Genomic DNA, 72,089 nt, shown 5'->3' with positions numbered 1-72,089 from the left:
CACTAGTCGGGATAATTAGACTATTCTGTAGGTTTATGTTACAGACGGCAGATATGATTATTTGTCTTTTCTGTTCGTTTTAAATTGTGTTTTCAGGGACAGAGACTGAAGCTTTTTCTCGATGAGTAGAAAAGATGTAACACTACTATAAGAACATCCAGTGGTCAGTTTATCTTCCAGATGGCTTCTGCAGAGTCTGTCATCCATGAAGGGCAAGTAAGCTCGGACCCTACATCATTTTAACAGCACACGTCAAAAAGTATTTATCTATTTCCTGCCATGTAAACACTGATTTCCATCCCTATAGTCTTTATATAGCACTAACCCTGGAGCACCACAGTACACAGCGTTACCCCGGAAACTAAACAGTTACCTCCAGCTTTGCCGAGATTAGTGGGTTGTTGTCCGGGCAGGACGAGACGTTTGGTATAAAAAGCTTTATGTATTTAGGGTTGTGTCTCTAAATGTGGAGCGTCTGCGCCATAAGCGCACAAGGCTCTTTGACAGAAAGGCAAGGAGTGTCTCTCTGTGTCAATGTCTGTGACCTTTCTAGGCGAGTTCAGGGGCTGAACTTTGCTCTGCACTCTGCACAAAAAAACGTCCGCCCAAAAAGCAACAGCAGGTTTGAAGAAAAACAGACAAGCCATGAGGCTACCCCATTCACTTGGAACAGAGCCATTAGGGCCGTGTTACAGGTGATTGACAACATAGAAAACCCCTCCTGAGGGAGATCTGGTATTCTCAGCAACCAATAGAAAGACTTCACTTTCTAGAAGTTCTTAAATCCCATTATGTTAGAGTAAAATGTTTTGGGTAAAAATGTGTATCAATATCAGCGAGATGTTGAAATGGCTAGTTTCAAGACAAACGTCAATTTTTGTCAGAAACTAATTTTGTTCATATTGGAGTTTTGATGAATTTTAAACAAACAAAGTGAAACTCTTGTCGCCATATTCAAATGATAAGTACATTTATAAGCTCAGCGATCATCGGCCTCATCCAAGTGAACCAACATTGTCGCCCTCTATGGTATTAGCATAACAATGAGTTAGCCACAGAGATACGATGGACTGATCTCCAAGAACAATAACAATATATAACAAACTTCAAATGTGTTCTGGGGTTAATGTTCATATAGCAAGTCTCTAGTGTAATGTTGCTGTCCAAATGATAGCCTAACATTCACACCGTGGTGCACAAGAACCAAAAATAGTGACAAGTCGGATCCTGAAAGCTCAGAGTCAATCAAATCTTTTAAATGTTGAAAGAGGAGTGGGAGTCACGGTCGAGCCTCAAAACGGCGCCACTTCCAGGTATGAATCAATCTGGGGAACGCAGCAAAGACTCAATCAATTTGTCTTAAAACAAGGCCAATTCTTAATTGTAATCTAATAGTAGAGAAACAGTTCAGGTGAAACTACCCCCGTCATTTGCACACCAAATGTCATTAGTCGTCGCTGCAGATTGACATTTTTACTGCTGTCTAAACATTGGCAGCCATCTCTCCTCGGGTTGGTTAGCCTTTGACAGAGCTATCTAACAAATGAGGGCTCTTGCTGGCGCAATCCTCGCCGACTGCCGCGCTAAACGCACCTGTTGTCAGACTTATTTGAGGTGAGATAAGGTTAATTACGCTCCGCAGTGTGCTTAATCATCGCTGAGTGACATACCTGGAGTTTGTACAGGGGCTGCACTTCCAGGGCTGCAGGAATGCCATTCAGTCGATGTAGTGCTCCTTAAGAGATAAGTGAATTGTCATAAAAACATGCTATACCTTCACATGGGAAATAATCATTTACTAGCCAGTAGCATCAGTTGAAATACACAGTGTAGTAGACGTAGAAGTAGGACAGTCCTTGTAGTGCTATGAATGTATAGAGGTCATACACCTTCTGCAGGAGATATTACTGCAAAAGAAGTTTGAATTGCATAGTTTTTTTGTCATATAAACACAATTTGATATAGTTGAAGGAGGAGAAGTTACTTTTAGTTGCAGCAGAGGGGGAAAGCGACAAAGTACGCTTGTAAATTGTCATTTAAATAAAAAGGTTTCATGAGTATTTTTCTTTTTACAAGACTTTCTACTTTTCCTCGGTTTACTTGTTAAAAGGAATTGTTCTTTCTCTTCCATTGTGTATCCGATGGTTGCTGGACCATAGTTTGCAGAGCCAGATTTGACCTGACCAATGCATTTTAAATTGTGTATAATGTTTGGTTGTAGAGGAGCGTGTTAACAGTGACACTTTTCAATGCAGGATATGTAACAATAATTCTCTCCTGTCTGTTTCGGGCGAGACCATAGCGCTCTCGGTTTACCGTAAACCTGTGTGTGTGTGTGTGTGTGCGTGCGTGCGTGCGTGCGTGCGTGCGTGTGTGTGTGTGTGTGCGTGCGTGTGTGTGTGTTTGGTCTGAAGGATTTGGGTTGACAATGGGTGTGAGTGGAGGTGCTGCCAGGCATCGTCTGGGTCAAGGTTGACTCACCACCTCGGTGTGGAATCTGTCGATCCTCCAGGTACAAACACATGTACGCACACTCAGAGAGCAGACTGCACCCTTCACTTGCTCCATATTCTGAAGCTGGAAGGGCGGAAATCCTCAAAATCTGATCTCATAAGCTACACTGACACGGACACATCCATAAAGAAATGTTGTCAAGGGTTTACACTTGATTGGATATCTATTTTGTAGTAAGAGACATTAAGAAATCAGTGTGCCACCTATGTTCTACAAAACTGAATTGTCCAATTTGTATCAAGTAACCGTATGTTCTCTTGGATTATGTTTATTTTTTGCTCTTTCAAAAATAGGATTGTGATCAAGTCTGCAAAAGTCCATTTGGGAGGAGGAAGGGTTGGTGGATAGGTGGATGGTGAACAATGGTGAATGGTTGTTTTTCTTGAACGTTAACCACATGTTTTAAACTGCATTGTCACACATGCTCCACAAGTGAGGATGCACATTTTCCACCATAAGCGTATGTTTTTTATGGTCAGTCCTTTGCTCGCTTAGAATTAAAGTCAACGGCGGCAGAGTTTTGATTTCATGCGTGTGTGACTTTGCACTTATTCCTGGGAAAAATAAGATTAAAATGAAAGGTAATGGAGACTACTACGGAAGAGGATTAGGGCCACATGTGAAATTGTTCTTGCGATCTGACCAAAAGGTGAATTTTCTTTGGGAGAAAAAAGTCTGAATTCTGAAAAAAAACGTTTGTCCGTTTTCTTGGATTAAAGTCGGAGTTAAAAACCAAATCACTTTTGGTCAGATTTGTTTGTGTTTTATACTTCTCTCATGATTGTACTCTTTGTACAGAATGATTGCACACACAGCTTTCCAGATTTACAAACAATGGTGCATAAAACCCTTTAAAATGCACTGGTACCGCTGCTCACACACCAACACACACACATACGGTCTGATTAAATGTGGGAAAAGCTGTTACTTAACATGGGTAAATATTAGCTTGGGAGAAAGAGAGAGAGTGTGTTTACTCTCCGCACAGATGTGTGTGTTAGTGTGTGGGAAGTCTTCCTGAGTGTGTGTGTGTGTGTGTGTGTGTGTGTGTGTGTGTGTGTGTGTGTGTGTGTGTGTGTGTGTGTGTGTGTGTGTGTGTGTGTGTGTGTGTGTGTGTGTGTGTGTGTGTGTGTGTGTGTGTGTGTGTGTGTGTGTGTGTGTGTGTGTGTGTGTGTGTGTGTGTGTGTGTGTGTGTGTGTGTTCGACTAAGTGTTTATTAACCTGTCTGTACAAATGTGTATGTTAGTCAGATTTTTTGCAAATCAGTAAAACGAGGCCACTTAAAGCCTCCAGGAAACAAGTCGAGCCTTCAGACTCACGCGCTGCGAACATGTTATTTTAAGCCCAAATGACACATCATCTGATATCCGTCCTAAATGGCTTTTCCAGCTTCACCGCTCCAAGTATTCTGAGGGAGAAGGACAGCAGTAAAAAGGGGCCAACAGGTTTACCAGCAGTATAAAGAAGAGGTGAAAAAAAAAGGAGACAAGGCCAGCACTAAGATGAGGGAAAGCTGCCAAATCCCCAATTCCCCGAGAAGGAGAGGACAGGCCCGGGCACTGAGGAGATGCTAGGCTACTTATCTCTCTTTCAAACATTTACACTCCTGGCTTCAGCACTTCAGGGAAGTTGATCTTCCCAAATGTTCAAGTCTCCATTTGATGAGGTGATGGAAAGGGGATGTTTGTAAGGCATCCGGTGTACAATTAGGAGAGCTGTGTTCAGATAAACATGAGTACACGTTTCTTTAAAGGTATAATATATAACATTTTCACATTTAAATGAACAATGATCGCAAAGGCAGTGTGGGTAGATCGCATGGCATTGAAAAAAAAAGAAGAAAAAATAAATATATATATATATATATTTTTTAAAGTTAGCCCATCATCCATCCTTACTATGGCATCTGCCACTTGATTGACGTACAGGTAAGCCAGTCTGAGTTGTATTGTGCCATACGGGTTCATGCAGTTATGAGGGGGCCTGACCTCCTCATCTGAAGCGCAAATGCGGCGCACTATTATACGCTTGTGCGGGGGAAATTAGTGTAAGCGCGCCACAGTTTATCCGCCGTTTAGTCCACTAGCACCCCCCCCACGCTTTTATAACGTAAAACTGCTTTTGTTTTTATCGTTTTTTTATCACGAGACCATTTGTTTTGGCACACAGTAACAACTTTCTGAGCACAATCACGGCCTTAATAGAAATATCATGTGTTTTCTGAGTGAGTGATTTAGTATACGAAGAGGGTTTATTATTTTAGTAGTTAATAAAGATTTGCAAAGGTATCGGCCTTAGCTCCAATATTAGGCTGATAAAAGTCAAGAATAGAAAACTTCCAAGTGGAAATTGTAAAAATGAATATTCACATACACAAGCTTATAGCCGCCTTTTTGTCTTTTAGCAGACAGACAAGGAAAGTTAGTAGCTGTTGAACATAGTGGAGCATTTAGCAGCTAAAGAGATCAACGTTTCCGGACATGGTGGAGACCGAAAACACAGCAAAAAGAGACGAATCACAGACTACATACGATCATTCAAAAGGATAAATATGTTGCTACAGTACGTAACTGCTGGATATGTAAATAAGCAACTGCTTGTTAATATATCTGTTAGGAGCACGGGGTGTTCGGTCTGCTGGCTCTTGATTGTTGTTGTTGATCCAGGTCGTGCGCTTACATTTGATATGTAAAACTCACCACCTTTGAGCAAAGCCTCTCACTCTTCCTTTGGACACAGACGCTGTTTGGCTTTGCACATTTTCAAACACATGCATACATGACTGATCACTCGGCAGAAAACATTTCCAATAGCAGTGAAAACACATGTTAGTGAAAGCACATTGGGCTTGTACGTAGAGTCATCGCTGAACTCAGAAATAACCGTTTCAAAGAATTATCTTAAGAACATTTTGCAAAGCTCAAAGAAAATAAAGTGTTATTTGCCAGACAAACCACACGTACAAAGAGCAGCTAATTCAAGTTAAGTAACCGATTAATGCAATGACAGCCGAAGTCTTTCTTCATGCACACTTTCTTTTTTCTGTAGGCAAGCGTAAACATGTTTAAAATACCTCAAATAAAGAGTTGAATGGATATTTTAGAAACCTTCTGTTTATCTAAACCATGCACCTAATTCTCAAGCTGTTACGGTGTCGAGCGTGGAAAAAGCAATATGTTCTTATTTCAAAAATACTTTTTAAAGTGTCTTAAAACAACTTTCACTTTGTTTGATTACATGACGTTCAATAAAGAACAGAGTTGATTTGTTTCTAAATGACCTGGGACACGTATGGCACTGCAGTCAGATGTAGAAAAGGCCCAGTGTGTCACCTCTATTCGCCTCACTCCACTCCTGAAGGCCTGAACACTAATGGGACACTAATGGCTTTCAACATGGCTACATTTCCAACTTCGTCACTGGTTCTCTACCCTCGATGACAAGCTCTCTCTGAGGTGAGAGTCGCTCATAAAACACAGCCGGCGACTCGGAGTTAACGGAGCTCCTGGGCTGTCGTCTCTCTCCTCTTAATGAATCCTCGGGTCTGTGTGTTTATACCACCAGGAAGACGTCATTGCCCCCGAAGAAAGAGCGTAATTATAAACATGCCACCGCCACTTCCAGGGGCCGCAGTTTGAGAGCGGGCGTCCTGTCTCAATGACGCCAGCAGAACAAGTGGCAATTTAGAAAAGCTGGCAGAAACACCCTCAGTGCTGCCGCGTCTTAATATAAACTACAGTACAGCAGAGGTGGGAAGTAGTGGAGTACAAATACTTAGTTACTGTACTTAAATACATGTTTCTGGTTTCAGTACTTTACTCCACTACTTATTTTTCTGACGACTTTTTACTTTTACTTCTTACATTTTGAACACAAATACCTGTACTTTCTACTTCTTACATTTTGAACACAAATACCTGTACTTTCTACTTCTTACATGTTGAACACTAATACCTGAACTTTCTACTTCTTACATGTTGAACACAAATACCTGTACTTTCTACTTCTTACATTTTGAACACAAATACCTGTACTTTCTACTTCTTACATGTTGAACACAAATACCTGTACTTTCTACTTCTTACATTTTGAACACTAATACCTGAACTTTCTACTTCTTACATGTTGAACACAAATACCTGTACTTTCTACTTCTTACATTTTGAACACTAATACCTGAACTTTCTACTTCTTACATGTTGAACACAAATACCTGAACTTTCTACTTCTTACATGTTGAACACAAATACCTGTACTTTCTACTTCTTACATGTTGAACACAAATACCTGTACTTTCTACTTCTTACATGTTGAACACAAATACCTGTACTTTCTACTTCTTACATGTTGAACACAAATACCTGTACTTTCTACTTCTTACATTTTGAACACAAATACCTGTACTTTCTACTTCTTACATGTTGAACACAAATACCTGTACTTTCTACTTCTTACATGTTGAACACAAATACCTGTACTTTCTACTTCTTACATTTTGAACACAAATACCTGTACTTTCTACTTCTTACATGTTGAACACAAATACCTGTACTTTCTACTTCTTACATGTTGAACCCAAATACCTGTACTTTCTACTTCTTACATGTTGAACCCAAATACCTGTACTTTCTACTTCTTACATGTTGAACCCAAATACCTGTACTTTCTACTTCTCACATTTCCCAAACAGGCTGGTTCCTTTAGTTTGAATGTGTGTTTGGTGGCGTGATCATTATTATTTAGAGTCATTGCGTGCCTATTGATTTGAACACGATCCGTGTATCCATCACTTCCTGGTCTTCTCTAAAGAAGAGGGACCAATGAAAACGTTGTCATGTTGCCGTTGTTCAGCATGGAAACATTCATTAGCTAACAATGACATTATTGTTCTATTAATATGAAGGGAGGTCAGGTACTCTTTAAAACAGCTGCTAGTTATGGGTACTTTTTACTGAAGTACATTTCAAAGCCCTCTTTACTTTGACTTGAGTAAAGAAGTTTAGTCAGTACTTCTACTTTTACCAGAGTATTTTTAAACACGAGTATCTGTACTTCTACTTGAGTAAAGGATGTGTGTACTTCTGCCATCTGTGCAGTACGGAGGGATTCTACACACAGAGACAAATGGTCAGACATTGGCAGCTGGTTTCACCCCCTGATGAAAGAAGACTTCAGTATTAAAACGTATTCAATTACCTTTTACCAATGAATGAGGCCCATTTACCTAACATTGTATTTTTGTTAATAGTTCTCCCTGGGTTTTGCATGTAAATCACTTTATTTATCAGGTAAGCTTTACTAATGGTTGTTTAAAGAACAAATAACTAACATGTGTGTGTTGTTTTGGTAGTTAGGGTTAGGGTTGTTTGTAGCTATCAAACTTCCTTGTTGTGCACATGATTGCAATTGTAAGGCAGGAATATACAATATGTTATCGTTATCTGGTATATCATTAAAAGTGTATATAGGGGCAATTAGTGGGTCAGGGTCTTATCTCCTGCCTTGTTCACTGGAGTTTTGCCGATAAAATATGTTTTTCTTTCTGCATTTAATTAACAAGAGAGATTAACTCTTACTTTAACCAATAGTTGTGTAACTAGAGAACTGTTAGCCTATTTCTGTGGGATCCTCAGAACATATAAGCCTATTTTATATTTCAGACCCATTAGCTCTTATCTATCGTGTGTGTGTGTGTGTGTGTGTGTGTGTGTGTGTGTGTGTGTGTGTGTGTGTGTGTGTGTGTGTGTGTGTGTGTGTGTGTGTGTGTGTGTGTGTGTGTGTGTGGTGTGTGTGTGTGTGTGTGTGTGTGTGTGTGGCTGTCATGATCCTGCTCAGCAGTAGACTGATTGGATGGGAGGGTTTTGTGTCACTGTTTGCTCTGGTTAATGAGCGGAGGGAAGGTGAGCCAATACAATACACACTCTGTCAACAGAGGGACACTGTCAGGGGTGTGTGTGTGTGTGTGTGTGTGTGTGTGTGTGTGTGTGTGTGTGTGTGTGTGTGTGTGTGTGTGTGTGTGTGTGTGTGTGTGTGTGTGTGTGTGTGTGTGTGTGTGTGTGTGTGTGTGTGTGTGTGTGTGTGTGTGTGTGTGTGTGTGTGTGTGTGTGTGTGTGTGTGTGTGTGTGTGTGTGTGTGTGTGCATTCTGTTAAGGTGACTGCTTTAAGCCTCACATCACACCTCAGGCTGATTAGTAGTCAGTCTTTAAGTAAACATACACTAACTGTGGAGGGATCTAACCTGAGTGTAGAGGAAGGAAGGAAGGAATCCTCCATCCATCACTGACCAGTGGCAGCAACATGGACTGAAATCAGTGGCGTTTTCTCCCGGAGGCCAAGGGAAGCCAGGCTTCCCCTGTTTTTTCAGATTGTAGTTATAATTTAAATAAATAAATAAAAACACTTTGTTTTGTTTCGATAATTCTCCTTTGCTGTGTGTTGCTGCCGGCCCGTCTCTCCCCCACTCTCATAGAGTATTTTACAAAGAGTGAAACAAACAGCGCCCCTCTAGATGTTATGGTGAAACAGTAGATTGCATTCACTGTTGCGAGAGGAGGCCAGCCGGATCGGGCTTCCCTTGGTGAAACAAATTGAGGGATTGACCAATCAGATGAGGCCCACGTGATGCCCCTGCCAACCTGTGATTGGTCAGGGCCATGCCACGGGAAGCCAGCCGCCTCTGGCTTCCCTTCAGAGGCAGCTGGTGGCTGGCGATTTGATTGGACACTGCCATCCAATCGATCACCTGAATAGATGAGATTGTTTATATTTTTTAGTTACTTTTGGACTACGGACTGAGCTAATTACAGAGACGAGGACTGTTGCTGCACTTGCCGTGTGTTAGAAAGGGAAGGGAAGAGAAGGTGGACTATCACATGCAAATGTTTCTGTACATAATTGTTTTTGAATTCATGTGTTTCATACACGCCTACTGATACTTTGATGTGAACGTAAAACTTTAAAGGTCTCCTGATTTACTTTGTGAATGAATGCTTCTTTTTTATTCATTACCGAATCTGCATTGAGTGGCTGGTATTGCATTTGGGGGGGGGGGGGGTGTCTGCATAAATTAATAAGAAAATGCTTAAATTAATAAGACGAGAGAGTTTCGGCTGGAGAGTGCTGCGGACCTGTCGGTTAGATAACAGGCGTGTGCAAGTCCTGCATCTGTGTGATACAAATGTGTGTAAAATGATACCGGGCGCTGTAATCACTCATCTGGTTACGTTATTGACCACCCCCCCCCCCCAACCCAAAAAAATGGGCTTCCCCTAAATGTTTCTCCACGCCACGCTACTGACTGAAATGACCAGGGTCTTTAATCTCCTCTGGAAAATTAACACGCCATCTCCATAACAACACACTCAAAACACTTTGTTTTATGACCAACTTCAAATGTTTTAAGCCATGTTCACTAGAAGTCACACAAACTTACAGCAAAATAAATAAGGGCCCAAAACACCTCACACAACCCTCTTGACATTCCACAATTATTATACATATATCATTGTTTGCAATTGTAATACTAAATCTATTCACATGCACTTTTAAAAATAAATAAAGAGGCCCTTTGATGATTTTTGGGGGGTTTTCCCTTTCCTGTACTGTGTTTTAAAGGTTTGTGTGCATGGTCTGGAAAGGCTTCAATCCCAAACTTCACTGTATAACACTCGTGCTTCTATTGGCTAGCACTCCAACACATTGTACGTGATATAGTCTAAAGGGCGGGACATCTCTAAGCTGTTGACCAATCACAACAGAGCCGTCCAGCTAACCAATCAGAGCAGACTGGGCTCTGGTTTCAGACAGAAGGTGAAAAGAGGTGCTGCAGCACAGTATGAGAAAAATAAAGAGCTTTTTGAACATTAACACATGGAGACATGTCAGAGTAGAGACACTACATACTGATATACACCTGAACATCAGCAGGAGAGGACTCTTTAAAGTAGAGACACTACATACTGATATACACCTGAACATCAGCAGGAGAGGACTCTTTAAAGTAGAGACACTACATACTGATATACACCTGAACATCAGCAGGAGAGGACTCTTTAAAGTAGAGACACTACATACTGATATACACCTGAACATCAGCAGGAGAGGACTCTTTAAAGTAGAGACACTACATACTGATATACACCTGAACATCAGCAGGAGAGGACTCTTTAAAGTAGAGACACTACATACTGATATACACCTGAACATCAGCAGGAGAGGACTCTTTAAAGTAGAGACACTACATACTGATATACACCTGAACATCAGCAGGAGAGGACTCTTTAAAGTAGAGACACTACATACTGATATACACCTGAACATCAGCAGGAGAGGACTCTTTAAAGTAGAGACACTACATACTGATATACACCTGAACATCAGCAGGAGAGGACTCTTTAAAGTAGAGACACTAAATGTTTGACATACACCTGAACATCAGCAGGAGAGGACTCTTTAAAGTAGAGACACTACATACTGATATACACCTGAACATCAGCAGGAGAGGACTCTTTAAAGTAGAGACACTTCATACTGATATGAACCTGAAAATGTGCATAATATGTCCTCTTTAAATTAGCTATGAGCCCTCTCCTAATTGTCTTTTCACATTTTGAGGTAGGCATGTCTACAATAATAATTATCAAAGCTATTACTGTGTCATCAAACCTAAAAAATGTAAGTCTCATGAAAATGTCAACCGTATCCGTCAGATTTCTGGCATGAAAAATGAGTTCTCATAGAGTTAGAGTTACAATCTGTTTTAAGTGAGACATCATCAGACTAAATGACATTTCCAAAGTCTGGATCATCTATGGAATCATTGCATATTTGCCCTGAAATGGATGCATAGATTTTTCTCTCCGTATAGTTATTTATACACTGATTATTTCTCCGGCCGGTGAGAACTCGGTGACAGCAGCATGCCCTCAGAGATCAAGGGAGGCGTCTGAAAGCCTGCGTCCAAACTTAAAGAAAGTAAACATCTTCAGAAGTCACGGGGGCCTCCACGTCTTATCTTGAAGTCGTACGTCAGATCTCATTACACTCAGGCCTCCTCTCCGATATTAACTTTTAAATCACGTATAATACGCTGGGGATCGAGGTGACACGTTATTTAAATATTTATTGAAATCCAGTCAGACATGGAGATGTGAGGTTCAATGAAACGAGGTTAGTTAGAAGCAAATTGAGACAATAGGACAATTAAGTCTTGTTGTTTTGGGTTAACCCTCCTATTGTCTTCGTGTTCCCCCCCTTGCTTTGGTGTTCGCGCTCAGATTTGACCCGAAGACAACAGGAGGGTTAATAGAAGTTGATTGTAGGTTTGGCTTAGAGAAAAGTTTAGTTTACAAATGCTGTTTTATTACAAGAACCAACAGCATACACAGTATTTTTGTTTAACAAATAAGGTGTCCACCTACAGAATTAAAATAAATTAGCTTAAAGGTTTTGAGAGGGTTTTTTTTTTTTCTTTTTTTCAAATGTATTCTTTCAATATATTTTTCTTTAATTAATTTGTGTTTATTTTATTATATATTTTTTTATTGTATAATAGTTTTAAAAATATTTATAGTAATGTTCTTTTTCATTGACTAAATAGCTCATACTGTGTTTATGCTTGCACCATTTTACACCAAATTCTTATATGTGTAAACCTACTTGGCGTTAAAACTGATTCTGATTCTGATGTCGAACAGTATCCTCGTCTTCCATTAAGCAGGTGAGCTGTTATTATGCAGAGGATGGAGCAAACATCACTTAAGCACACACACCTGCAGCATCACATCAATGAATGCCTAACTCCGGACGCATCAGAGGAAGTCATTAAGTTGCTGCTTTTTGGATAGTCGCGCCAAAAATGGTTCCCAAGTGCATTCACTCCTAAAAAGAACTGTACCCACCTTCTCTGATTGGCTGGCAGCTCTAAAGAATGGCTTTTTGTTGTGTGTACCCCATAATACCCCAAAATAATCAACACAATGCCAATCCACTCAAATCTGACACTTTATATGATCGGAAGGACGGCAGACTTTGAGAGTATCAGAGGGCCAACCTTCCCATGAGGAGGTTACAAAGACAAACATTTCAGTTTCACAGCACGCCTCAGTAACTCTGTGAGAAACCCCCCCCCCCCAACCTTTCTCCTCCTCCCTCGCCTTTTTCTTTGGCGTCATGAACTTTGAGAGCCCTGGGAGAATCAGGGGGAACGAGAGGAGAGGAGAGAAGGGAGATTTAGATAAAGGAGTGGCGGGGTGGGCAGCTCGGAGAATGCAGAAATCGACTTCTTAAACAGATGCAGTAATTCCATTTCCAACCCCTTTAAATGTGGTATGCAGGGGGCCGGTTTGTAACCCTAAACCCACTATCCACAGTTGGTGAAGGGCAGAGGTGGGAAGTAGTGGAGTACAAATACTTCGTTACTGTACTTAAGTACATTTTTCTGTTACAGTATCAGTACTCTACTCCACTACTTATTTTTCTGACGACTTTTTACTTTGACTTCTTACATTTTGAACACAAATACCTGTACTTTCTACTTCTTACATGTTGAACTCAAATACCTGTACTTTCTACTTCTTACATGTTGAACACAAATACCTGTACTTTCTACTTCTTACATGTTGAACTCAAATACCTGTACTTTCTACTTCTTACATGTTGAACACAAATACCTGTACTTTCTACTTCTTACATGTTGAACCCAAATACCTGTACTTTCTACTTCTTACATGTTGAACACAAATACCTGTACTTTCTACTTCTTACATGTTGAACACAAATACCTGTACTTTCTACTTCTTACATTTTGAACTCAAATACCTGTACTTTCTACTTCTTACATGTTGAACACAAATACCTGTACTTTCTACTTCTTACATGTTGAACCCAAATACCTGTACTTTCTACTTCTCACATTTTCCAAACAGGCTGGTTCCTTTAGTTTGAATGTGTGTTTGGTGGCGTGATCATTATTATTTAGAGTCATTGCGTGCCTATTGATTTGAACACGATCCGTGTATCCATCATTTCCTGGTCTTCTCTAAAGAAGAGGGACCAATGAAAACGTTGTCATGTTGCCGTTGTTCAGCATGGAAACATTCATTAGCTAACAATGACATTATTGTTCTATTAATATAAAGGGAGGTCAGGTACTCTTTAAAACAGCTGCTAGTTATGGGTACTTTTTACTGAAGTACATTTTGAAGCCCTCTTTACTTTTACTTGAGTAAAGAAGTTTAGTCAGTACTTCTACTTTTACCAGAGTATTTTTAAACACGAGTATCTGTACGTCTACTTGAGGAAAGGATGTGTGTACTATCTCCTTGTTAATCAATACGGGTTCCACTCTGACGGACAGCCATTGGTGTAACCGATGCTCTGCTATTCGGAGGAGGAGGAGGAGGAGGAGGAGGAGGAGGAAGAGGCACCTGTTTTCCTCCTCCTCTCACCTGCGCTTCACAGCTCGGCTGGCCCAGCGTGAGGCTTCTGGATCGGGCCCAAACTGTCTATACATGAGCATGGGAATGTTGGAGGGGGGTCATTCCTCCATGAGACAAAAATCCTTCCACCTGTTGTGACCAAATGTTGGCTGGTAATGAAAGTAAAACGACATGATGAGTTGGGAGAGTTGGAAGTGACACAAGGTTGTAAAGATCAACCAAAGTTACAAATGTGTCACTGAGGAATTGCTGGAAATACTGCAGTAAAGTCTCTGTGTGCAAAATGATATCAATTTTGATCAGGACTACAGCTAGCGGAACGAGCTTCCTACTGATATAATCAGGACAGCAAAAAGTCCGTGGCAAACTGAAAACCCACCTGATTCACTTGCACCTTGGACATTAGATAACAATGAAATAGCACCTGCACTTACAATGGTTTGTCAGCACTTTTCTAGTTGTTCTGAGCTTGAGTTGTTAAGGTTTATTGCACCTATCGTAAATATCTTTCGATAAAGGCGTCAGCTAAATGCAATGTAATGTAATGTACTACATCAATACCTCCTTTCTTTCCATTAAGAACCATTGGATCACAAAGTCACTTGTAGATGTATCTTAAAATAGTGACATCTTACAAACTGGTGAAGTGCAGGTGTCATGTTCAGTTAAAATTATTAAAACAACCCATTTATTTCCCCAAACTGCTTGCAGAGATTTAGAGAAAACAGGTTCCTTTGGTGCATTAAGACTGGCCTACATTAACAGGTCATCCGTGTAGCCTGAAATAATTCAAATTATCTTAAAAGTCAAGAGAAATATCTTAGAGACAAATCATGTAGATGGACTAAGCTAGACGTTGAGATAAGTACATTTGAGAGAAGAAAGTTTTGTACACACTGGAGTTGTGAGTGAAACGTTGAATCATATATGTATCACTCAGTTCTCTCGCTGGAGCCAAAAAGGAGTGCCAGAAACCCCAATTTATCCATTGGGTGATTCTGGTATTGGTGTGTATCGGCTTCAGCTTGAAGTTCCTGGTTTTGTGAGGTTTTTAACCCTTAGATGCATAAGTGGGTCTTTTTGGACCCGGTGAGGTGGTTTTCTTGAAGTATCTTTGTAATTACATTTTGTTATCATTTCATATTCCAGCTATTCCTCAAAAAACATGTTTTGGATATCATGCCATTCACATTTTTAATTTACATTTTAAGAAATTGTAGTTTTTGTATTACTACCCCAAGCTTCCATAAGTAGGTCAAAACTGACCCGCATGCATTTCCTATGGATTTCTATGGGAAAACGTTTTTTTTCAAAATGTAAAAGAAATGTCTAAAATTATAAATAGTGAAAAATTAAATATAAAATATTTCTAGTGTGAACCAAAATATAATACTAAATATTATACAAGAGATTTTTCTTTACCAAAATGACAAAAATTGCATAAAAACACATATTATTCTAATACGGGTCCTTTTAGACCCACTTATGGAAGAGTGTAGGGTCCAGTCACTCGGGCATCTCAGGGTTCAAATGAATCTTCATAGTTGTTGAAAGGTTGATAATTTGGCCTTGAAGTTGACAGATCCCTGGTTTAATCTCAGACTGTCAAAACACTTTTGAGCTCACTTTCCATAAGAGTGAACTGTAAGCTCTAAAATAACCTGGCATGTACATAAAGGAGGAAAGAAATGAGAGATGCCTTTGAGGACTTTTGTGAGGATTTCCTTGTATGTTTGATTGTAGAGACTTGGAGATTAATGTGTGACTTGTGGGGGCTGTTCAAATAAAACTAACTTGGCTTGACTTGACAAGAAAACCCAACCACACACGTTTGTGTTTGATGCGTGTTGGAAGATACAAATGGTATTGTTTTAAAATAGTTTGGTCTGACTTTTCAGCCAAATGACTCATATGTGCCCTACAGGAGAAGACAATGAGAAGTTACATGACAGTATATCTTAAACTCAATTGAGAAACTCATTGGTGATTATCAGCTTACCCAAGACCCTCAAAATCATAATTTCACACTTCACCCCACCCAGCTATAGGACCCCACACTGAGGCAAAAACAAGCATCCTTTAGCAAATAGTGGAGGTCGGGGTTAATGAGTTCGGATAAATCCTGAGCATTGGAAACCTGTCTGACAACAGTCTCCATTTGAAGCTGATAAATCCAATAAGAAGTGCGAATGACTTTAATTAGTGCTATCACAATGCTGTATCTGCCCATGTTAGCTTATTTTCTTTAGGCTGAGCTCTCTCACACACACACACACACACACACACACACACACACACACACAGACACACACACACACACACACACACACACTCATTACTGTAATGTTTGTGTGGCTCAGTGGTGCATCGCAGTAATCGCCGGCCCAGCATGCCCTGAGTGAAACATTGGCACCAGCGTTAAGACAAACAGCCCCTCCTTCATTTAGACCAAGACGACCCCCCGCTGTGGGCTAACAAGACCACATTAACCTCCCTTTTACCACACACACACACACACACACACACACACACACACACGTCCTCGCTCTGTTTCTCTTGCATGCAGCAGACATGCAGACATATTCACATACTGTCACACAAAAGCAATTTGACACGTTTCCTCTCATTCTTTCACACGTTTATTCAACTCTGAGGCCACATTCATTCACACACCCTGTCAGATTCAGGGGGGACTGGAAGTCAATCACTTAGCTGAAGTATGAATGACGGACAATATCAGTCTGGAGCTCCTTTGTGGCTTTAGGAACTATTTGTTCATGAATAATAATAATTAAATGAACTATAATAATAATTGATGCATTTCACAAAACTTGGCAGAAGATTGGATCACCATGTCACAGCCAAAATATGTATCTTACAGAATTGAGTTGTATCCTCACTACCGTTGAAATGTGGCTCCAAAATAGAACTGGTTGGAAAGAAACACACATGGACTTTAATAATAATAGTGCAAGATTTCTTTCTGCATATTTACTGCCATTGTGTTGAGAGCTTTGAATAATTTAAACTCTCTGACCTAAATGCATTCCTGTTTATAAATATGTTTTAAAAAAATATATAAACCATCAGAACAACTACAATTACAAAAGAGAGGACAGGTGAACTTTCAAAAAACATATTTATTATATTTATGTACACAGAATAAAGTCCTGAGAGCACATAAGAGTATTATTTCATAGAAAATGTTTTTATTTCAAGTACAAGCTACTGCAGTTCACCACCTTATGAAACATCATGTTTGTATCCAGACAGGAGGGATTTGTCCCTGCAGTGAGCATGCAGAGATTTAATATGTGATATATTGCTGTTGAATGATTAACACCTGTGAGGACAGTTCTTGTCAAATTCATAATATAATATAATCATATATAATATAATATATTTGAATAATTTCAAACATGTACATTTTCAAAAGTTACTCTATACATCTTACCTTAAAAAAGTTCATTTTCAAGCAAATGCAGATTGTGGATAATGCCTCATAAGGAAACATCATATTCTTTCAGGCAAGCATTTTTTTTAAAGTTTCCTTAATGGTATAATTTGCATCATGAGTATTAAGCATTTAGCCACATCCTGTTTCCTTCCAGCCTAATAAGCAGTAACGTTATGTTAGTTTACTCCCCACTGTCTGCATAATAATTAAATGTCTTCCTGATGTCTCTATTGTATTATAACTCCCCCCTACTTGTTTGTAAAGGGCAGTGTGTGTGGGTATGTGTGTGTGTGTCTGAGGGGGGGGTAAACAGAGACAAAGTGATTATAACCCTTCCTCCAGGGTGAACATTTTAAACAAACACCTTTAGGAACCCCTGATTGACTTATTCTCTCTGTCCCCGCCCTGCTGGGGGAGTGTCCTCGCTGCTCCCGTATAAAAACCAACGCACCCACCAGCAGCAGTGCAGCATGCAAACAGAGTCACTGTGAAACACCGACACAAAGGGAGAGAGAGAGAGCAGACTGACAGTGAGAGTGACACGCTTGTTTAGGATATTACACACCACCACACACTCTCTGCGCTCTAGCATGACTTCTGCAGCACCTCTGGATTAACTGCGCAAGTTCGCTGGCACTACGCGAAAATGGAGAGGAGCATCCCGGGATGGTGTGTGCTGTTTGCCCTCGTCCTGCGCGGCTGCATGGCGGCAAAGGAGCTCCAGTGCCAGGAGATCTCCGTGCCTCTTTGCAAAGGAATCGGCTACAACTACACCTACATGCCCAACCAGTTCAACCACGACACGCAGGACGAAGCCGGGCTGGAGGTGCACCAGTTTTGGCCGCTGGTGGAGATAAAGTGTTCCCCGGACCTGCGCTTCTTCCTCTGCAGCATGTACACACCGATCTGCCTGGAGGACTACAAGAAGCCTCTGCCGCCGTGTCGGAGCGTGTGTGAGCGGGCTAAAGCCGGCTGCGCTCCCCTCATGAGGCAGTACGGGTTCCCGTGGCCGGACCGGATGAGGTGCGACCTGCTACCCGAGCAAGGCAACCAGGACATGCTGTGCATGGACTACAACCGGAGCCAGACCACCACAGCTTCCCCTGTTGTGGCAAAACCCACTAACAGACCCGTGAAGCCGTACAACCCGAGGAAGAAGACCAGCTACGGGCGCGGGATCCCCGGGAAACACAAACCAGCCGCGTCCCCGTGCGAGCCTGGGTGCTTCTGCCGCGCGCCCATGGTGTCAGTGACCGGTGACAGCCACCCGCTGCAGAACCGCGTCAAGACGGGACAGATCCTGAACTGCGCCATGCCGTGCCACAACCCCTACTTCACCCAGGAAGAGAGGACGTTCACCGCCTTCTGGATCGGGCTGTGGTCCGTGCTGTGTTTCATCTCCACTTTCGCAACCGTGGCGACCTTTCTAATCGACATGGAGAGGTTTAAGTACCCAGAGCGACCCATCATCTTCCTCTCCGCCTGCTACATGTTTGTGTCCATCGGATACATTGTGAGGCTGATCGCTGGACATGAAGAAGTGGCGTGCAACAGGGAGAGTGGCGCTGAACACATCCACTATGAGACCACCGGTCCGGCACTCTGCACCATCGTCTTCCTGCTGATCTACTTCTTCGGCATGGCCAGCTCGATCTGGTGGGTGATTCTGTCCCTCACTTGGTTCCTGGCTGCTGGTATGAAGTGGGGGAACGAGGCCATCGCCAGTTACGCACAGTACTTCCATTTGGCCGCCTGGCTCATCCCCAGCCTCAAATCCATCGCAGTACTTGCTTTAAGCTCAGTGGACGGAGACTCTGTGGCTGGGATTTGCTACGTGGGCAACCAGAATTTGGATAACCTGCGAGGTTTCGTGTTGGCACCCCTGGTGATCTACCTGTTCATCGGCACCATGTTTCTGCTGGCCGGGTTCGTCTCGCTGTTCCGGATCAGGAGTGTAATCAAACAGGGGGGCACCAAGACTGACAAACTGGAGAGGCTCATGATCCGGATAGGAGTTTTCACAGTTTTATACACAGTCCCTGCCACTGTAATAGTGGCGTGTTACTTTTACGAGCAGCACAACAGACAGACTTGGGAAATTACGCACAACTGTACGTGCATGACAGACCCCAGCAGGCAGAGGCCGGACTATGCTGTGTTCATGTTGAAATACTTTATGTGCCTCCTGGTGGGCATCACATCTGGGGCCTGGATCTGGTCCGGGAAAACCTTGGACTCCTGGAGGACTTTTTGCACGCGGTGCTGCTGGGGGAGTAAAGCCTCCGCGGGCTCCATGTACAGTGACGTGAGCACGGGACTAACCTGGAGATCCGGGACAGCCAGCTCAGTGTCCTGCCCCAAACAGATGCCACTGTCCCGGGTTTGAACAAAGAGGGAAGGGGGGGGGGGGGGGTTTATCGGCTCAAATGCATCTTATGTCATTTGACACTAAAGACTTAAAACCAGCGCTCTTTGTATGGGGACTTATTATAAATGTTTTGGTAAATTATTCAAAGTGAGTCCCCAAACTGCCACGAGCACTCCTCTAATGTGAACTTTTTAAAATGTGTGGTCAATTAAGCTCTATGAAAGTTCAGCTTGGACTTTTACTTAAGGAAAGGGCTCCTTCCTTCCTTGCCTTATCCAAATGACGTCCATGTGTTTGAATAGAGGGTGTTGGGTATAGAGGAGGGAGGGGGGTGACTAATTGTATGGGGATTGTCCATCAGCGTGTTGTAATTAGCACATTAATGAGCGCCTAATGGCTTCTCTTTAAATAATGAGACTGTCAGCAGCAGAACAATGTACCTGGCACGAAGAATGCAGAGTCTTATCTGGGCTTAATTGAATGCGCACAGCTGACAAGATCCCCCTTGTCGATAGGTGACATGGTATAGCTGAGGCTTTACTTCTTCTTACTGTAAAGAACCGCTGTGTCTTAAACATAAGAGCCACAATGGGACTGCTCTGCTGGAAATGAGGCTTTTTGTCTGCAAGAGATGGATTCTACACGTACATTAATCAATGCCTTAATACTGTCTCATATACGGGTTGCATCAACGCGTAAAAAGTGTATTTATATAATTATTGGTGTACATATATTGTACATTTGTATATGAAATTTTACGAGATTGTAAATATGTATAATTTCCACTTTGATAGAAAATTCTATTTTGAGAATAAAACAACTTTTATTGAATTTTTGCTTCCTGATTTTTCTCGCAAGAAAAAAAAACTTTGGAGGATTTTAAATCTGCAAGCTGGGGGAAAAAAAGTGGTTTGATGTTATGCCTGGTGTGCACAGCTTCATAACAACACAATACATTTCTGCGTAATGGTGATTTATGGCAGCTTTATCTTAATTTAACTAAATGTAACTTGCCTTTGGGGCCACATGGGATGTGTTAGCTGTATTAAAGCTCCAGATCCACATGCTGTGAGACGCGGGGAACAACATCGGCATGGCAATGGCTCACTACAGGTGGTCTTCTCCGTTTAATGCCCTCAAGTCTTGTTACTAAACCTTTCCTTCTGTCCTCTGTTAAACTCCTGATCCAAGCTTAGTGTGTGACGTTTTTGTCCCATTTTACACAATTTAAAAGAGAATTAACTTTACGTTTTTAAGGAGTATTTTTTTTTGTTGATTAGTGCTAATGTAGGAAGATCATTTATATTGTTTCCCAGTGATAATAAGAATATTTACGATTCGTGTTTTAGTGAAACAACGAAGAAAAGTCCACTATAAGCTTCAAAATAATTTTTAAAAAATATGGGCAAATGCATGGTAATTTTTCAGCAACATATTAACATATTAAAAGAAATATCTGATTAGTCATACATGCTTAATGTGAACCTGTAGTGGACAGGTAAGGTGGCTCCTAATATATTATGGATACCTTACATAGCGATAGTGCTGAATAGAGGCGTCTGTGGTGAGGAGGGACAGACAGTATCTGCAGGCTGACGCCCTGTCTGTCGTGCGTAAAGGTAATTAGGGCCCTGCAGTGTGTGGTCCAATTATTGTGTGACAGTGTTCTCCTCTTTAACTGTCAGTATCAACACTAAATTGGTGGTTTAGGAGATGTTAATGATGTGTGCGTAATGGCTCGTAAGTGAGGTCTATTTTTGCCTACGTGGGAAAACATTGCAGGTTTCAAATGTGTTCAGACTGAATAATATTTCTTCAACTTCAATGACATGAACGATGTAGGTAACAAAACTAAATGTGCCCCAAACTTTGGTGAAGATTCTGCACTGCACTAAGATCGAGAGAGATAGATAAAGTTGGATCATACTGCCACCTGGTGGTCAAGCGATTACATTAACATGAAAAAAGGCAAGACAAGTTTATTTATACAGCACCTTTCAGCACACGGCAATTCAAAGTGCTTTACAAATTAAAATAAAAGACATTTAAGAATAAATACAGCAGAAACACATTATAAAATGGCATTTAAAAACAGGCATTGAAAAGCAAAGATAATAAAATAAACACAACAGATATAGAATACATGAATAAAAGCCATACTGCAGTGTGGATATAAACAGCTCACTCAAGTGCAGCGACAAAAAGATACGTTATTAGTCTGGATTTAAAAGTATTTAAGAGTTGCAGTGGACCTGCAGGATTCAGGGAGTTTGTTCCAGATAGTCGGGGCATAATAGTCTTTCCATCAGAAGGTTGTGGGTTCGATCCCAGCCCGTGCAGCCAACATGTCGATGTATCCTTGGGCAAGATACTTAACCCTGAGTTGCTCCCGATGGCATGGCCAACGGTGTTTGAATGTGTATGAATGTTAGTTCCTAGAGTAAGGTACACTGCTCTGTGTGAATAGGTGAACGACATGTAGTATTTAAAGCGCTTTGAGTGGTCGTAAAGACTGGATGAAGCGCTATATAAGTACAGTCATTTTACCATTTATGCACTTTTGTGTTCCTTCCACTTCACATTCTTTTTTTTTTAATAGGCCTCCATAAAACGTATATTTTAAAACCATTTTCCCAAGACTCTTAGTTGAATCTTCATTCATAATATTCACAATAAAGATGGCTGCACAATTAAGTGTTTGGGATGTTTGTATATATGTTAAAAAGAACACAGGAAACAATGTTGTATAAAACATGCATTTGTAAATATGGAGTCATCTGTCGGTAAACTCAGAGTTTAGCAGATTGAAGTTTCAATACCAATAGAACAAGTCAAAATCTGAATTTCACCCTAAATAACTTTTTTTTAAACTGTCCTCTTATTTGCTGTGCATACCCAAGGAGGTAAACGAATCAATGACTTCCAGAGGTCTAATTGTCTAAATTTGTCCCCCCAATAATTGCATTACATAACATTTAGAGAATGGAGGTCTTGTTTGCTCGGACCAATGAGAACAAATTGCTCTGCCACTGCTTATTAACCATGAGAGAAGTTAGCTTCCTCTTCCAGTGTGTGTGTGTGTGTGTGTGTGTGTGTGTGTGTGTGTGCGTGTGTGCGTGTGTGCGTGCGCGCGCGTGCGTGCGTGCGTGCGTGTGTGTGTGTGTGTGTTCCCTCCAGCCCAAAAGCACAGAAATCAACAGAGGAAATGGGTTGAGAGGTCATGCCTGATCCATCTCCTTCTAACATAAACATGGCACTGTGTTCAGGAGGACCTCATCATGGAGAGATCCGATTGGCCGAATCCAGTGAACCCAACTGCTCTTTATTGGTCGGGATGTTTATGAATGCCATCTTTGTCTAATGATGTAATTATCTGTCTGAGTCTGATTGATTTGGAATAAATCGGGTTAAGATGTCTGAATGGCGTACGTGGGCTGTTAAAGGTCACATACTGTAGGAAGGTATACTCTCACATTGTGTACAAAGCTGGGCGGGAAACATTTAGCTTTCAATAACAGCTATTGTCATGTCATGGCTGATTTACAATGCAGTCTAAAACAAATATTTTTATTCAGGGCCTTACTGACGTGTTTTGTTATAGACAGTTGACCTGCTTTCTGCCCCAAAGCATGCTGGGATCCACCACTGTGAAAAGTCCTGAAATAAAAATAACACAGAAAGAGAAGAAAGCATATGCAGCATTCTTCAAGTTAATGCTATTATTATTGTGTTTGGGCATTTATTGGCAGTGCACACACACAAAAACATGACATTTTGACACCCTTTTGTTAGCTTGTTAAGTTGCTAGCTTGTTAGCAAAACGGTAGCTCTTGTAGTTTCTGAATCTTTCCACAGACCAAAAGATGTTTTAAAAAAGACGCTGCGTGAAGTTAGAGGATTATTTTCTGTAGTTTTATCACTACAAGCCAACACTTTCACATGGAAGGAATCTTGTTCATATTGAAAGACTATTTTTAGCCACTTTCATGCTACAGCCTGAACGTTAGCTTACCATGTATACAGTTAGCATGCTGATTTGTAGGCTATTAGCCTCATTTAAATTGAAGGTATATTCTTAGACTTAAAGTGGACCTATCATGCTATATTTGAATAATATAGTGTAGGACCATACCTATATAAGGCATATTTATACTTTTTTTTTTTCAAAATACCAAACAGATCATGCATTTTAGCCATGCCTCATTTTGCTCAATTTGACATTTTTTAGCTCTGTTTTAGCAAGGGCAGATTCTGTGAGAACAGCACCACTTACAGGCCTGGCATATGTACTACAGCGTCTCCAGCGCTTTCGAACGGCAATGGCCGTGGCTGTCTCCTCCTGATTGGTGGAGTTGGCCCAATAGCCGTAGCGCCACCGTCCTGACGTCAGGACAGTGTTCAAATCTGGATCAGTTTTTATCAGATCCGTTGCAGCCCCTTTTTTAGAGATTTGGGTATGGAGGAAAATAGAGAGGGTTGTGTTTTCTGACACTTGGTGAGTTCCCTGGAACACCGGGGACACATATTCATGTAGAAAAGACGTACAAAAGTGCATTTTGCATGATAGGTCCCCTTTAAACAAATACTGGACATGTGTTACTTGCTGTTGTGGCAAAACGAAAAGAGAGGAGATTAAGTCTTAAAGATGCACATGTAGGCTATGTATTGTTTTTACAGTACGTTGTGTTGGATAAGGTGAGTGTTGTTTTATTTGCCGGCGAAGACAACCTTCCATTTTATGTAGTTTTGTATTGGCAAATCTGAATCTGAGTCATTAGGATGTACGGGTTTGTCCATATTTTTTAAAGTTTTGAAGACTCCTCTCACATGCTTGTTGTGTGAAGAGTCATGCAGGGTTGTGGGTGTAGATGTGAGAGGTCAAAGGTGATGTTTGTCATTTCTGGCATTCTGTAGACGAGCACAAAAGGCAACACAAAAAAAAATCATGTCAATTTTAAATACAAATACACAACATAAATATGGGTTATAGCTACAGCTAACAAAGCTGAATGCATTCTCTAGTGTCAGATTTGAAGACACATTGTGCTGTTACCAGAGCTGCGGATCAGGTTCCTTGACAAAAGGAGCGCTACTTAGGGTGTGAAACGGTTTTGTTATGCATTTAGTGGCTTTAAAATCTACGAAAAAGATCCAGAATTTAGCAAGATTTTCACAAAAGTGGACAATTTCAAGAAAAGGGTTCGGGTTTGGTGATTAAATGCTATTGATTTGCATTGAAGGAAATGTGGGATCCAGTATTTGTGCAGCCTCACTTATACAGTCTCCACTTCTTCTGCTTCAGTTTTCACCATTTCATAATAATCTGGCTCTCTTAATTCCCAGCTTTATGAAAATGCCATAAAAGTTCCCCTTTGATAGAATAGCAGAAACAGAGCTTATGGGTGTACATCTGCTCTGTGAGGGTTGCTAATTATCCAGAGGTTGTAAAGTTAATTTAATTTGTGTTGAATGGCACACTACAGACATTTAGCTTCCTTTCGAGGAACAAGCAAGCCGAGGCAGAATTCAACCCAAGCAGCCTTTCAGTTTCAAATCATTTTGGAAAGTAAACTCAAGAGCATCATATATTTTGTCAGCTTTCTTAATAATTAATAATCTGTGAAGTCCAAGAAAGATACGACCTTGAAGCCATTCAGCCTTCGTCTACTCAAAACCAATCGGATCACCCTTTTCTTTTTCCACCCTACAAGCCCTCATCATCAACTTCAAAGGAAGACAGGATCGATTTTTTTTCTTATCCGAGCCGTAGGGACACGTCTCAACCACCCATCCTCCCCCATTCATCTAAACTACAAGCTTAGAGGTGAAGAGGATGCTGGGTAATCAATATTGTTGATGCCTCTGACATCTTCTCTGATGTGCCGTTGTGGTCAATGTTGATTTCTCCATCCTACTTCTCAATCTCCTCCGCCTGTCACCCATGAGATCGGAGTGTGTTATTGCACCGAGGCGGACGCAGGTTGACCGTCTGACTTCAGAAGAAGAAGAGATCGATGAAGAGCAAAGGCACCAACTCCTACTATTCGACATCTGAACGCGGCTGAATGACACACAGTGCATATATGAAGCATTGTTTGTGACAATGAGATATCTACAGCTAAAGATAAGAAGAAAACTCTGACACATGATGGAACTTTTAGAGTTGGACAACTCATTGACATTATGGATGGTTTCAGAATTACAAAAAAGTGACTGGTCCATTTCAGTTAATGCCTTTCCCATAATTGGACAATACATCTATTTTTCTTCCAAGATTAAAATATTCAATTTTCTGGTTTTAAAAAGTGGCACTTGTATTTTTAAAGATATTGTTTTTTTCAGTTAAGATTTAAGGTGCTGTAGCTTTACATTATTATTATTATTTCTTAGTTTTTTCAGTTTTAAAGACACTCCTGATTAACCTATTTCTAAATGGCTGCTGCAATACCTACTACTGACCACTAGATGGCAGTATAAGCAACACTATGCACAAGTGGATTTTTGTAATAGAGCTCTCAAATGGTTACACAAAGTATCCATATATCTCTCTAACAAATAACAATAATTACAACATCTCCAACTATATCACAAAATGAATAGTTAGTGGTCACAATTACAAAATAAAGACTCTTAAATAACTTTAACCCTCCTATAATTGTCTTCGTTCCCCCCCCCCCTTACTTTGTTGTTCGCGGTCAAATTTGACCGGTCCTGTTTTAACTGCTATTACATTAACACAAAAACCATTAATCATCACCAAATGTCATTTAACACCCTTTCAAACTGTACATATTGTATCAGACTACTGGTATGCATGAACAACTGCAGTACATATACAAAGAATAGACACTGAACATGTATTAGAAATGTATCAAATTGTTCTGTGTGTGTGTGTGTGTGTGTGTGTGTGTGTGTGTGTGTGTGTGTGTGTGTGTGTGTGTGTGTGTGTGTGTGTGTGTGTGTGTGTGTGTGTGTGTGTGTGTGTGTGTGTGTGTGTGTGTGTGTGTGTGTGGCTGTCATGATCCTGCTCAGCAGTAGACTGATTGGATGGGAGGGTTTTGTGTCACTGTTCGCTCTGGTTAATGAGCGGAGGGAAGGTGAGCCAATACAATACACACTCTGTCAACAGAGGGACACTGTCAGGGGTGTGTGTGTGTGTGTGTGTGTGTGTGTGTGTGTGTGTGTGTGTGTGTGTGTGTGTGTGTGTGTGTGTGTGTGTGTGTGTGTGTGTGTGTGTCAGGTGTGATTCACATGGGGGGATTGGGCACATAAGGGGGGGGGCACATCTAGAGTGTGTGTGTGTGTGTGCGTGCGTGCGTGCGTGTGTGTGTGTGTGTGTGTGTGTGTGTGTGTGTGTGTGTGATCCGGATGGTTACAAATTCCTTTTCTTTATGGCGGTCATTTTTCACCGGGAACACCATGGGTGTTACAAAGTTTACTAAATCATCCAAAGTTCAATGAAAGTGGTGATCAGCAATTGTATATGTTCAAATGTCTGCTGTGAAGGATATCATAAAGCCTTGATGCAATCGAATGTAAAACAGAAAAGTTATGATTGATGAAAGTGTAAATCGGTCAGATTTGACCCGAAGACAACAGGAGGGTTAAATTACTGTTATCTCCAAAGAAAATTGTTCTTACCACTTTTAAAACTTGCAAAACTATTGTGTATTTTTCCATAGCTTGTTCATATCATGTGTCAAAAGGGGTTAGTTGTATAAGGTTTTATAAACATCCCCACAATATGTTTGTGTACATTTGGTGAAATGCTTTACATTTTGGTTTTAACTCAAAGAAATACAGCAGTTAGACAATAATACTTCCAGCCATGAAGCAAGTGTTGAAAGGCCCTTTCCTCTTTCAATATCGCATTACAAACTGGAGTTCGACTGGGAGCCAGGCTTTGTCGCCCAACACCAGTTGTTGACCCGGCTAATGCTCTTGTGGCTAAAAAGGAGCAGCGAGGTTTCTTAATGTGGTGGAAAGCTCCCCCGCAACAATGGACGATGTTATATAGCGACACATTGAGCCCATGAGAGGAGAAGATACTCAACCAGCACATATGGGTGTTGTACTCAGATGTCCACTTACTTTTGTACGAAGTGTCTCATTCTGTTGTAGACATGTTTCTGTTTCAAACCTGGGGACATGACAATAAAAGGTGCTGTATAAACCCTGTATAGAAAACTGGTAAACATAATATTTGTATCAGTCTTGAAAGATACATTTGCTCAGTTACTCTACTGAAGTACAATTGTGTGGTACTAATGCTGTACTTGAGTATAAAACATGTCCAATACTTCTTGGAAGAAAGTTCTGTACTTTTTACTCATCTACATATATTTTACAACCTCAGTTTCTCTGCAGGTTGATATAATTAACACATACACGACACATGAATGATGATGTACTATTAGGGAATAAGCAGTAGGAAAAGTAATGCGTCAATAATTGTATTACAATAAGAGAATAAATGCATTATTCCGAAGTACTTTTAGCTTTGGTCCTTCAGGTTTTGATGCTAATACTTCATTCTAAAACCAATAATAAAGGAATGTTACTTGCAACAGCATTCCTACACTGTGGTTTTAATGCTTAAAGGAGTACGTCTTCTTCCATCTCTGCTTGTTATAAATTGCACAACAAAGAGGTGCCTTTAACGCAGATGATATCATATGTTAAGGCAGACATGGTGGCTGGGATTTTGCCAAGGACACATAGCTAACAGAACAGTTTCTGTGTGTACGGTCACTTTACACACACTGTTTTGTGTGTGTAGGGGCTGACTCTTGTGAAGGGTCAGCAGGTTTGCTTGTGTGACCTCTTGACCTCCACTAGTGACAGTAGAGTCCTTTCTCTGCGCACCAGCAGAAGAAGAATAAGACGGGTATGTGGAATGTGTTAGGGTCATGGCTACAAGGGGGGTAATGTTACTCAGGGGTTGTGTTGTTGCAATCATTGTCACAGTTTTGACCAGGGAGGTGTGCTAGTTCACACATTGAAATTACAGTTTGTATTGCAGTAGGTACAGTGATCATTTGAGTCGAGGGTTGTTTTGGTACCAGGATGATGCTTTGGATCCTGTGGAGTAGTGCATTGATGACGAATTTGTCAACCAGGAAGTTAGCATGGCCAGTTGTAACTCGACAAAAAAAAATCTCCACATATTAAGATTTGTAAAGCATAAATGCAATCGCCAGATGTAAAAAGCTAATGTCCGCTATAAACAAACTACATCACGGAAGAATGACTTCACTTCAATTAGCTAAGAAAAAGACAGATTTGTGTTCAGTGTAATTATGTTTATTATTTTCCCTTAAAGGGGACCTATCATGCAAAATGCACTTTTGTACGTCTTTTCTACATGAATATGTGTCCCCGGTGTTCCAGGGAACTCACCAAGTGTCAGAAAACACAACCCTCTCTATTTTCCTCCATACCCAAATCTCTAAAAAAGGGGCTGCAACGGATCTGATAAAAACTGATCCAGATTTGAACACTGTCCTGACGTCAGGACGGTGGCGCTACGGCTATTGGGCCAACTCCACCAATCAGGAGGAGACAACCACGGCCATTGCCGTTCGAAAGCGCTGGAGACGCTGTAGTACATATGCCAGGCCTGTAGGTGGTGCTGTTCTCACTGAATCTGCCCTTGCTAAAACAGGGATAAAAAAGTGCAAATTGAGCAAAATGAGGCATGGCTGAAATGTTGGTCTGTTTGGTATTTTGAAAAAAAAAAAGTATAAATATGCCTTATATAGGTATGGTCCTACACTATATTATTCAAATATAGCATGATAGGTCCACTTTAAGTAAATGAAGTTGTTATCGACCTCTGTTTTTAAGACCCCAGACATTGTAGGGTTTTTACTGACATACTTTTATTTTTCAGAACAAAATGTGGACATCTCCACAGACCGTTTTTCAAGCATCTAACTAAAAACACATTCAAAAAACCATTGACGAGGGAACCGTGAGTTGTAAAATGCAAACTCATTTACGGGTTTGAGGGCAAATTCATCCATCACTCTATTAGACTCAGAAAACAATAAAAGCAAAACACATTGAGTTATCGCAAAGAACTCCCAGAATAGGAAGCACGTTTTCTTCCATTGGGAAAAATGATGAAAGGATGCTGAAAAGTACGCAGACACAACACATGTCAATCATCAGGCCATGATTCACTTTTTTTAGACATGAGGTAATATCCTGAATATGCCTACAGGTTTTTATCATCCGCAAAATCAAATGTGTCTGTGACCATCAATCACTTTCTGCCTCATATAGGTCAAATGCCACAGGCTTTGCTAGCATGCTAAGCTAATGTGGAATGATGTTAGCGAGATCGTTGAAGGTCTTATGTCATCCGATCAGGGTCGGCTTAAGTCAGGTGGTGGAGTGGTCGTGTGAGAGGTCAGAGGTCGGGTCAGTGTGTCTGTTGTGTTGCCAGCACTCAGTCATCCAGACAACAGCTGAGCACTGGAAAAGTTCTCAAGGTCACCCCGTGTTGGTGTTACTGACCCATTTTTTTTTAATGCAGAGAAAGCTCAGGGTGTTAAAACAAACATGGGAATGTGGAGCAACATCTCAATGTGAACAGGACATGACCAATTAACACATTTTATTATTATTTATTAAAAAATACAACAAGTATTCCAGTGTGCATGCATCAAGAAAAACAACACATCAATGTTGGATTCTAAAACATCTCCAAAACATTGAAGATCGAGACGAGAGTGATGGATTTTTTATCCGTTGTCTACCCGTGTAATGTGTCAACACTGTGTTTTTCTATTTTTAAGAAATGTTAAACATTGTCACTTGCATGTTGAGTTACTTTAATATCCTTTAAGACATTGAATCTAAACTCAGATTAAGATGAACGTTGTAAAATACAATTAAATGAAATCTGCACTAAGTGAGTTTTTGGCCTCTTGGTTCATTGGAAAATATTTTGACTTCACTCTTAATATTCATTTGAATTGTAATCACTTAGATGTATGGCAAATAACAAACCATTGCCATTCTTGCTGATGACATATATACAGTTTACCAGCTTACTAGATTTCGGTAGTTATGCAATTTGGTACTGGAGTGGTTACATACAGTGGGTTTATCAGAGCTTACATTTAAAAAAATTAAATTAAAATTGCTTGGTTAATGAGTCTAGAAGTTTTTCAAACTAAAACAACGAGCCAACATTTTTTAGCAGCCAGATGAAGTTCATTTTGTGCTCATCTTTTAGGTTTGATTTGGTTTCCACCAACTCCTCATTACATTACATTACATGTCACTTGTTAGACGCTTTTATCCAAAGCGACTTTCATACTCAATACTGTGGACAATCCCCACAGGAGCAATTTGGGGTGAAGTGTCTCAGGGACACAACGACATGCTGACTGCAGTGGGGTTTGAACCTGTTGAACCCTGATCCGAACACCAACGCACTAGTCCACTGCACCACACACCTTTACCTTGCTAACGTGCCCTTTTTAAAATCTTGCTAGCTTAGGTTAGGTTCACCCTACTTAATAGATGTTGTTGATGTTGTTTGTCTGCCATTTGGAGTTAGGCTTGTAGCGTAGAGTGGGTTTAATGAAGCTGACTTTTTTGAACAATGGTGGCTTTTTCTCCGTAGGTTTGTCACTATTACCAACACCATGACACCTTACAACTCCTTCTAAAATGTCATGCTTAAAATGGTTAAATCAAAGACATCTGTAGACGCAGCATTCTTTCCAATGACAGTCATTTACACCCATGCCCTCTTGTCCTGATTGTCGCTGCTATCAGACTGTTGTCCTGAGTTTTCCTTAACTGGAGTGACCTGCTTTCTGACGGCCACAGGTGTTTGCATCCTGGAGTTTGTTGGTGGTCCTCTCTCAGGACGAGGGGACTGTGGAGGTCTCAGTTGGCTGTGGAGGACATAGTGAGTTGATATTGGAGGGCTCGTCTCAATCTGACCCTCTTTGTTCTCTGGACTCTTGTCATTAGCGGTTCCATTATTCACCTTTTTGTGAAGAGGTTCGCCGTTTGGCACTGCATGTCTTTCATCTTTAAAACCGTTCTTTGAGCTTTCACAGCGACTGATTTTCCTGGTTATAACAACATCGCTGTCTTCAGTTGTAGTTGTTGTTGTGAACACACTGCTTTGCTCTCCTTTACTCATCTCGTCCATCATCATCTCCCTGTGCCTTCTCCATCTCATCATGGCCTTCATGGAGCTCACCAGATCAACCAAACTTAGCAGAATGGACAAGGAGGCAACACCCAGCATGAAGTTCAGCATTAAAGTCTTCTCCGTAGGTTTGGAGATGTAGCACTCGACCCCAGAGTTGCAGGGAGTCTCGTAACACAGGAAGCTCTTAGGAACGGACAAACCGAAGAGAAGAAACTGGCATGCACCGAAAACCATTTCTAGAACGATCCGTAGAATAACAACCAGGAAGTAGGTGCAGTAGAAGCGCGGCGCTCCCAAATCATGTGGCAGGTCGTGAAGTGGAGCTTTGTGCAAGGACACTTCTCTCGAGGAGTTCTCAAGAGTAAAAGGTGAACCTCCCCTCTTCCTGTCGCAGTAGAAACCTCCAAAATGGGGATTTGACCAAACTTTATGCATGACGTAGGTTGCAAAAAGCACATGAGGAAGACAGAGGAACATGAGGTGGAAGAACCACAGACGGAAGATGGACACCGGAGCAAACGCATCGAAACACACGTTGGAGCAGCCCGGCTGGATGGTGTTGCAGACAAATGTCTCCTGTTCGTCACTGAAGAGCGTGAACCCGGCCAGAAGGACGACTGGAAGACGTAAAACCAGCATCAGCATCCACCAGGTCTTTCCTGTGATGGAAACAAAACGATATAATGAGCGATAGATTCGGTGAAGATGAGAAATCATAATGATGTCGTTGGGTCGTTGCGGAAAAGAGGACAATAAATACTTGAAGTATGATTATTTACAATTACATGAGAGTGTAATATATAACAAAACAGACATATGACAGAGAGAGAAACTAAGGGACACATTTCACTTTCAAGAAAATCCTTCCAGCACCTGTCAAAATATATTGGTCTCATGGTATATCGTACCATAATTAAGATAAATGCAATTAAATATGTATTCATGTATTTTGATTGGATTGAAAACATGACTTCCACCAGGTCTTTCCTGTGATGGAAACAACATTTTTATTGTCAGAGTTAATAGATTTTTTATCTTCATGGCCTACTGTATACTTCTGCTGCAAACATTTCCCAATTTGGGATCAATAAAGTACCTCTTATCTTATCTTATCTTATCTTAACGTGACCAAATAACAATGAGCGCCAGAGTCAGTGAAGAGAAGAAATCATAATGAGGTAGTTGGGTAGGTAGGTAGTATTCATGTATAAAAGACGTACAAAAGTGCATTTTCATGATAGGTCCCCTTTAATCATGAAAATGCATGAAAATCCTTCCAGAAACAGTCAAAAATATATTGTTCTCATGGTATATTGTACCATAAATAAGATAAATGCAATTAAATATGCATTAACAACAATGTATTTTGATAGGATTTGTTGGAAAATCCAATGTTTTATAGATGTATTACGTGTTTGAATTGACAGCTCTTTACATATACTTCTAGTTTGGGTAAAGTAAACTATTACTGTTACTCTACAGGGAAAAAAAAGACATTTCTTAATGATCATATTCTGAACTACAAAAAGGACTTACCCATAAAAGAGACATTTTGACTGATGGTGATGAAGAGTAGATCTCTGGCTCCCATCATCATGATTGTTCAGCGCTAACCCTAATTCAAAATGCCAATCAACCAAAACTCTTCAGCTCTGCAACACAAATCAGAGTCCAGGAGAAGTCCCTGAGCTGCTCTCCTCTTCAACACGGCTCCAGATCTTCAGCTGAACTCTGAGTGCAGTCACCTCAGATGTTGTGTTACTGTGTTCTGCCTGCAGAGAGCTATTCTTACCGCCTGCTATCAAAGCATTGTTGGGATGTCGGAGTCCCAGTCAACCTTACTGGAAGCTGAGGATCATACGCAGGCACGCCGGTATCAAACAGGTGCGACAGCTACATGAGTCAATATCTAATTAAGGTAACATTCAGATCAAATAGAGGACATTTTTAGGAAAAGCAGCTTATGTAAATGCACAAAGGTCTTCTTCAATAACACACTTTTAGACAAGGGCTTTTCTCTGATCACACACACATAAATAAATCACAATTAACACGTTCCCAGTTTTTCAAGTCTTTATACGTTATACAAAGTTAATTTGCAAAATAAGTATATTTTAGTGCTTCAGTTTTCAGACAAATGAGGGAAAGAAAACATGAAAACCTGATCAGATATTTGCCAATAGGGAAATAAATGTACGATGGAATTACAAAATACCAGTTTCAACACTTGGCTCAGCAGTTAGGGTTTCATAAAATGACCCTCGTTCAAAAGTGAATTAAGAATATCACATGTTGTCCAATATGTGTGTGATTCTGGGCTTTAAAGGCAGTCTTTGTGGTTCACCCTATAGTGCCTTATTTCTATTATTTTAGTAATCTTAACAATCTTAATTTTTTAGGGCAGACACCATGGATTTGCAACATGATTAATTGGTTGTCAAACACTAAAGAAAGCAGATTAATGGACGTTTATATTTGTGACAACTACAGGCTGTTATTGAACGACTGTGTGACCAACAATAAACCCCCCGGCTGGAAACATGGGAGAAGTTTATTTTGGGATTTGTGATATTTTACGGTCTTATATTACACATCACACCCACAGTATTCCTTTGCCCATGTTTGTATATTTGTAAAAAAAAACAGATAACTGTGGACGTCTCAGGAAGTAAGGAATATTTCTGCCTGTTTATCCTGATGCATTATTAGGTGTAGGAACCAAATGTGAGGTACATTTTCTTATTATGTGTTTTTTTTTTTAACTCATCACTTGTGGTTTTGCATGGAAGAGAGAGGGGGTGAGTCTGGTGGTGAACGTTTTCTGTTATCCCCATTTCTACTGCATACTCTTTTGCAATTTGTACCGTACTTTCCTACCATATTTCATCACAATCAGCCATCTAACTTGTACTACCACCGATTGGACTGTATTTTTGACTGTGTCCTCGCAATAAATGGTGAAACGAACATAAGGATTGGAGCAGTTTTGTTTGAAAGTGTTTAAAAAACAATTGGGAAAGTTAGAGAAACCACCTTATCCAGACAAGACTGCATGCATGGATGTACTGTAGTCTTTCAATATAAGTGAACTTTCCAGGTACTGTGTAGATGTAATGCACGGTTATGTAGTTGTACAATACTGAATAATTGAAAACAACGCACTGTCCTGTGTTTTAATGTAACAGTATATTTTGGTGCTTGATACATTTGTAAGGTGCAAAATCACCCTGCATTAGTATAAATATCAATTCCAATACATACCGCTATAAAAATTGTATTTGGGTAAACAAAACAAATCTCAAATCCGCAAATGTCCACTAGATGTCAGCGGTGAGGTGTGCTTACTCTATTCAAAGCTTATATTGGGCATCTAAATTTGAATTGACTTTGACTGAAACTGCCTTGTAATAATCATATTAATATATAACCAGAGTCTGATGAGTACAGAATCAGAAACTCTGGAAAACGGGTTATATTTCTTGCTATACAGGCCAAGAAAATGTGGTAGTTTGATTATTAATGTCCCTAAAATAGGAAAATATCACAAGATTATATTAATTCTGTCCCTCCACAATATGTAATTTGTCACTTTCAACCCTATAGAGGAGCATCACAATAGATTAAACGGACTACCTGAGTATCGGAAGGTACACTACAAATACTGTAAACCTTGAATATACATATTGCCAAAGGAGAAAACTTGCTAACACTTTAATTATTCTAAGTAATAAATAATAAGTCCAGTGCTACACTACTGAAACTCTGCAGGTGTTATGGGTTCAGGCAGAAGTCCACGTATAATCAAAGTCAAATAAATAGTATGCTTCGTTGTGAATATGCACGGCCATTCTCAAAGGCAGGTTATGTCAAATGTTTTTAAAATAGGCCGGACACAAAACTGAACAGAGTGCCGTGTCCCAGGAAGAATTTGAGGCTTTTTGAGTCCAGGACTTTCCAGGTGGGTCCAAATAAATGTTTCCCACAGATACTATAACAGTCAGGAACTTCTCTTTCATTATCAGGAGAGTTGAGGCACTGAGAAAAACTCAAGAAAACAACAGATGTGGTTCCACTTTCTTGCCTCCACTCAAGCAAAACCAAATCCCACCGTCTTGGTATTATCTGTAATCCAAAGTATAGTTCTTAAAGCATGTTGGTATATTTCCTCTTGTGAGTGTTTTCACCCAGCCGGTGTTCCTGCAGCCTGATGCCAGTGTTCAGTTTATGGCAGATTCATATTGGTTAGGAGAGGATAGCAGGAACCCATTTGATGCCACATAGATTGTCCGTGCTGGAGGAGCGTTTTTTGGCAGCTTTCCGAATGTCCTTGTACCGGTCATCACACAGCCGGGAGATAGCCTGAAAAGAGGACAGGGATTGTTTTTATTAACACTAGAACCGCCAGGGGTCGCTGTATACCTAAAACCGCCAACGGGTCAAATGTACCCGCGATTAGAATACATTGATTTTCAAGGTACAATGTTCTTTTATTTATCATACTAGAACACAGGTTAACAGTGAGATTTGATCGCAAGGTGAAACTTATACCAATATAATCTGTGGACTCTCAGCTTTCATATGATATCTAGTGTGCAGATAGCATGAAGTATAACATATCGCTAACAGTCTCTCTCTCTCTCTCTCTCTCCTCTCTCTCTCTCTCTCGCTCTCTCTCTCTCTCTCTCTCTCTCTTTCTCTCTCTCTTCTCTCTCTCTCTTCTCTCTCTCGCTCTCTCTCTCTCTCTCTCTCTCTCTCTCTCTCTCTCTCTCTCTCTCTCTCTCTGGAACCGCAGTAAACAACAGGCGTTGCTATAGCAACACGTCATGTTTATGTGTTCGCGCGAGATCAATAGCGCGAGAATCACTGCATTTTCGATAAGGTAAATATTACCCGCTGGCGCTGATTGGTATAAATGGCAATTTTTTGGGGCAATTTTTTCAATCTGACTTCATATTGACAATGTTTAACACCAGAGGGTGCTACATAACACACTTTCAGGAAAAGTCACAGACTGGGAGACTTGAATATTTTATTGAAAAAAAGTTACATACAATCAAGGAACAGCTGCGGGTAAAATGTACCCGTTGGCGGTTCTAGTGTTAAGGAACAAATACTCTACTTTTAGTATGCAAAGTACCTTTCTGTGACACGCAATCATAAAAAGATGTTAAAGAAAAGATTTGACATGCTACTTAGGTTACTGTTATTTGCATAACGCTTCCACGCAATGCATCCTTTATCCCTGGATGATTAAAACCACTATTGGTACAGTTTCAATTTAATTATAACGTCTTTAAAACGTTCTGTATGATACAATCGTGATATAAATCAGTAAACTTTGAATCCCCCTTTTGACCGAGAGCATCAGAAAGTATTGCCACGCAGAAAGTGCAAACTCATTCAGTATTTTGTTGTATTTGTTTTTGCATTTCCACCACATCTAAAGAGGCATTAAACTTAGTCAAACCAGTCCGCTAAACCATTAGAAAAGGCATTATTTAGTCAATTTCAGCTGTCATAATGAAACAGCAACACAGTCACAATATTCTTTTGTATATTTTGTATGTTGGCTGTGGAAGTGATGGTGAAAAAGAGATATTTAAAACACCTCCAAAGAAGCAACAATCTGCTCAATTAGAGATGTCCCGATCCGATCACGTGATCGGGGATCGGAGCCGATCACGTGATTTTCAAAAGATCGGAATCGGGAGAAAAAAATCGGGGATGGGGAACTTTTTTTTTTTTTTATAAAATATTTTTATTTTTTTTAATGTTACAAAACAAAAATGACCATGTTCACGTCTTAAAGTCATCCTGAGGCCTCAGTTTTGGGTTAAAATTACACAACATCATGTATGTGTTGCTTCTTTTGGGCTTGTTTTCATAGACCTGGTTGCTTATTTCTCTCAAATCTGGCAACAGAGTGGGCGCAGTGTCTAATAGTAGCAGTAAGCTAACAAGAGGCTACGTTCAGCTGGTGCCTCGGGAGTCGGGACAGAGAAAATGTCAGGAGTTTGGAAGTATTATAAAATTGAAAGCGAAGGCAGTGTAACAGCCAGATGCAATGTTTGCAAGGCGGAGGTTCCGCGTGGTGGAAAGAACAGAGCTACGTTCAACACGACCAATCTAATACGCCACCTGAGAAACAAACACCAACAACAACACGACGAGTACACAGCGGCCACTCAGGTAACGGCACGAAACAACCAACACTTTCAGAGACTTTTAAAAGGAAAGAGAAACTGCCCCAGAACAGTGAAAAGGCCAAAAGAATAACAGCCAAGATAGCTGAATTCATCGCGTTGGATGACCAGCCGTTATCTGTTACCTTTTTTTTCTCTTAATGCATTGCATAAAGATCGGATCGGGAAAAATCGGCATCGGCAGATTGTCAAAATCAAATGATCGGAATCGGATCGGGAGCAAAAAAAGGTGATCGGGACATCCCTATGCTCAATGTTCTGTTTTTTTTTAACCACATTGTATAGAATAGAAAATCATGTTTACAGTTTTGTGGTTCAAAAGAGCTTCAGAACTTTTCTTCTAGTGTCTTTCTTTCAAACCACCACTGGACGTACTAAAGTAAGAGATCTTTAAACACATACAGAGAGCAGACATTGCATGGAGGCGCCTCACCTCCAGTTTCAGGGCCTTGTCTCTGCTGAGCAGCTCCAGAGGGAAGCTCAGGTTGTTGGTTTCTGACAGCGAGCGCAGGTCAAAGTAATATTTGGCGTAGACACTGGACGGCACGTTGATGTTGAACTGCAGCAGCTCCAGGAAGTGCCGCTCCAACTCGTTCCTGTGAGAGAGGAAAGAGCAGGAGGTTCAGTCATGAAATCAAAACAAGAGATACTACTTTTTCAAGATGCAAGCCCTCCCACACATACACCTTCTCCTCTAAGAGCTTAATGTACATGTACTGCTACATACCTACTCCTGTGCACACTCACCTACCCCCTGCTAATTTTATTTTATGCCTCATTTGTTTGACCAACTTTGGCCATATCTCTACTTTCTAACATATTGGTGTACCTCTTATTTGTAACGTCATGGGGTGTTGAACATGTTTGTGTTCTCTTTACAGGTGGACCAAAACAAAATAGTCTCTCTACTAGAAGAATCATTCAGCCAAGCTCTTCAATAGCAACGATTTCCTCAACATGTCCAACTTTGAATTACATGCATGCAGCTGCAGGAGGTTACCGGTCAGAAATCTGTCTGATATATTGACCAATCAAGAGGCTGCAAAAATGGCAAAGCAGTGATCTCTATTTCCTTTTAACATTGTTTTAACTTGTCCTGGGATTAATATCATTGACTCTCTGAGAGAAATGTGTATTTTAGTGTCGTTGCAATGATGAATCCTTACATGTTTACGAGGAAATTCGCCATGAAACTATTTTTTTGGGGGATTGATCATAATCTTTGTTTTGTTCCGCTCCTAAACTCGCACCAAACCTAATCCTAATATGCATCTTAAAGGTCCCCTATTATACTGTTTTCCATCAATATATAATAGGTCTCAGATATATTCATAACATGTCTCTGAAGTGTTTGGCTCCAAACACCAAACAGATCATTGCAGCATCCCATAATCCCCTCTGTTTCAGCCCTGTTTCCAAAGTGCTGATTCTCTGTCTGTTACTTTAGATGAAAATAAGGAGCCCCTCCCCACGCCCCTCTGATGCGGCTTTCACACCAGCGCTTTTCCCTTTCTAGCTCCTAGCTAGAGCTTTTCTGGTTCAGCTCCGGTTTCCCTTTTCAGCTCCCGCTCTGTTCACACCGCCCAGCTGCCGCTGCTGCGTCATGACGTCACCGTTTACATCGCTGATTTTCTCCCCAACGGAGCTCACAACAACAACGGGCCGGGGACTGCGTCGGGTCGATGATCGTGTTGCTTTTAATCATACGAAGCCAGATTAAATTAAATAACGACTTCTCCAACCTTATACTTTTCTCCAGAGTGCCGTGGTTCATTGTTTATTAATGTGTTTCAGCGGCATTTACCGACCGCTGCAGTGCTGGCTGCTCTTCCACGAGTGTATTCTCCCGTTAGCTCCGGGTTAGCTCACACGGCTCTAAAGTATTCACTGTCTGACTGTCACACAAGCAGCTGATACATATCCCCAGTTCCCCTTAAGTGAATGTGTGTCAGTCTGAATTGACGCTGTTATGAAAGTGTCTCTGGTATAACATGGGTGATGTTGGCATAGCAACCGAAGCTAAACTGACTACTTGCTAAGCCGTTTTCTACAGGCACTTTTTACCGACGTATTTTTCATTATGATTCTACTTGTGATAGTCGGACATGACAACCTGTGCAGCCCATGTATTGATTCCATCCGATAGCTGCTATAATAACAAACAAAACGTCTGCCTGCTCTCCACAATGATCAATAACAGCGAACGGATGGTCAAAGTAAGGTACAAATAAACAGAATCACACGAAGCCTGGTTAGTGTTGCCTGACTTTATAAAGTGTGTTTTTTTTATAAGTGTGTGGTTGCCTTCTAGTCACTTTGCTCAGCGCTACTGCTTGTAGGCAGGCATGACGAGACTCTTCAGTCGACCCATGTTCAGGGGAGGTGGGTTTAGTTTCCTGCACGCCTCGACGTAAGAAAGACGTAAGCGACGCCGCCTCTTAGCTCCGAAGCTCTTGCTTCTAGACCGACAATTTGTTGGAGCTGGAAGTGAACCGGATTCCGGAGCTAAGAGGCGGCGCCGCTGCGGTGTGAACAGGAAAAACTGGTACTTTTCAGGCTCTAGCTCCGAGCCGGAGCTGAAAAAGCGCCGGTGTGAAAGGGGCATGAGAGATATTTGGTTAAAAAGAACTCAATGGTGCTCTAGGAGGAGATTCAGGTGATAAGGTGGGGGGGGGGTTACCTTGGTTGCTGATTGGCTAATGGTTACACAAGCCAAAACATCGTTATGACATCATAAAGTGTCCAAAATCTGATCAGCTCATTTTCAGACAGGTTTTTATAGAAATGGATCAGGACAAGAAGAGAGAGAATCTTTGTTCCTGTAACTTTCAGAATCTCTTTACACAGAGGGGACACATGTTGATGTAGAAGAGACATGAAGAAGAGGGGACACGTGTTGATGTAGAAGAGACATGAACAAGTGGATTTTGCATAATAGGTGACCTTTAAATACCAAAGTCCTTAATATAAAACGAATCCCATTTCTCAGTATGAACTCACATGTCCTCCACAGTGATGTCTTTGAGGATCTGGCAGTAGTCCACGTTCCACACGGCCTGGTCGTCCCACACCTTGGAGGCCAGCAGGATGGCGCCGAGAATGATCCTCTTCCAGTTCCCGGGAGTGATGTCGATCTCTGCGTAGGTCAGCAGCCGCTCCAGGTAGATCTGAGCAACAACACGGAGTAAAGAATCAACACTGAGGAGGACTGGGCGTGGAAGTAAAGCAGTAGGAAATGCTTTAAATAGACACTGAGGTTCCGTCTAATCCAAAAATGTATATATCCACAAGTAGCAATAAGCTTGACTCCAACAAAAATACGTCTAAGGAAAGTTTGGTTGACTCTTTACTTAAACAAAAAGGTACACATATTTTCAAAGGTCAAAAAACTATATTCCTCCGTGATTCTTTTCTCTTTCTAACTTCTCATTACCAGCAGCCGCGGTCGGCTATGACATCAATTTTACAACAGCTGGTTTAACTAAATACAATGTTCAAATATATATACACACATAATATATCAAATTATACATTTTAACATATGGCTCCTACAGACACAAAAGAGGCTATGAAAAACATAACTCCCATCTAATCCAATGGGTCCTGAACTCGGAGTATGGACCCCCAGTAGAGGTCGCCAAAGCTTTAAAAGGGGGGTTATAAAGCCTTATTGATTTTAAGATGTGTAAGATACATTTTTTTTTATTATATCTAAAGATTTCATTCATATCTGTGACAAAAAATTCATGAAATAGTTATTTTTGGCTTTTCTTAAGATCTGTATACTTCTTGTTTTTATCTCACAAGATGCAGGCGTGGTAAACGTGGTTGAGTATGTTTGATTGTTGACATTTATAAGATTAAAATTCATAATAAGGACAGAGAATTGTTCTTTAACGTCCTAAAAAACAGGAAGGCAATATTGACATGAAATTATCTGCTCAAAATTAATTAATTTAAACAAACATCCTGCAGTTATTGTGTTCAATTATGGGGAACATGTACAGTGTCTTGTTATGCTTTCAATATTATACGAAATATACCATGAAATATGTCCTTGAGTCAATGGTTGTCAGTTTACTTAATGACAGAAAAGGGGTCCCTTAAGGAAAAAGGTTAGTAACCTCTGATCTAATCTGTTTTACTTATCTATGTCCATGCTCCACTCGATGGTGTCAGGAGGAATTCATCTTCACTGACCCCCCCCCCCCCGACACACACTCAGACGACATGGTATTTTGGATGCACACGTCTCATCACCATTTTACACACATCCCTGGCTTGTCTCTACACATCAGGGCAGAATTCCCCCTGAGGCCTCAACAGGAAGTGTGTGTGTGATAATGTGTGTGTGGGGACACAGTTGAAGATTCCACCTTAACCTTTGTGAGAAATCTTGTTTTTTGGTATGAGTGTTTATGTTGTGATCCCAAAATATATAATGAAGTGGTGCAGAGATGAGTCGTTAACCCGGGAATTCATTTAATAATTTACTCCCAAAATAAGGTCTACAGGAGTTTACGAGAAAATCACATTTTGTTCTACGACATAAAATATGGCACTAAATAACTCAAATGGTGAATGTCTGAAGCTTCTTTGTGTCTTAAAAACTGTGGTTGCTAACAAGAGTCTAAATGAGATGACTAAACGTAATCAGGCCCAACATTAGCCGCCTTTAGCTTAGCGGTGGTGACGTGAAGTCATGTGACCGTGCTGTAGTTACTTTATAGCCCAACATTAGCCGCCTTTAGCTTAGCGGTGGTGACGTGAAGTCATGTGACCGTGCTGTAGTTACTTTATAGCCCAACATTAGCCGCCTTTAGCTTAGCGGTGGTGACGTGAAGTCATGTGACCGTGCTGTAGTTACTTTATAACCCAACATTAGCCGCCTTTAGCTTAGCGGTGGTGAAGTGAAGTCATGTGACCGTGCTGTAGTTCCTTTATAGCCCAACATTAGCCACCTTTAGCTTAGCGGTGGTGACGTGAAGTCATGTGACCGTGCTGTAGTTCCTTTATAACCCAACATTAGCCGCCTTTAGCTTAGCGGTGGTGACGTGAAGTCATGTGACCGTGCTGTAGTTCCTTTATAGCCCAACATTAGCCACCTTTAGCTTAGCGGTGGTGACGTGAAGTCATGTGACCGTGCTGTAGTTACTTTATAACCCAACATTAGCCGCCTTTAGCTTAGCGGTGGTAACGTGAAGTCATGTGACCGTGCTGTAGTTCCTTTATAGCCCAACATTAGCCACCTTTAGCTTAGCGGTGGTGACGTGAAGTCATGTGACCGTGCTGTAGTTCCTTTATAGCCCAACATTAGCCACCTTTAGCTTAGCGGTGGTGACGTGAAGTCATGTGACCGTGCTGTAGTTACTTTATAACCCAACATTAGCCGCCTTTAGCTTAGCGGTGGTAACGTGAAGTCATGTGACCGTGCTGTAGTTCCTTTATAGCCCAACATTAGCCACCTTTAGCTTAGCGGTGGTGACGTGAAGTCATGTGACCGTGCTGTAGTTTATTTATAGCCTAAAGTTAGCTTCTTATCTCTGGAGATTGCAGTTACGCTTCAAATATTAGAAAAGTGGCAGTAACATGTGGAGAAAACATGTAAGTATCATAAAACTGAAAAATCCTATTGGCTTTTTGTGTAGGAAGACCTTTTGGGTCGACCTTTAAACGTACTTCATCCCTTCACCACTCTATAAGAGGATGAGGAGGTAAAAGAGCCTCACCAGAGTGACGATGGCACACTCTGCAGTGAGCTGAGCGGCACTGAACAGCGTCCGGACAAATCGGTAGATCTGTTTCTGCTCCGTGTCAATCTGGTCATAGTCCGGGGGGACCTCTGTTTTCTGGAAGAAAGAGAAAAGGAAGGTTTAAGTAAAATGCCTAAATGAGCAGATTTAAAAGCACAATTACTCCATATATTACAAAACCAAAATCTGACTCTGAGGTAGTTGTGCAGAATGTTTTGTAGGATGTGAGGTGAGGTGTGTAAGTGCTGATGTCTTACTGAAAGAGGGTGCAGCTTCTCGTCAAATATATCCAGCAGCATCGCTCCTTCTGTGTCCCTGGCATGAGAAAACATGGTTACATTATAGATTTCATTCATAAGACTCAGGTCACTATAGTAAAAAAAGTGTAAAGTTATTTATAAAGGGTGTTAATGTAATTGATATAGACTGAATTAGAGATGATTATAGCTGATATTTGTTTTTGTTATTGCTGTAGATTTGTATCATCAACATGATTTCATAATCTACTTTATGGATTCTTACTTATCAAACAATATATTTGGCTTTTTTTCAACATTTTATGGATTTCTATTTTTATTTTCATCTTATGTTTGGAGTTGTTGTAGTGTAATCAAGTAGTGTAGTCACATTTATTGGGACACATATCACATATTGTTGTGAAAGGAGCAATTTGCTTTTGATATCTTTGAAAAATACATGACAAATAAACTGTGCATATGCAATAATGACCATGATTCTCTTTTTCATACAGTATGCACTCTAACTATAGAAAGAAAAGAGAATCCCTACCTGTTTTTTATATGGTAGTAGATCGCCACTGCTACACTGTAAAGGGAAACAAATACATGTGTTAATAAGTTCAAAAATGTGTTTCTTGAGATAATAAAATATGTATTTATTCCTTCATGTTGGTACCATTTGATGGTGTATTTGAGGTTGGGCTGGCTGACTGTGTTGTCATCGAGGAAGATGGTGGAGCAGGAGCTGTATTTCCGCTTCGATGTTCCATGCTACACACACACGCGCAGGCACACACACACACACACACGTACACGCAGGCACACACACACACACACACACACGTACACGCAGGCACACACACACACACACACACACACACACACACACACACACACACACACACACACACACACACACACACACACACACACACACACACACACACACACACACACACACACACACACACACACACACACACACACACACACACACACACACACACACACACACAGTGACTGTTATTAGAGTGTACATGTTTTTGTCTGACCCACATTAAGCATGCCAGGGTGTTGTGCACAGGCCGCATATAAATCAGCAACATGCAACCTCAGATTGTGACGGTCTGCATTTATTCAGATTCCTTTGTGTACAGCATTTAGTCAAAACACTATTTAAAACAAAGTGATTTTTTTATGAAAAGTAAAGCATAAATCTGTCGAAATTGGAGTTATACCAATAAAATGGCTCAGCTTTGTGGCGAGAAATGTAAATAATGCACTTACATTATTGATGAAGAGGCTCTTCCGTTTATCTTGCACTACAGAGAGAAAGATAGCTTTTTTAATAAATGTCATTACTTCTGTAAATAAAGACAAACGCAGCAAGTTTAACCCTCCTATTGTCTTTGTGTTCCCCCCTTACTTTGGTGTTCGCGGTCAAATTTGACCGGTCCTGTTTTAACTGCTATTACATTAACACAAAAACCATTAATCATCACCAAATTTCATTTAGCACCCTTTCAAACTGTAAGTATTGTATCAGACTACTGGTATACATGAACAACTGCAGTAACTATACAAAGAATAGACACTGAACATGTATTGCGTGTGCCAGGTGTGATCCATGTGGGGGGATGGGCACATAAGGGGGGGGGGGAACACATTTAGTGTGTGTGTGTGTGTGTGTGTGTGTGTGTGTGTGTGTGTGTGTGTGTGTGTGTGTGTGTGTGTGTGTGTGTGTGTGTGTGTGTGTGCACGTGTGTGTGTGTGTGCACGTGTGTGTGTGTGGTAAGGGAGGTTAATGTGGTCTTGTTAGCCCACAGCGGGGGGTCATCTTGGTCTAAATGGTGTGTGTGTGTGTGTGTGTGTGTGTGTGTGTGTGTGTGTGTGTGTGTGTGTGTGTGTGTGTGTGTGTGTGTGTGTGTGTGTGTGTGTGTGTTTTATCTGATCTGGATGGTTACTAATTCCTTTTCTTTATGGCGGCCATTTTTGACCTTGAACACCATGGGTGTTACAAAGTTGACTAAATCATCCAAAATTCAATGAAAGTGGTGATCAGCAGTTTTATATGTTCAAATGTCTACTGTGAAGGATATCATAAAGCCTTGATGCAATCGAATGTAAAACAAAAAAGTTATGATTGATGAAAGTAGTAAATCGGTCAGATTTGACCCGAAGACAACAGGAGGGTTAAACCAGCAACACACACTGTTATCTCAAAAAGCAAGAAGAAAGGAGTTAGCACACGTCTACATGATGTTATTGTACAGAACGAAAGCTGTAAGTGTTGAGAGGAAACAGTTCAATCACACGTCAGATAAGCAGAAAGATTAGAGCTTCAACAGAGAGAAGAGGTTTCCACCACTAGAGGGAGACGACGCCACACGGAGGAACACTCACCGTTCCTGCAAGGCACCTCTGAAACAAGAGGAACCAAAGACCTTTCTGTGACACCAGGATACATCACATATTCTGCACTTCATCGGTAGCAATCAACCTCTGCTGAACATTATACATTAACATCATGAGCTGAGGTATACAATGAAGCATAGTTGCTAATAATCCAGATATGGCTGTATTTGTGTGTGTGCTCTTTTGCAAGTGAAATAAAGTAAGTGGTTTGCATCCAGGAAGTCAAGGCTCCTAAAAAGGTCACAAGATTACAATATTTCAAGTTTTATGTTGTAGCTATTTGGATGCTAACTTTACCTGATTATCTTAAGGAATAGTTTTTCTTTATGGACAGATTCATATTATTTTAATATTATTTTAATTTTTTGTAAACAGAAAAAGTTGAAAGCATGTTATGTTCATGATCTGTGTTCCTAATACTAATGTGAATAATAAAAATAATTATAACTGCGGGATGAAAAGAGGAATGACAAAAACATCTCTGCTACACAAAATGATGTTTATCCCTGATCTATTGGAGAGCTTTTCCGCTTTGCGATGCTTTTGTAGTATTGTAGTATTTATTACATGTACAGCACTTTGGCCCGACCAAAAATCGCTTTTAAATGTGCTTTATAAATAAACTTTTGATTTGATTTGATTTGATTTTGCTCATGGAAATATGCAAGAAGTTGCCTGGGTAAAATGCTCACAAAACTAAAATGTTTGAAACCCAGTAAATGAAGTGTTATATGATAGCTTTACTATTATCCCAAATACCGTGGACAGACGAATATAAAACAAAATGAAAACTGTTTCACTCAGATGGAAGACCCATGTGTTTTAACCACAATGGCACATAGATACACCATGTGGTAAATACACGCTAGTACGATTGATTTTCGGCTGGTTTGGTCTCTTGGGAGGGGATTTGTTGAAATAAATCAAAAGGCTAAAATGATGTCAGCTTTTTTTCCCCTGAAGACGAGACTAAATATTGCAAAAAACAACAAGCAACTGATAAACAACGAAATGCTCTTTCATTCCTTCATCACATGCAGCTGGCCGAATATTCATCACATGGTACAAATATTCTCTATATGGGCAGAGAGAGATTGAATATCAAATCTGATGCATTACAGAATCTAATATCTGTCGGACATTGAGGATTACAGTATATTTATCAGATGCTGTCTTCATCACAAAGCTTGTATTGTCTTGCTGTTCGTTCGCCATGGAAAGAAAAAAGATGATCTCATGCTGTGATGTTTGCGGCTCTGAAATACATTTTATTTCTAGCTCTGTTACAGTATGACTGAAACCCCCACAGGATGCTGAAGCTCTCAGTCAGATGCCTCTGGGCAACGGCATAAATTATCAGGCATCAGCTGGCCACAAAGAAACTACTCTGGGATCAGAGCTCCTACAGATACAGTGGAAAGGGAAATTGTATTTTTCAAGAGCCGCGTTTTCCTGAAGTGTCTTCTGTGTAAATGATACATGTCAAACGAAGGCACGTGTGTTTTACTCGGACATATTCATTTGGTGACACTGAGGTTACATATAAATTGCATTAAAAGAACATTTTAAATCAGTCAAATCTTATGAAGAAGAGTTACTCACCATCGTTCTGGGATTTGCTGAGGAATATGGTGCTGGCCCGCGGATGGTCCGATGGATTGTACTCCATATTCATCTCTGTCAAAACACAAAGCATTTGTGTCACTTTCAAGATCTCAAAACATACAATCGCTGCCATAACATTTTTTTACATGTTAGCAGGTTATGGAAAAACTAAGAAATAACATCCTTTGATTGACATTTCCAGAGACAGTGACACTTTTGGATCCTAGCCAACAATGCTCAAATGTATTTTTAAAAATGCACAACATTTGAATATGAGACATAAACTAGCGCATATGTTAAAATATAGGTAACTTCGATAGATATAAAAATGTATAATGGCATTTTAAAAAAGCCCTTTCTTTTTAATGTTTACGAGTAAAATGTTAGCATGCTAACAGGCTAAACATTGACTGTGAAATGCATGCAAAAAATCTGCATGTTAGTATTATCATTATTAGTATGCTAGAATTTAGCTCAAAGCACGACTGTTCTTAAGTACAACCTAGCAGAGCCATAGTGCTTTATAGCAAAGGTTGGCATGCTAACATGTTAAATTACAACCCAGTCTCACGGCATTTCGTGTTATAGTCACGAAATTAATTTAATCTATTGATTCGTGTTCACCAACACGATTTTCGCATTTTTTTCGTGTCACACAGAACGCAATGTATTTCTATTGGTAGTATGTTTCGTGCCTGCACCACGTCTTTTTGTCCGGTCGGGTCTTGGAAGACCAGAAACATTTTCTTACCCAATATCTTACCCTAAGCCTAACACTATCCCTTTTATTTTAAATTGTATAATGTCTGAGTTTTTTTGCCGTCAGTGAGGAAAAGAAATGGCTCAGAGCCTCAGAATACTGACATCTGTATTTTATGTCATCTTTTTTTCCTTCTAATTTGTTATTATTTGTTGCAGGCACGAAACATACTACCAATATAAATACATTACTTCTAAAATCGTTCTGTGTCAGAATACTTAAATCTGTATTTTCTTTAATCAGTTTTTCCTTCTAATTTGTTATTATTTACATTGCTTTTAAAATCGTTCTGTGTGACACGAAAAAAACACGAATTGGTGAACACGAATCAATAGATGAATTTCGTGACTATAACACGAAATGCCGTGAGACTGTGTTGTAAATTAAGATGCTAAAATACCTGCTTAAAATAAGCAAGTAAGCATGCTAGCATTTAGCTCAAAGCTAGTACACTTCACAGAGCTGCTTTCAGACTCTTAGCTTTTATTGTATTCATGTCATGTATAAGAATAGACTAAGACAAATCTCTTAAAATGTTTTTGTAGGTTTCTCTTCAGATACTATTGTTCCATGTGTTTGCAGTCCTTATAGAGCTGTATGCTAATGCTTTGCTCCACTGCCTGCACTCACAAACACACGCAGGCATGATTCATGTTCCCATCCAAAGCTAATCTGCACTGCATCATGGCCTGAGGGCCTGAGGGCCTGAGGGCCACAGACTGTCTGTGCACATCCCATAAAACACAGTGGAGCACTCAAAACAGCAGCTCTCATCACACAGGCCACAACGCTTGCCTTGTTACCTTGTAGATACAGATGTTACTTTGATAAGACAGACAGCAGACCTCATATTTCACAGCTAGCTCTCCTATAAAACAAAACATGCTAGTTTGCAAGAACTTAAAGGTCTCCTATCACGCTATTTTTAGGCATATTTTATGGGTCTCAGATATATAAAAATATATAAAAAACATGTCTATGATGTGTTTTGCTCAAAATACCAAACAGATCATGCATTTTAGAAATCCCTCATATCCCTCTGTTTCAGCTGTTAGAGAAACACTGATTTTGGGTCCTTAGCGTGAACAACAACAAAAAGAGGAGGGGGAGCTAATGCCTGCTCAGAATTCTACGAGATGCAGCTAAATGCTGCCGTGATTAAATGCCATCATGTTCCAAACCACATCAAGGATTATTTCTGAAACAGTATGGAGCTCAAATGCTTTTTCTCTCTCAGGTTTACCACAAGGTGAGTTTCTTCTTCATGCTCTCTCCAGTACAGGTTAGCTCTGAGTGTTAGCGATGCTTGCTAATGTAAACAAAGACCATATTACGTCCAAAACACGTTGCGCATTGTTTCTGATAGCGACGTTTCTGATAGGGCCGTGGGCGTAAAGCCGGCCCACATTTTAGTGATGTCGTCATGACCGCAGCAAATCTGGATCAGCTCCGTTGTTCCCCCGTTTTTAGAGATGTGGGTAAGGAGGAAAAGAGAGAGGGTTTTATTTTCGGACACTTTGTGAGTCTCCTGACACACCGGGGACACATATTTATGTATAAAAGACATCAAAAAGGGAATTTTGCAAAATAGGTGACCTTTAATTTCCACCGCGATCAAGCCTTTGTATCTATTCCCATGAACTCTGTGTTTTGAGAACTGAAATCCAGCAATGCTCTACATCCAGTGAGATAAGTGCTTGCTTTCTGTGAAATCATCATTAAAAAATGCTCGGCATGCAGTGTGAGTGCCAAGTGTCCTGACTCCTACGATATGACTGTAACAGACCCAGATTAAGATCCAGGATATTTGATTACAATGCAGAAGTTTGGAGAGAGTCTTCTGTCTCGGTGACAGCAGCTGCTGGAGAGGACTGTGTTTGGGGGGGATTAGAAAAAGCACACTGCTGTTAGCTAGCAGAAGTGTGCTCTTTCTAACCCACAGACCCCCCTGCAGGCTCTAAATCTTCCCATGAATCGGCCTGGCAACAACGTGTAGCATGACCTTTAGGGTTCATTTTGTATTTCATTTATTTGAAAGATTGCTTGTTTCTTAACTTTACTAACTTTGAAAAGGTATCTTAAGTTCAAGAGTCTTGTTTTTAAAGCGTAAACACTTATGTCTGACAGCAGAAGCATTTTATAAGTGGAAATATTAATCTAAGTGGATATGATAATTTGTAATGGATGTAATGTAAAGTCTACTTTGTTCTGCTAGTTTCAGTATACCAATAACATACAATTAACTGCTTGTTTAAATTACAAAAAAGGGATTTTACATGTCAATATATTCGCTTCTACGTGTATAGGAGTGATAGAAACATATTTATACCTAGATTGGGAATATCTTTGGGTACCCTAGTCCTATAAAACGTTCATTTAGCCAATTAAGAATGGGTGTGATGAATAGATTTGAAGCTTATTGTCACTGAAGGCTTGCAAAAAAAGGCCCAAACTAAACATTGAAGACTGCCTATCTGAATAAGACAACATCTTATTAACATCTGATAGATTATTGTTGATTCTTTGTGTCTTTGCTCAACTAATTTAAACCCAAGTGCCACTTAGACCCCAGCAGCTAACCCTCTGCAGGATGAACACGGTCAGCTCTGTAAACACACCAGGCTGAATGGACTGAGCCCGGATTAGTCTTTATGCAACAGCAGTCCGGCTCATTTCAACACGTCCACATATTAGAGCTTAAACAGATGCTGAGCTGGAGTTCAGTGTGTGAGAGAATAAACATAGTGGCTGACCAATAAAGTATTCTGGTCTTATATTTCAGGGTTTTTTTTACACACTGCAAGGAATTTGTATGTCCAGGTGACATAAAGAGACACTTCCTGTCACTGTACTCATTTCTGAGAGATGCCACTAATGTGTTGAATATATGAAGCATGTGTCAAACAGGGGTCAAGGCTTCCAGTCACACGGAGCAGAAATTAAGGGGGCCAAAGGGCAAAAATGCCCCAAAAATGTAGCTGATATTGGAGAAAAAAATACAAAAAATAGACCCTAAAAAATATATATTTATCAGTTATGGCCAATACCCTTATCCTATATTAAGATTTATGGATAAGATATAATTGTATGCACTATTTACATATTTTTTAAGTGCTTCACAAGTATGTTAATGCCACTGTTTCTTAGACGGTCACAGGGCGAAGTATTAAATTAAGGAAAATGAAATAAGAGCCCCACACCAGAATTTAGAACATCCTTGGAAAGTTAGGCCGACTTTTCCAACAAAAGACGTCAATTACTTGAAACATTTTTAACATATTCTAACTCTTGAAACACAACAGACTTATCATGCATATCTTGTAAACATGCAAATCTAGGCCTACTTAGTGGAATTCCCAGAGTGCACGGCAGCGGGTGTCGAGTGTTGATACGTGATATTCAGCACCGAGTAAACTTTAACGAAGACTCGCGGTCAGCATCTGCACAGTGAAAGAGGAGAAGCTCGGCTAACCTATCACCTGTCTGCCTTACTGCTGCTGCATAATGAATTAACAACAGGCACACCCTGCTCCTAACAACACAATACACAACTGCACTTTGGTGTTTATATAAGAAAAATATCACTCGTCACCGGCTTGAGCTTCAATCTCAGGATCCATGTATTTGTGATCCTCTCCAGAATGGAAGTAGTCATCACATACAGAGCATCAACTAGTTCCTGAACAGTGTCCTTCACATGCTGATATCCAAGAGAGGGAGTTACACAGTCACAAGATGGAGGAATAGAAAGCAGTATTCAATGTTTACTTCAGATTAGCTCCACGTCAGAAATGATCATGCTTGTCATATGTCTATCTCCATAGAGGCTGAATCATCATGTTAATCACATAGCTATCATATGCCTCAAACAGTCCTGATGCTCTTCTAGGTAATCATACATGCTGTCATGTACACAGCTACAGTTGGGATACCTTTGTTATCATGTGTACTCTGATGTTGGAAGAGGACATTCAGTATTTTCCCAACATTATATAATTTGTATTTTCTATTTAAAAAAGTCCTTTAAAATCGTTATAATTAGAAAGCACACTGTTGATGGACTAGTGATGGATTTTATAGTGTTGTGTGTTGTTTTGTATTCTGTGTCGGTTCTTTTAAACGTCTCGCTGCGTCAGTATCTCTCTCCTTAAATGTGGCAGTCTCAGCAACACTGTGATCTGTAACCTCAATCTGTTCTGTTTTGAGGAGACTTCAGTCCTGTCGTTTTTTATCCAATTCTTCTGATCTGACCATCAGACGTCTTTCAGGGTTTTGTTAGATTTTCAGGATATGAAGTTGGAACTGACTAACATTGTAAAGAACAGGTCCAATATCTATTTGAAATTGTTTGAGAAGAGCAGATGTCTCCAGGGTGAAGGGGATTTGTCAAGTTCCCAACACAGACTAAATCTGCCATTTGTGTCAATGACTTAGTTACAAGTTTAGTTACTTACTTTGCCATTAACCTAAATGCGGTTTGGGGTAATAAATACATTATTAATGCAGACAAACATTGCTTTTATTTGATTTCTTAATAATTGTTGGTATTTGTTTAAGTAACTTAGTTTACATTTATTTAATTGCATTACTGAAAACAATTCCTGTTATCTTTCTATCGGCTCAGGTTACAGCGCAGTATTGGCTTAAAGGTCCCATGTCATGGCCATTTCTCCTGATCATATTTCCATTGTTGAGGTCTACTAGAATAGATTTACATTGTTCAATGTTCCAAACTCACATTGGTTTCTCATACAGCATCTCTGTATAGTATGTGTATTCACTCTCTGTCCTACACGCCTTGTTGGAGCTCCTGCCCCCCCCTCCCTGTGAGCCCAGTGTGCTCTGATTGGTCGGGACGTTGCGAGGCTCGTTGCTGCTGCGAGGAGCGGACAGGTTTCCGGGTCGGCGATACAGCGAGAACACAGCGAAACTCATCCTGAGCACACACAAACACTCACAGCCGAAGTAAAAACAATAAGTGTGGCTTGATATTGAGTAAGAAAAAGGTTTATAACGCTGTGAGAATGGGTCTGCAGAGAGCATTTCTCCACGATCCCAACTCGTCTATTACCAGCGTTCAGGGAGCTCTATGCAAGTCAATGGGACTCCCTGTTCGTTAGCCAAGGGATCCTGGTGTGTGAGGTGCTCCGCCGATTGGTCCATTTGGGCCAATCCGGTCATTTGTTGTTGATTTGGGTGTTCACACGTCACAGAACCCAGGAAGCAAACAATGGAAAATGAGAAATCTCCAACGAGGCGTTCTGGGGCAGCATAGACAGGTCTTTCTGTGTTAGAGTTTTACTCGCTACAGGGTGTACTTTGAGGGTTTGTGACTCTGCAGACCGTTTACATGCATACTAACCTTCATAACACACAAGGGGACGGGTAATAACCGGAAAAGCATGACATGGGACCTTTAAAACTTTTGTTTACAGTTTTGTTTACTTTTGTGCACAACCAAACCCTAAATGAGATCTTTTAAGTCAACCAAAATGTCATAATTTACTTACATGAACTAAAAAACACACTGTGAAAGGGTTGAAGTTGTGAGATAAAAGACACGTTGAACACCTATTGGACTGCGCAGTCGTAGAAACATGTCATTCACAAGGTAGACTCTCCTTTAAGACCTACTAAAACACCTATTTTACCCTAAATTGGACCATAACATACACAATGAACTTCATGTTGTATTGAAACTAGAGATTGAGACTATACACTTCTCAGGAACATGTTTTCTAAGGTAATACATCTCAGAGGTTGTGTCATTTTCTCATAGACTTCAACCTGTCTATAGTATTTGAAACTGATAGTCGCCCTGTTTGATATTACAAAGAATGAGGTTAAATTAAATTACATTACATTACATTACATTACATTACATGTCACTTGTTAGACACTTTTATCCAAAGCGACTTACATACTCAATACTGTGGACAATCCCCACAGGAGCAATTTGGGGTGAAGTGTCTCAGGGACACAACGACATGCTGACTGCAGTGGGGTTTGAACCTGTGACCCGAACACCAACGCACAACCCACTGCGCCACACGCCTCCACGTGCACTTTTATAATTACGTTCCTATTTTAGAAGCAGAAGATACCGCCTGGTTTAATGTTTGCGACTTCAAGCTAACCTTACTCCTGGTAAGAAAGCAATTCAAAGCCACATTTCTCAGTATGATCAGTGCATAGACTTTTTTCACACGAAAATATACATATGTTTTGTATTATAGTCGTAAATTGAATTAATTGGGTTTTTTCCCGCCTCAAGCCCGGCTCTGCCTCTGAAAACAGTTTGATTTGCATGTTCGATGTGCGCAGTGATCCCAGAGTTATCATTAGAGTCTGTGGTGCATGAACCCTGTCACTGAACATGTTCTCTGTTCAGTCATGCTTATTCATCTCTGCTGGTTTCATTTGACTGAGATTACTGTGAAATTATGAATGTATTGCTATGAAGCCTACTGTATGTGTTTTCCTGATTATCACAAAATGACCCATACAATTGTAGCTAATTGTGGACTAATCTAATGAGCTATGCAGAATCCAACAAAATTATGTATTAAATATTGCGAAAATAATACATTTAGGTCAATTAGAGATTAGTGATTACATTCTGGTGGGATGTTAAGCCCTTCTGCCAGGGTTGCACATTTGGTTTCTTCTTCATTATCATGTAACCCGTCGCACGCAACACTGGCGCTTCTATTTGCTTGAACTCCAACACATTGTATGTGATGACTAAGGGGCAGGACATCTCTAAGCGGTTGACCAATCACAACAGAGCCGGACAGCTAACCAATCAGAGCAGACTGGGCTCTGGTTTCAGACAGAGGGTGAGAAGAGGTGCTGCAGCACAGGCAGTATGAGAAAAATAAAACACTGAAAAACCTGAATATGAGCATTTGATGTCCTTTTTAAGTCCAAGGCCCCGCTAACAGTGCCACATACAACCATGGGTTTCATGGGTTTTTATAATCAGATCAGAACTGACATTCTCCTGTAACATCTTGTCCTTATTAAGGTACATCAGATTGTCTTTTAAGTGTCTCTCTAAGTGTTTTCTGCCTCGACAGCTCAAAGCCGACGTGCCTTTCTGAAGTGATAATTAGTGCGATGAGGTGGTCTTGGCGCCGGACTGGGGAGTAAATGACTCTCTCATTAATAGTCAATAACTCAAACAAGGACCCTCTTCTGTCAATACCCTGACCCAGAAAGGAATAATCCATCACCAACAACGAGGGAGAAGAAAGACTTTCTGGATACCGGCCATTGATTGGGTTTTCTCTCCAGCTTTAACCTTTAATAGAGATGTTTCTCCTTCATCTCCATGGTGAACACAGCAGTGGAGCCCCTGGTGAAACACATGCTGCTGCTGTAAAAGCAGAAATGTGGCTTCTATAGTGGACATAATTAAATGCATGTTGCTACTTCAGCAAAACTGTGTTACATTACCTTATTCCCCTTGGGACAAAACGTTCAAAATGCTGTCATGCATGGCGAAGAAACCACACGGTTAGAAACAGCTTTTTGATGAGTCCACATTTGTTTTCAAGTTAATTTAAGGCTGGATTATTTTAGGAACAATATGTGTATCGTAAGGAGAAAGTAGGACAGCACGTCAGGGGATAAAATCTTCAACGTGTATTCATCTTTTTGAATGCCTTTTAGGTGCTTTATGGCATACCTGAAATCAAATACTTTGCATTTCTCACTTTCTCACACAGCTTTCCTTCACCATGCATGTGACACGAGTGCTCATGCTGTGATCTTGATGAAAAGGATCAAACATGTTGTCTGATGAGGATCAGCTGATTTTTTTTTTTAAATGGAGGTGGGGCCGGGTTAATGTGCAGTATGAACTCACTGAGGGGAAATGACTTGTAGATGTGTGTGTGTATTTAATAGTGTATATAATACAGAATCTTAGTCCCCATTGTTCTCCTCTGACTAGTGTATTTGAATATTCTCTGTGTTGCTTGCACTACATTTGTCCCATCAAATATTTCAGCTCCTTATGAAATTAATGTCATTTCAACCCATGCTATTCCTCGCCTGCCGCCCAGTAGTCCCATATGTGTTCATCCCTAAGCCATCCCCCTATCAGTCACCTGTGCACACACTTGCTCCCTTTTAGACATCAGTGCAGGTATACATTACTCTCAAGAAAACACTTTTGCCAGTTGCTGCAGTTTTTTGGCATGTCCAATTAGTTTTCTATGTTTGCCTACGTTTGCCCCTTTTCATTTTTTTTCTAGATTCTACAGTTGTTGGGCTGTTGCTAGATCAAATGTACCAAGTAAAGATATAATGTACTGGCTTTCCAGATTTCTACAATGCACTTTCTAGATTTTGGGCATTCAATATATTTTGATTGTAGTCATCAGACGTCTCGTATTCAGGGAAGTTAGTGACAGTCAACTGGCGACTGAGAACTGTATTTTTGTGTAAAACTAACAAATTTAGTGTTTTTAACAGTTTGCATCATCAGGTCTATTTGTTTTGAATAAGAGCCGGCCTCTTTGTATAATTCTGTTTTTGTTAAAAAAAACTCCTGACCCAGAACAATGAGATCCTAACTAGAAGAAGCTGCTTTGGAAATGGTGGTTGAAAAAAACTCCCACGAACAAAGGCTACTGTACTTTAAGAAGTCATCAAATCCCAACTGTGTTTGTTTTGATTAAAAGTCCATTAGTGTCAGCAAAATGCATATTCTGTACTGAAGTTTGACAACGCTCAGTCCAGTCCTTTGCTTTGAAACATTGTGAAGGCCTGTATCCTTCCACCACCCCACACACTGTACCTAAATATAAGAGCATCAGCTGATGCACGATGCCTCACAGAGACAACAGTCGTCTTCAGAGACAAACACAGTGAGCTTTGTCAAAGGAAACACATCATATGATGTCCGTGTCCCTCTCTCTTTCCCTCCATCCATCTTCCACCTCCGGGGTGAGCAGTTGTGTTGCTGCCCCTCTATGTCTCTTTTCAACATTAACGTTTATAGTTTCAGTTTTTTACCCTTAGTTTTCAACCATGGGAAAACTGTGTAAATGTGCAAAAGTTACACTGAATCTTTAAATTAATATAATTAGCAGCATTGACATAAACATAACCTCTTAATGCATCACCAGCAAAACATGTATAACTCAATATAGTTGCTGTTATGCGAGACTATTTAAAGACTTCATCAGTTTCTAATCTTGTGATAGAATTGTGATGGTGGGGCCGCCATTTTGCTGACATTTGGTTCCCAGATCGTATCTTTCACTGATTGCACAGAAAAGCTGGTATTTACTGCCTTTTTTCCTGTGAATTCACTCAATCTCCATCAACACACTTCTCCTATATTTGTAACATTGTTATAGCAAGATAACTTGTGACCAATATGGTGGCATGTGAAACCGAATGCTGATCTCTAAGATTTTAACCAATGCTCTCTCCAAAAACACCTCGCTGTGAAAATATGAGATCCAAGCAGAGCAGCAAAATCCTTAAATTCCCCCAAACGAAGCTCTTCTCATTTCATTTCATTTCAAACCTTTATTTAACCAGATTGGTCCCATTGAGATCATAGATCTCTTTTTCAAGGGACACCTTCTGAAACTCTATTGAGCGGTTTAGCTCCACAGCCCAGGCCAGGGAAAAGATGGTGGTATGTAGTGAAGGGATTATCTGTTCTTAAAAACAGAGGGTGCTGGGAGCTCATTTAGGAGTCCAATAGTGACATAATATTCCTTACTCTAATCTTTCCAGGTTTCCCAGGACTCCTTGAACCCTTTAATCCTTTTTATGAGTGACAGCTTGTCCAAAAAAGAAATAATTATTCTCTACTAAGCAGCTTTGAGACTGTGATCAAACCTGAGGCAGCACTTATCCTGCACATCCTCACACGACCTTTAGCATCTGCACAAGACTTTCAAATTCCTATAGTTTTCTCCTGGTTTTTATCACATCCCTGTATAGGCAAACTGTGACTTATTCTGTACAGTTTAGGTGCAATTTGATGACATAACATGATTATAATAGACAAAACAGTGTCTATTTTGAGAGAAATGTAACAGATTTGGGGTAAAGAGTATTAGACCGTAAAGGGACCCAAGGTTTCCAAGCAGAAACTGTGACACGTTTGAATTAGGCCTATGCACTTATACAGGTTGTTTATGAAGTGAACTTAGTAAAAAAAGCTAGTCAAAGACACGTTTCTTCAGAAAAATTCTAAAACATTAAGTTGTACATTCAACGTTTTTTTCTTCTCTATGTTATAATTATGATTATATGAAAAAAATATATCTATTATTATTATTATTGTTGTATGTTTTGTTTCTGACATGTTCAATAAATTGACTAAAAAAAGACATTTTTAAAAAGTATTTTTTTCTAGCTAGTAGCAAAGACGCCCAAAAATGTTGTCAGAAGAACGATAACAATGATAGACAATCAATGGTTGGAAAGTCATACTTAATAATAAAGTTAAAATACACATTTTAACTCAGGAGATACTAGAGGGAAAGTCTATCAAACATATTGGATCAAGATGAGCTCTCGGGTCCTTTTTTAAACTATTTTGTCAGCATTTTGAATTGGGATATCTTTTTTATTTGAGGAATGTAGTTGGAGATCAGTTTTATATTTGCAAAATATTTTAAAACAGATTCCGGATTCAGACACAATTTGTCACTCTGTTAATGATTAGACAAACCATCTCCATACAACTCTGCGCTCATGTAAGGACCTACTCCTGCCTTTGTGTTGGACATAACACTGGTCGACCAATCTGTGGACGAAATTCACTACAATTAAATGGGTTGAATCAGAAAAGCTAATTAAGGTACAAGGAGAATACACCTAATTAGCTAAGAATCTCATTATATTGCATCACTGTGCTCTTCAACATAGGTTGTATTAACCTTCTAAAGCATCAGAGCAAGCCCATTCAATTAGGAGCAGATGATGTCTTTGAAAGCAGCGCGTCAAACTATGAATTGAGGCATTCATTTTTGGCAATGGTTCGTCCCTGGTGGATTCTCCTATCTGCTGCGACACAGGCTCACAGCTGCCTCTCCGGGTTTGTCTTTGGGGGGGGTGAAGACGTTTTCTGATGGGTGCAGATCCTAATGAAACCCACTAATCTCTGTCATACAGTCTGTGAACTCATAATGGAGCCAACACATTAGACACGCTCCGGTTTCAATCACTGCGCCACCAAAACAGACAGCCTCTCAGCACGGGGCGGCTTTATCCCCGACAAGAAGCGTTGGTCGACTGCCAATCATCATCGGGCGTCTCTGAATCTACTTCATGTCACTCTTTCTGCTCGGCTAGAAGAGCATCTGGCTGCACATACGGGGAATATATGCATCCCATTAAAGTAATGATCCAAAACATGTTTGAGAAGAAGAAATGAATGGAGTTTGCGATACGCACCCTGCAAGGGATACAGGAGCAATAACAATATAAACACACGCCATAAAGAAAAGCACTCCAGTTAATAGCATAACAACTGGCGTACAGCATGTAAGTGGCATACACTCCTCAGGTTTACAAGAGGAAATGACATCACTAGTCAATATGTCTTCCAACCTGCTGACTTTGCAATTGAAGGGATTCACTTTGGCAATAAATAGTGACAATTCAAATCCATCTGGATGTTCATACAATTAACATCTTTTTGATAAATGATAATCAGTTGTGTGGATATAATGAATAAGTGGGAAAATGCCAATAATAGAACAGTCAGGTGAGTTTAAAAGATGATCATTCTGTACTGCAATGCAGCCAATACATTAATACAAATAAATGTATGCCATTATGATGTTCAAAGTCTAAGACGATATCAAGTCTAATATCACAATTTTGATATAATATGGACATATTGCCAAGTTCAAAATCACTTTTTTCCTCATAACAACTAGAAGTTCATTGTTGAGTTCCTTCCCAAAATGCCATCCATAAGCATGAAACGTTCTGCGTTGAGATAATTTCCTGTGGCTGAGCTAGATTTAGCTTTAACACATCACAAACCACAACACAGTCTGACAGTCACACCCTCTTTATAGAGCGGTTTGAAAGTAGGAAGTGTTTGAAATGTTCTCTAACGCTTGCTTTTTTTAAACGTCTTCAGTCATGAGCAACAGAAAGCATGCCTTCAAGGAATGACTGTTCAAAAGTGTTCCCATCATTCCCATTTGAACAAAGTTCTTGAAAAGAAATCTGGGAGACAGCAGGATTTTCACACAGCCTTCAAACACGGGCTTTTAGAGTGAGGTATGATGAAAATGTAATGGAGCATTAATGCATTATAGTAGACTAGCTCATCATCTGACTGCAGATGTTTTTTTAATGCCACAATGCTCATATATAGATCAGAAGATGTTATACATTTTACTGGGCATGATTATCTTATCATAAGTCAACGTTAAAAAGTGGATTATTGCACTCACTGCTTCCCTGTGTCTCAATTTGGATGCTTACCTAAGTACAGTGCCATTTCATGCACCGTAACAATTATAAAATGTGTGAATTTCAACCGTGTATTAGTGGCTCAAATCGTATGGCTGCTGTTTGCTCACAGAAGGGATGAGTTTAGCTGTTAGCTAGTTAGCAACGGTCGTTCAGTGTTAGCTAGTTAGCTAGCCAGCAACCACATCATTACAGACTGCTCAATAACCCCAGAATTAACAGAGGCTTCTTTTTGACACCAGTATATTGTGTACAATACTCAAAGTGTAAAAGAAAACACATGTATAACTTTTATTTGTACATGGTTGTGCTTTCCAGAGAATGCGCTATGTAGCCAAGATGGCGGTCGTTGAGTGTGAGACGACTTTTTACCTTTATAATTGCACCATCCTGGTACTCTTAATGCTATATTTTGCAATGGGACACACTTATATACACAAAACAGCAAATGTCATTACGTAAGAAGTGTAAGAAATGTAATAAGTTTGCATATTGAGACACAAACTGGTGTAATACCATCTGAGACATAGCCATATTTCTTATGCTACAGCCTGAAAAGCTAACAACGAGTAATATACCGATATAGTTACAAAATACAATGTCCACTATGCAAAACAACTTTTTGAATCATGCTGCCCTGTGAAAGATTCTGTACAATTGCTGTAAAAACAAGGGTCTTATACAGTTTCTAAGAAAATCCATGTATATGTAACGGTTGGCTGTTGGCTTAAAATAAGCAACCCATTTAGTAGACACTTTCCAGTGTGAATGGGTCAATTGTAATGCATATTAGCATGTGTCAATGGAGGGGGCTGCGCTCCATAGTTGCTGTTTCTTTCATGCAAGGCTGAAAACAAAGAACAGCACAAAGGAGCTTGCCCTCATGAACAGGATGTTGTCTGAAGCTCCATTTCGCTGTGTAAAGACACATGGGAGTGAAAACGCACACATGACTGTTTCATGTGCCTGGCTGTGCTGTCGGCTGATGTGTTTCTGCCAATCAATCAATATTACAGGAGATAAGAGTGAACAGAGGCAGCAGCTATTTCCCCAATAATAACACACACAGAGGAGGTCAAGAGTGAACATCTAATGTAAAGAAATGCCTTTAATATCTTGTTTTGAAGGCTTTAGTGTCTCTATTAATTACATGTGCTGCCTCTAGCATGTCACCAGGCTATAATATGCTCGTTATATTCATGTAATAGTCCCATAGGGATTTAGCAGTGTATTAAACTTTATTTGTTATCATTTTATGGAGCTCAAATTATTTGTTCTCTGGATTTCATAAGCTTCAGTGGGCAATTTATTGTATGGTTTGGTGAGTTAGGAATATTTCCATATTTGACATTGAATTATTAGTAACTATGTATGGTATTTAGAAACCATACAGCATCATTAGCAATCCCTACAATATTTCCCTGGTTGTTTCCTTTAGTCTGTAATGATATTCCTACATTGGGACATGCAGTATACTCTGTGTCTCTATTATGTAATAGTAATGTATGATTTTGTTTGTTTTTCCATCTCCTATAGTAAAAGTATGATAATCCCTCCAATTGTTGTATAGGATTCCTTCCTATAGGCTCTGCACACCATTCCAAAACCAGTCCCCCATTACTTTATCCCTGTATGCTGTCATATTCCCCTCACATGTGACTTTTTTCTAAGTATTTTGACTTTTTCTCAGAATTTGACATTTTTCTCAGAAATTCTACTTTTTCTCCGATTGTTTACGTTTTTCTCAGAATGTTGGCCTCGTGACAGACAGGATGCAAACACAGAATATATTTTGTTTTTACCGTCGACGTTCTCCCTGTCGCTGATGTGCTGCAGGTTGCATCCCGTCTCCTCCGGGCTCTGATCCGACTCCTGGTGGTAGGACTCCAGCCTGGAGTGCGCATTTCTGCGGAGCTTTGGGCTGCCAGACACACAGCAAGAGGTCGTGCTCCCCATCTTTAACCCCCTTTATCCACCCCCAAATATCCTTCCCGATGAGAGAGGAGCGATGGCCCGGTCAGTCACCATAGATCCCCGGTTAGTGTGCAGGGTGCATCCGCGACCATGGATCTCTGCGGGGCTCGGTGTGTGAGAGAGGCTGTCACTGAGGGGGGAAATGTCACTTCCACCGGGGGGATCCGATGCATGAGAGGCGCAGACCTGCCACATCTATCCCAGGCATCGTGGAAGAAGACGCAGCTGTGTGTGTGTGTGTGTGTGTGTCGGTGTGTGTGTCAGTTTGTGTGTGTGTCTGTGAGGATCGGTGTTGTGGCTGCTGTCAGGGTGATAGACCGATAGGGAGGGCTGCAAATCCCCAGAAACGGTTCCGGTTCAAAGGGGTGGTTACAACTGACAGAGCAGAAGAGATAAGAGGAGAGAGATTACAGAGAGGATTTCATGATTTATTGCATTTGTATCACATTTATTTCCCACTTTTAATTTGGATATACTGTCATTTGCCATCCTCTTGTTTTATGTTTGCATATTTATATTTCTTTCTTCTATAAAAAAACAATATTTGTCACATGTTTTACACATTTCTATTAATCTACAATGTGCTTGTTTAAAAACTGCACAGCTTTTCCACTTTTAATTTGGAGTCATTTTAATCAGAGTAATTTGCCATAATCTTGTTTTAACTACGTGTTTGAATATTTCATATTTATTGTAAAAAATATATATCTCGCCTTTTTTACCTTTTTTACATCCTGGTTCCTCTTTCCTGTTTCCCTGTTATTCGTTTTTTTATAGGATCCACACAAAAAATCCTAATATGAGCAGTTTTTAAGTTAAAGGGCAACAAAATAATATCGTTTTCATTAATTTGCATATATATATAAATGTTCATGATATAGCTTAATGCATCTGTGTTCATTAAGCTATATGAACACAGATTCATATTTCCCCTCTGGTGGGACGAACAAAGGTATTTTGATTCTGATTCAAACAAAACGTGTAAAATAAAGAACTATTTTGAAGCATTTAAAACAATTAAAATAGTGACATCTGTTGGCCAACCCATGGTAATGCATTTTAATGGTTTTATTAAATGCAATAGACCCCACATATACTTATTCTAAATGGCCCCATATTACATTATTATTACATTACATGTCACTTGTTAGACGCTTTTATCCAAAGCGACTTACATACTCAATACTGTGCGCAATCCCCACAGGAGCAATTTGGGGTGAAGTGTCTTGCCCATGGGGTTTGAACCTTTGACCCCCTGATCCGAAGACCAACGCACTAGTCCACTGCGCCACACGCCTCACATATGTCTTCTTCTTTTCTTTCTCTCGTTGTTTTAAGCATAATGAGGCCCTTAACGTGGCAATATTACGTATATTTGATCGTACATAATGCCTTAGGATTAATTACATTTTCATTCACGCGCTGAAAGTACTTTTGTTGTTTGAAGACTGAACATTCAGGAGGAGTTTTTATTGGTCGTATTTTTAAGGCAGGAGTTCAAACAACAAAACCTTTTACAGATTGTGTTTTTTCCAGTTGTTCAGCTTCCTGTTGCAGTAGTGTGTGTTGAACAGCAGAGGTCCTCCTTCACCACCATATCTGAATGTTGTTGATGTTGTGAAGGTGGAAGGTTTCATCCCACTGCTTCATCTGTAGTTTCTGGACGGAAATGTCCACTCCCTTGACCAAAGGCCGTGAGGATGTTTGAGAGGCAACAGAAAGAAATATTAAACATCCTCCCACACTGAAACTTCCAGGCTTCGCAGGGTGAAGATAATACATGCTGTGGATTTAGTGGTTGTGTACATACAGTCAATTTTAGAAATACAACTTTGCACTTTTAAACTGCAAACCACTTTGACTGAAACTTTAAAATAATACCAAACTGATTTTTAAGTATTTGAAATGTTGAAATTAATGTGAGGTTAAATTATCCCAGTTGTTAATTTTCTAATTTTAAAGGTAGGTAAGTTTGAGAAACCGGCTCGAGATCGCTAGAATTTGAAAATACACAACCGGAGAAAATCTGCCACTTCCTTACAGAGCCCCTCCTCCAACACACACGAACGCGCACATGACCAATGAGGGCACGAGATAAGTTTGTGCACAGATGGAAGGCTGACAGGCAGGTAGGCCATCCAGTTATTTTAGCCGGGCCGGCTGAAATGATTGGTCGTGCTTTTTACAGCGCCACGGCTTCCACAGATGACATTTTTGTATGGATTTTTTGTCAAAGCACTTAAAATACTCATTGCTATCGGGATGTTAAGAGCATTCCATGGAATATAACAAAAAGTGTATCTCGAGCCGGTTTCTCAAACTTACCTACCCCACCTTTAAGAACTATGGTGATTTTATAACACACCATGACAGGAGAAACAAAGCCTAAATAGCAAGGAGGTAGGAATGGATACACAGGTCCAAAAACACTGTAACAACCAGTTGTAAATCACCAATCTTGTTATTATTTGAGCAGTATATCACATCCTTAGTCCAAGATACTACAGCTACAACCATCATCCAAAACTCACCTACCCCTAACCCTAAACCTTACTTTATTGAAATAATGGCTAGACACATTCCCTCTAAAAATGTGAGGGAAAGTAAAGGAAGTAATACATTCAAGACAAATGAGACACACGCTCTCATCGAAACGTTTGTTGAATTAAAACTCCAACCTGCAACACCCTCACTCACTTCCCCTGCCTCACACACACGCAGACACACACTGCCTTGGCCCCATGTTCCTTTCAGTGTGTGCCTCCTCTCAGCTACTGACTGAACCCCCTTTGTTCGGCAGTGACCCTCTTAAGCGCAGGTTGAAGCCTGCAGCCATTCCACTTTGGATTTTCCATGGAATATAACAAAAAGTGTATCTCGAGCCGGTTTCTCAAACTTACCTACCTTTAACTTTTGTTTTATTCAAAATTAAAAAATAATGTACAGTGCAGGAAGAGGCGGAAAACCCATTTGGCTATTATGAAGCCTCATGTTAATAAAGTTAACATTCACATTGTTGTAGAGAGCACAAGATTAATATACAAAATATAATATGAATGACATAGTGGTGGCATAAAGCAACAACAATAACATGTAAATGAAGGAAACATGATACAGTATGTGTGGATTTGAGTGTGCGCTTGTTTGTGAGGGGGATACTGGTTTATACACCAGCATTGAAAGCTAAGCGATAGTCATGTTAAATGTCTCTTTGAGTGAAACAAAACAAAACATAAAAGGTAATACGACATGGATGCATGGATATCATATACAGAAAAAAGCAGTTTAAAAATGGCAGATAAATGGTCTTTGAGGGGTTTTCTGTAACGTGTTATAGAGGGAAAGGGTGGGAAAAGGCATTCCACAATTTGGCATCCCTAAATCCATTGACTGATACTTGACTCACAAGTTAAACACAAGTGATGAGACCATGCTTAATGTAATTTTAATCTAGGGATTCATGTAAGATTTCAAGAGAAGAAAAGTCGAGAGATAAGCGAGATGTTTCAATGTTGAGGAGTGTCTCTTTTAGTTTCAAGGTTTTCCACGGAGGCATTCTCCCTTTCAACAACCTATTAGCTACTGTGTGTGTGTGTGTGTGTGTGTGTGTGTGTGTGTGTGTGTGTGTGTGTGTGTGTGTGTGAGAGAGTTTTCTTTTTGCAGTTTGTGTCCATGCAGTGTATCGTGTGTGTGTGTGTGTGTGTGTGTGTGTGTGTATGTGTGTGTGTGTGTGTGTGTGTGTGTGTGTGTGTGAGAGTTTTCTTTTTGCAGTTTGTCTCCATGCAGTGTATTGTGTGTGTGTGTGTGTTTTCTTTTTGCAGTTTGTCTCCATGCAGTGTATCGTGCGTGTGTGTGTGTGTTCATATACAATATGTATACGTGACAACATGATACATGTATGTTTATGCAGAGGGCTTATGTGCACCTATGAGATGGAGAAACACATCAATTTGAGTCAACACGAATTCGAGGTCAATGCTTTATCACCAGGAGTTGCTATGGAAACTACTCATTCTCATGTGCATGCCCTTCAAACATTCATTTCACTGGTTTATGAAATTTCGTTTTTTCTTCCAATCCCATTCGGTGAGATATGAAGCGATACAGACGTTGAGCAACGGGATGCTTTGTTGGCAGAGTACCAAAGTAAAAGCCAAAGTTTGTGTCTCCTTTTAACATAGAACTTATGTAAAATGTGACCTTTAGGGACAACAGTAAATAACACGGCTGGTAAACAATAAAAGGCACCACCCCTCCCATTGAGCTACACTGGTGTAAGAAGAGACAAAATAAACTGCTTCTATAGTCGTTACTGCACCGCCTTAAGCATGCAAGAAGTCACTATGCAGGAACAACAGTGCATACTTGACCTGTGTTTACTGTGTGTGGGGTGACTGTGGCCTTATGTCTATGAGGGTATTAAAAGAAGAATGGAAATGGAGTTGATGATTTGGCAGCAAAGTTAATAGAGGTCAAATGACTACATGCTAAATGCTGTGTAAGTCTAACCTTTACATTTGAATAGGGGGCTTCAACATGAGAGAAGTCAAAGTCAACTTGATTGAATAGTCTATCCTTTCAAAATCAAACAGGAACATAGGCCATTTACATGCACGGAAACCTATAACACACTACAGGAAAGGGGAAAACCCCAAAAAGCTACTTTAATTGAGTGTAGTCAAAAACGTTTCCACTATATTCTGCATTGAATTCACAGTTAAAGGTAGGGTAGGTAAGTTTGAGAAACCGGCTCGAGATACACTTTTTGTTATATTCCATGGAATGCTCTTAACATCCCGATAGCAATGAATATCTTAAGTGCTTTGACAAAAAATACATAAAAAGATGTCATCTGTGGAAGCTGTAGTACTGTAAAAAGCACGACCAATCATCTTAGCCGGCCCGGCTAAAATAACTGGATGGCCTACCTGCCTGTCAGCCTTCCATCTGTGCCACAAACTTATCTCGTGCCCTCATTGGTCATGTGCGCGTTCGTGTGTGTTGGAGGAGGGGCTGACTTCCTTACAGAGCCCCTCCTCCAACACACACGAAGGCGCACATGACCAATGAGGGCACGAGATAAGTTTGTGCTATCATTGCTATCGGGATGTCAAGAGCATTCCATGGAATATAACAAAAAGTGTTTCTGAAGTGAATTACCTACCCCACCTTTAATTTGAAGACGAGTGTGTTGAGTGTGGGGTGAGCAATAAGTCACAGTGATGTCACATTTGAATATTTTATTTGACAAACAAAAAAATTGGGTTTGGTTTTACAATTCAAACAAGGAAGTAAACTGAGAGGAGAACAACTGGTAAAAGGGTTGAAACAGCAAGAATCCACAACCAGATCAACTTGACCGAGTTGATATCAAAGAAAAGACCTGAATTGTATTATCACCTGTGTTTTCGTAGACTTTCGCAAAATGGCTATTTATCTGTGAATACAAAACATACCGGTCATTTGGTTGTTACACAACAAGACGACCACAGGATGAATCACTGTGTTGTCGCAGAGACAAACCGTAGTTAAAGACTTGTCTTTTACTAAAAGAGCTTTGGCAGTCATAAGAGATCGTCTGTTACATTAGGAGGTGTTTTTCTTCTTCAATAAAATATATTTATTGGAACAAACTCAACAACTACAGAAACAGAGAAAGCAAGCACTTTTCAAAATCACCAGAAACACAAGATGATATATTATCATTCAAATAAAATTTCTTTACATCAACAAAAAGAGAAGAGAAATTGGCATCACCCTTTAAACAGAGCATTTCAATATCCAGCCATAATCTAATACAGTTTTAAAACACAATGGATATCCATAATTTGAAAAATAAGACTGAAGCTTGCATGACAGTAAAGCGAGATGATGCTTTGCAGAATATACAATAAACTTGTGGAGTGAAATTCTTAAAATAAGCGTAATATAATATACATTCTGATAATATCCACACGGACACTTTGGTACTTTCTGTGCTTTGACTCAAGGGCAGTTGTGCTCTGTCATTTTTAAACAATCGACTCACTTTAAAATAACTTCTGATTCAGATAATGCCCCTTTCTATTTGTTTAAAATATATTATATTCTGTGTCGTCTGCTAAAAATAAAAGGATATTCATCGTAAATGTTCTTTTTTTCTTTGAAACCAAATCAAACACGTCTCTAAAAAACTACTCCAGGATGTTACTTAAATTACTTGAAGACATTTCTTGCTTGTTAGTGTGAAGGAATGCATGGAATTGCCGCGAAACAGAAGCGTGAATGCTGCAGATTTGATCAGGAAAACAGGGATGAGTTGCAGCTGATAGCGGCACCTCGTCTCTTCAGAGAAACTGCTGGTTGAGCGACCTGGCTGACTCGCCAATGTTTTTCCCGTTAATCTCTGCAAACTCGAAACGGTACATTTTCAGGAAGCACCCGTATTTCCTCTTCCTGTTCCTCTTCGTCAGCTGGCTCTCATTGGCCGGTGCACAAAAGCAACAGCAACGACACTTGAGTCTTCACATGCAAAGAGCACAAGATAAGAACAAGAGCGAAAACCCGGCCAGCTCCAGCTGTTTAAATCCCCCCCCCCCGAAACACTTCTGAATTCAGCGTAAACCAGGCCTGAGTGAGCAGAGACGGTCAAAGTCGTTTTTCTATTTGCTGTCGCAGCTTGTAAACGCCACTGTCTTCAGCTCATGACCACAAACCGCTACTCTGCTTTGTGGCAGTAAATGTCCTTCAGTGCTTTCAGCTCTTCAATCAGGGTCTTGTTTTGGTTTTCCAACACAGCCACGCGGTTTTCCAGACATTTGACATACTCTTTCTTTTTCCTACGGCACTCTCTGGCTGCCTCCCTGGAGAGGAAAGAGAGGGGGGGGGGGGGGGAGATGTTTGATGAAAATGCAATTTAGTCCCCAGAAACAATGCAAGCTATGCAGAATGCAAGGGAGTGTTATTGTTCAGCTGCTCCTGCTGTTATGTCCGTATTCTCCCTGACAACCATGTGTTTATGTGCGTCAGTATTTCCCTATATCAATCCTGAACAATCAATAAAACATTTGCACATCCATAAAAGCAGTTCGCTGCAGCTTTGACCTTATGCAGTATTTCTGTCTTGTTGTTTTGGCAAACTACTGTCGAGACACTTTCACTGTTGACCAGTGAAATCACTTTCATCCCAAAATAAGATTCCCTAATTGGAGAAATAACCTCTTACAGAGTGGCTGCAGGATAGGAAGTAAGACTTTTAAAGCCATAGAGAGGTGCAGGAATGAGTCTTTTTTTTTTTTTACAGCTAACGGTTACTTCTTCATCTTGAACTCAACGGTTTTGTGAATGTGTTTTTGATTAGACTCTGAAATGAGATCTATGGTTAACAAAAGCTTTTATCACCGTGGTCCTGCCTGACTCTCATCATACTACTTCCCTGATGGCTCCCACAGGATTGTTGACATCCTCGTGGATTCATCTTCTTATTATAGACACATGCATTTCCAAACATTTGGTCTACCTATGTTGTAAAATGTATTATCTCTTTGATTTACACACGGCATCTAGTGCACGTCTGTCCGTCCTGGGAGAGGGATCCCTCCTCTGTTGCTCTCCCTGAGGTTTCTCCCATGTTCCCCTTTAAACTGTGGGGTTTCTCTCTGGAAGTGTTTCCTTGTACGATGTGAGGGTCTAAGGACAGAGGGGGTCGTATTGTCATACTGATATTCTGTACAAACTGTGAAGTCCACTGAGACAAATGTAACATTTGTGATATTGGGCTATATAAATAAACATTGATTGATTGATTGATTGATTGATTTAGAGATTTTCATACTTTGTTTATTTCTCAAAGATGTGTCTGGCTAAAATTGGCTTCTATGTGTCTTAAAAATGACGGATGCTAATTGAGACGACTTCACGCCGAACGTTAGCCACCTTTAGCTTATCGGAGGTGGCGTGAAGTCATGTGACCGTGCTGCAGTTCCTTTAGTGGTGTTAATATTTGCAGATGATCGTATACCTGTGGATCTTATTTTCTGCAATTTTCCACAATCCAACAAAACAATCCCATTGACTTTTCGTTACAGGAGCTTTTTTATTATAATTTTTGTATGTTTAATACTTTTGTATGCATGCTTCTTAGTTAACATTAAGCTGTCTTTGGCTCTTTTCTGCTGCAACAATGTAACGTTCCCCTCTGTGGGACTCATAATTCTGATTCTGAACCTTCCGGATCAAACACATCATCACTGCTCCCCTCTATGAGCACTCTAAATACTCTTCCTTGTGATGAAGTCTCAGTGTCTGCATTTTTTTTATAATTGTTTAATGAAGCTCATTTCCCTTCATCACCACCAGCAGCAGCTCCTACCTGTTTTTCATCAGGCGGACCTCCCTCTTGAGGGTGATGGCTTCAGTGTGTGGTGGGGGGGGGCTCTGCATGTTGTCGGGTGACGCAGCCATCATGATGCTGTGAGCCAGGCCCGAGTTTGGTGAACGCAGCTGATAGGCAGGGATGTCTCCTGTGGCAGCTGTAGGGGAAAGATGCATGAAAACATTAACAATCCACAGTCCGGTCACTTTCTGTTGCTCTTATTTCTCTTAAATAATAAAAAAACAGGATTCACAAACCTTTATTTTTCTCAAATGTCTCCAATTTTATTCAATATCTCTTTAAAGTGGACCTATCATGCTATATTTGAATAATATAGTGTAGGACCATACCTATATAAGGCATA

At 40.3% G+C, this 72,089-nt stretch overlaps 4 protein-coding genes across 7 annotated transcripts in view; 1 reads left to right on the top strand and 3 right to left on the bottom strand.

Annotated features, from left to right (window-relative positions):
* The first annotated feature begins 17,889 nt into the window (after positions 1–17,889).
* Positions 17,890–20,592, top strand: LOC117483786 (frizzled-8-like). Its single transcript, XM_034132136.1, has one exon. It carries the CDS (start codon positions 18,056–18,058, stop codon positions 19,793–19,795), a length of 1,740 nt encoding a protein of 579 aa, XP_033988027.1. The 5' UTR covers positions 17,890–18,055; the 3' UTR covers positions 19,796–20,592.
* Positions 20,593–31,529: 10,937 nt separating this feature from the next.
* On the bottom strand, positions 31,530–33,555 carry LOC117483769 (gap junction delta-4 protein-like). Its single transcript, XM_034132117.1, has 2 exons — positions 33,495–33,555; positions 31,530–32,617 (listed from the first exon to the last, which is right to left on the bottom strand). The coding sequence occupies exons 1-2, from the start codon at positions 33,553–33,555 to the stop codon at positions 31,530–31,532; spliced, it is 1,149 nt and encodes a 382-aa protein (XP_033988008.1).
* Positions 33,556–34,017: 462 nt separating this feature from the next.
* LOC117483737 (cyclin-Y-like) lies at positions 34,018–63,615 on the bottom strand. 2 transcript variants are annotated; one of them, XM_034132082.1, is made up of 11 exons: positions 63,201–63,615; positions 48,171–48,245; positions 46,557–46,574; positions 45,441–45,475; positions 44,830–44,924; positions 44,704–44,739; positions 44,172–44,229; positions 43,891–44,010; positions 41,162–41,328; positions 38,595–38,757; positions 34,018–36,317 (listed from the first exon to the last, which is right to left on the bottom strand). In XM_034132082.1, exons 1-11 carry the CDS (start codon positions 63,352–63,354, stop codon positions 36,201–36,203), a joined length of 1,038 nt encoding a protein of 345 aa, XP_033987973.1. In that variant the 5' UTR covers positions 63,355–63,615; the 3' UTR covers positions 34,018–36,200. The 2 variants fall into 2 exon arrangements, with proteins under 2 accessions (XP_033987973.1, XP_033987974.1); XM_034132083.1 differs by lacking the exon at positions 46,557–46,574.
* A 4,982-nt stretch (positions 63,616–68,597) lies between these two features.
* crema (cAMP responsive element modulator a) overlaps positions 68,598–72,089 on the bottom strand; it is an 18,104-nt gene continuing 14,612 nt past the window's right edge. For 2 of the 3 annotated variants that reach the window (XM_034132079.1, XM_034132080.1), the window contains 2 exons: positions 71,723–71,882; positions 69,941–70,214 (listed from right to left, as the gene is read on the bottom strand). In XM_034132079.1, coding sequence (XP_033987970.1) covers positions 70,070–70,214; positions 71,723–71,882 — 305 coding nt within the window. In that variant the 3' untranslated portion in view covers positions 69,941–70,069. Of the gene's footprint in view, positions 70,215–71,722; positions 71,883–72,089 lie in introns of all 3 variants that reach the window. The other variant, XM_034132081.1, reaches the window with a different exon arrangement.

Source organism: Trematomus bernacchii, unplaced genomic scaffold (genome assembly GCF_902827165.1).
Source record: "Trematomus bernacchii unplaced genomic scaffold, fTreBer1.1, whole genome shotgun sequence".
Taxonomy (NCBI): domain Eukaryota; kingdom Metazoa; phylum Chordata; class Actinopteri; order Perciformes; family Nototheniidae; genus Trematomus; species Trematomus bernacchii.
The sequence above is the reverse complement of the archived record's forward strand: the minus strand, read 5'-3'. Positions and strand labels throughout refer to the sequence as shown.

Coding starts and splice junctions, on each gene's coding strand:
- LOC117483786 (XM_034132136.1), top strand. CDS start 18,056: ATGGAGAGGAGCATCCCGGGATGGTGTGTGCTGTTTGCCCTCGTCCTG.
- LOC117483769 (XM_034132117.1), bottom strand. CDS start 33,555: ATGATGATGGGAGCCAGAGATCTACTCTTCATCACCATCAGTCAAAAT. Junction 32,618..33,494: donor TCAAAATGTCTCTTTTATGG/GTAAGTCCTTTT, acceptor TTTCCATCACAG/GAAAGACCTGGTGGATGCTG.
- LOC117483737 (XM_034132082.1), bottom strand. CDS start 63,354: ATGGGGAGCACGACCTCTTGCTGTGTGTCTGGCAGCCCAAAGCTCCGC. Junction 44,011..44,171: donor AGAAGCTGCACCCTCTTTCA/GTAAGACATCAG, acceptor TCTTTCTTCCAG/AAAACAGAGGTCCCCCCGGA. Junction 38,758..41,161: donor GACATCACTGTGGAGGACAT/GTGAGTTCATAC, acceptor CCTCTCTCACAG/GAACGAGTTGGAGCGGCACT.